The 72,089-nt window shown below is 39.1% G+C and overlaps 1 protein-coding gene across 1 annotated transcript; it reads left to right on the top strand.

Annotated features, from left to right (window-relative positions):
* Window positions 1-9,076: 9,076 nt before the first annotated feature.
* On the top strand, window positions 9,077-39,571 carry LOC145987112 (uncharacterized). Its single transcript, XM_083121587.1, has 9 exons — window positions 9,077-9,200; window positions 10,421-10,561; window positions 13,171-13,289; window positions 15,286-15,654; window positions 16,148-16,293; window positions 28,448-28,581; window positions 30,027-30,210; window positions 32,072-32,200; window positions 34,769-39,571. The coding sequence occupies exons 2-8, from the start codon at window positions 10,495-10,497 to the stop codon at window positions 32,079-32,081; spliced, it is 1,029 nt and encodes a 342-aa protein (XP_082977713.1). The 5' UTR covers window positions 9,077-9,200; window positions 10,421-10,494; the 3' UTR covers window positions 32,082-32,200; window positions 34,769-39,571.
* The last annotated feature ends 32,518 nt before the right edge of the window (window positions 39,572-72,089 follow it).

Here is a 72,089-nt window from a genome sequence, read left to right on the forward strand (position 1 = left end):
GGATTGGTCGCTTCCCCGCTCCCCACTTCCCTTGCCAGCTTGTAGGACACCAACCGTAATACAACGAGTGCAAGCACGTGTGGCGTCCTGAGGGATATGGGAAAACATAGGGAGGATGTCGAAGCGAGGATGAGATGCTTCAAGTACTGGATGAAGCTGGAACAAGGGGCCGGAGACTCACTGAAACAACAGTGTCTGCGAGCTCAGATTGAGGAAGGGTCAGCACGCCACTGGGCAAGTGGGATTAAGGACGACTTGTACAGAATGGGTCTGGGGGAACTGTGGGAAGAGGTGAGGGGCGGGAGGTGCGAAACTGGGATGTTGCAAATCATAAGGGAACGGTTGGTGGACGGTAGCAGGCAAGACATCATGGCAGAATGTAGGGAGAAGGTAACGCTCGTCGCCGCACAACCGCCAGGGGTGTGGGTGGAATGGGGGAGAAAACGATACATTGATACGTGTACGTACCAGCAAAGACGTGGATTCGCCTGGTTCCTGCTAGGGGGTGGAGGCAACACAAACTCAAGGGGCCGGACGGTCGTGCCATCTGCACGTTATGCGGCGAAGAGGAGACGAGGGCTCACATCCTACACGAGTGTGTTCGGTCGGCATCCCTCAGACAACGTAAATGGGGGGACAGTGCAAGGGACAGCATTGAGCAGACCATCCAGGCTATATGTAGCGAGGAGAGGAGTGGTATAACGAATGTAAATATCAAAGCCCTGGGCTCCTATTTGCATGCAGTTTGGAGGGAGCGCAGGAAACTGCTGCAAGGAGTCAGTGAAAGTGAAGGGTACGGAACAGCAGTGGCTCAGGCATAGGTGGAGCGTGTAGTGCAGTGTTGTGAAAATGAACAATCTCAAATGTAAGAAGAGGACTACATTGCTATTTATATATGTACATAGTATGTAATTATTTTCCAAATGTTTGTGTTTATAAATGTTTCTGAATGTATGATAAATGGGGTGCATGTTTAAGGTCGGGGTGTTTATGTAACAATATTGTAAGATACGCACAGCCGAAGGGCTCGTACCAATATCAATAAATATCAAATACAAGAGCTATAACATTAGCCCCGTCTAGCTCGCTTCACGTTTCGACTCACTCTGCCTAGTTGGTTACACGGTGCAACGCCGACTCGTCTACTTCGTTGATTTGGTGTCTGCACCGTTTGCACTACATTCTGGAGCGGTGTAATGTGTGGTTTAGGGTCACATGGTGCGTGCTAACTAATCAAATGAAAGTTTAAGGCAGAAGACAGACATTTGATGAATCTCAGAACTTCAACACCCCTATTTGTCTACTGGATAAACGTCATTTCCTTGCACCAGCCTGACACCGGGAAACACCTGCACAACACCGAGTGTCAAAAAGTACAGCGAACTAGACAGGGTTATTATTCATGCTTTTATTCATTAGGAAAGTTATCACTGGCAGTCTCCTTGGGAAATAGGTGACCCCTCCCCTAACCTATTCATCATATCCAAAAAATGGAATTGTGCTGATTTCGTTTTTCTTCCACTTTTGGCTAATCGCGACAATGAGAATGATTGATGATACGATTACATTGATGAAGGGGGAGGCAACGTAGCGATGTTCATTTTCGAGTGACACTTTTATGAAAGGAATGAATACACCGTTATAGATGGTAGCAAATGTATTAAAGAACTCATTCTTTAGAAAGAAGAGCCCGACCCTGTGGCCGAGTGGTTAGCACATCGCGCTGCGACGCCAAGGGTCCCGGGTTCGAATCCCGGTCGGGTATGGTTGTTTGTGAATGTCCATTTTCATCCATTTCATCATTTCATCACTCATCCCCATCTTCGCAAATTAGCCAAGAGGCACAAAACGCGAAGTAAAATAAACTAAATCAATCAAATCAATCAATTTAGAAAGAAGAGGTTGTGTTTGAATAAATTATAATATCAATTAATATTGATTATATGTATAGGCTATGTGTGTGTGTGTATTCCACAAGAAGCTTTAGAGCATTTCGTCATGGAGATGTTTTAAGCTTGTCTACGCAGAAGATGCTCTCACCTTTACGGTATTCCGCATGAAATATTCATTTGAGAGAAGGTTGAGCAGTAACGCGCCTATCCATTTCACACCCGTTAGTGAGACAGCAGGCCTTGAGTATTCCGACTGAGAAATCGAAGTTCCCTGCTAATTCATTTAACGTGCGCGGGGGGTTGAACAGAACCGTTTCGCGGGACAGGAAAGTTCCTTAATAATGAAACAGACACAAATGACTCTCTAATTGTGCGTATACTATATAGTAGTAGCAACACTCGGTTGCTCCTAGTGAGCTGAACTTCATAGACGTGGGTTCAGCGCCTCTGGCCACTCCTTAAATTTTGCCAAATAATATCCATCTGCAATAATATGTTTTCAGAAAATAAAGTAGCTATTTTTTTATACTTATTATTTGATTTCGAACATGGTATGGGCCTTGTTGATATGTGAGACTTTTCTACACCCTGTCCCAAGTATCTCTGGAGCAAGGCCACACAGAGCGGCAAAAAAGGGAGGGGGAATCGACTGGGCAGAGCGAAGCGGTAACTGCAGTCGCTTTCCCCCCTCCACGCAATCCCGTTAATCTCACGTGTTCATTGGTGGAATCGCCTTGCGTCACTACTTTGCGCAGAGACTTGTTTTCGTTCGCCTGCTCCAGAGATAGTTGGAACAGAGTGTAAGTACTTGCGAAGGAAAAAGCAGGCCCTGTTTGCCTACCTAAATGCTCGTCCTCACTATGCCGATCGGCACGACAGATCGGCGAAGACCAACAAATTGGTACATGCCATAGACCTGTGCCGACTGGCCGATCAGTATGCCGATTCCAAACCAACTAGTTGTGGTTTAATTAGAAGGAAATCGTGCCGGGAGGCGCCAAGCGTGTCTAGACAGGTTGGAAAGGATTGATCCTGTTTTAGACTTCAACTTTTGATCATAGAGTGGACGTACTATTAAAGTTATAGCATTAATAGAAATGTACCGTGACCATACTCTGCTACGAGACTGTGGATTACAGGACTAGTCAGTAGAGTTTACTAGTTGCAACTTGTCATAGAAAAAGTTTCTGAACTAAGCGTTACGTCTGTACTCGAGATTTAAACTGTCCACATCGTCTAATATCAAGTTCTTCGTGAAATCATTCCCTCTTTTCAGACTTGGACAAATACAAAATCTTCGTGAACGCTTAATAACACCAGAAAAATAAAAAAAATACAAATGCTGCTCCTAAAAGTTCATGCTTTTCGTATGGGCCTCCCAGATGGCGCAGTGGTAGCGTTGTCACCTTGTAATCAAGGGGTCCCGGGATCGATACCCGGTGGAGGCACATAGTGGTTCGGATCCCACTTTAAACTGTAGGTCCAGTCCCGATTAGCCTTACTGTGAACAAAGTGGACTTAAAATACCAAATCAATCAATCATCATATTCGTCATACGTTTTCACATGTGTGCTCTCAACTATGTGGATCGGGTTTGTTTTTGAACCCACTTTATGCACAGGAAGGTTAATCAAGACTGGATCTACAGTTTAAAGTTGTATCATAACCATTATGTACTCCACTGAGTATGGAACCCAGAACTGCTTGATTACAAACTTCACAGTACTTATTAAAATTTATCATAATAGCAAGAGTGGCTAAATTCCAAGTTCGAAATTAAAGGAAGAGACATATCTGCTCTGAACTGAGTTTAGAAGAGGACACAGAAGTATTTTATCACTTCAAGAATTTTGTCGGACTATGCCAAACCAGGTGTTGTGAGGATACTCTTAATTTAAAAGCCAAAGGTTGTAAAGGTTGATCTCCAAAAATGCATCAATACAACCTTCTTCCACGTAACACCTGACAATTACATTCTTGATTTATGGAGCTCCCTGTATATATAAACAGGTAATACAGAAGATTTCACAAAGGAAAATTATCAAGTGTTGTTCACGAAATCTGTAAGTGGATAGTTCTAAACTTAATTTGAAGTTCGCTTTTACACTTTATTTGCTTTTACTTCTTATTAATTTTATGGGAGAGTGAAATATACGATTAATTTAAAGCAAAATTGTAACATTTTAAATACTCGATATGATTGATTGAGTTTGTATCTTAAGTCCACTTTATGCACAGTAAGGCTAATCGGGACTGAACCTGCAGTTTAAAGTGGGATCCGAGCCGAACCACTATGTGCCTCCACCGGGAATCGAAACTGGGACCCCTTGATTAAAAGGCAACAATACTAGCACTGCGCCATCAGGGAGGCCCCTAATCACTCGATATGAAACACTATGTAATTATCATAAAGTTGCCTCAAAAGCCACTATATTTAGGTGTACAGTGTATCTCAAAAGTTTTAGGACAACGACATTTTAAACTAGGCAACCTAATTTAACAAGGCGTTGGTGGGTTGCGTGTAGAGTTAGGCTCAATTTCAGGATTGCCACATGCACAATATATATTTATGAAATACGCGAAAGAAATTAATCTAAGTATTATTGTATAAAAATAGAAAAAAATATCAGTATTACATTTGTTGCAAATGAGAAATACTTTCTGAAAGAAAGAAAATCGATTTTCTAGGACTTCATTGAAATGAGGAGAGAGGAAACGGAAATGGACAAAAGAGAGGAGAAGAGGAAAAGGGGGAAGAGGAAAAGTAAAGGAGGGAAGAAAATAGAGGACATAAGTGGAGAGGAGAAGTAATGAGGAGAAGAGAAAAAGATTCGAGGAGAGATGAGGAAAATGAAGCAAGAGGATATGCGAGGAGGAAAACTAGATCAGAGGAGAGGAGTTTGGGGAGGAGGAGACGAGAAGAGGGGAGTGGTGAGTAGAGTAAAGGAGAGAAAAATAGAAGAACGAAAATATTAGGAGAACAGTGCAGTTGAGTCGAAAATGGAAGACAGGAGAGGAGATAATAGGAGTGGAGAAGAGTGGGATAATGACAAGATGCGAGAATAGTAGGAAAGGCGAAATGAGAAAAAAGCAGAGGAGAAGCACAGGAGAGAAGGAGAAGAGAAGAACAGAAGAGACTTGAGACGAGAGGAGAGAAGATGTAGTTGCAGGAAATATCGTCTCGGCGTCAAGAATTGATGCATAGATCAAATTATCGACATGAAATATTCAATAACATTTTGAAATGTATTGGAGAATGTATTAGATCGGTGCGAAATGCATCTTGACTGAGTACGGAGCAAGATAAATTCGTCCACGTAAGATATTTGATATTATATGCGATTATATCACTAAAAACATGAATGTAATTTTAATATTTATAAGAATTATCCAAATTTTCTCCACTTCTCGCTTCGTTGAAATGGATATTTTGTAATTTATTATTTCCCCTCCCCCCATCGTTAATTACAAACTGAATCATTCAGCTTCACACGGCGTGGACAATGAACACAATGGGATATGTCTAAAACTTACGAAAACTTTCTGCCACCAGAGGGGTTTGAACCTAAAACCATCAGGTTGACAATCCTTAACGGTAAACACTACCCTACAAGCTCTCGCTCCTGAAAGCAGGAAGAAGGAGCTGACCAATGTGAAATGTAGATGCAACTCTCCTTCCACATGTAATGCGCAAAGAATACTTGTGTGTAACAAATAAAACGAAGTTACGCGTAGTACGAATCGGCGAAAACATTTAATGGAGAATTGCACATGATGAAAACTTTTCAGTCGATATTTGCGGAGGTATCCATGCATTGAACTCGAGTGAGAAAATGGGTATAATTAGTATGTCCTGAATTGCCACAAGCACAAATATAAATAGTGTAGTGCCGCCCTAATTTTTTTTATTATTATTATTATTATTTGGCTATTCGTTTTATTTTATAAGTTAGAATTTTGTAGGATTTCCTTTTTATCTTCAAAGTCGCACCCAGTCCCTTGCTTGACATGGCGAGAGGGAGAACCGCGCCCCTCAGGCAAGTCACACTGGCTAGGGTGTTTTTTTGTTGTTTTATCTTCTTTTTTGTGTATTAGTGAGTGTGTGTGTGTGTGTTAGAGCCACTGGACAAGGCTACAAAAAACCGGCAATATTGCAAGGACACGGGGGAAGTTTTGGCGTTTTTGGGGAAGGACAGGACACACACAAGGAGATAGAGGTGACAGCAGTGAGGGTGTACGTGAGAAGGTCTGGAAAGACTTTGTGTGTGTGCGTACAGGGATGCAGTGCGGTTCTTTGGGAGGAGGCAAGTAGGTGATGTGCGATTGGTGAACAGATGACAGCACCGTGCAGAGAGAGGAACTGTGTTTTGATATTGTGCCAATTGAACTACTTCCGTGTGTTTACTGAACAATACTTAAAACAAATCACACCATGAAACCGGAACATCAGCCACCAAAGTACGTAGATGAAGTGCGATTGGTGAACAGATGACAGGACCGTGCAGCGAGAGGAACTGTGTTTTGATCTTGTGTCTATTGAACTACTTCCGTGTGTTTCACACCACGTCGCCGGAACTTCAGCCAGCCTAGGGGAAGTTAAAGGAATCCGGAACCTGAAGCCGTGAACAGTCCCCCTTTATCCCCTCCAACAACGGACCACTACCCCCCCTCAATCTAAAGTAGGAGCAGTGTGTGTGAGGAAGTGCACCTCATACGTGACGACAAAAGGTAAGGGATCCCGACAAGCATTTACTTATGGCCATAAGTTACATAAGGTTTACTTATTACTTATGTTTGTATTGTATGAGCTATGCCGGATTATTATATATATATTTTCTTAAAATCAATAATAAGCTTTACATGTTTAGAGTTAAATTCATGTTCTTCACATATTGCCCCCCCACAATAGTTATTTCATTAATATTTGTCAATATCTTTGAAGCAGTACACAGTTATCGTTAGAGTATCAGTAAGATCACTTCTAACGAGTCGATTTTTAAATTGTAGAATAGCTTACAATTGATATGTTATTCATTATAATTTGGTCTGTATGAAATAATTTAGGTCAATTATTCATAAACACATCTCTAACACCTTCGTAACAGTTTCTCATTCTTTTCCCAAGCAACCCTAACTTTTTCATAAAGGCACAATTTATTGTCGTTTCTGCGCTTAATTTATTCGTATATCCTTACTACGTAGTATAAAACGTCATACTCCCACATAAGAACATTCTGGACAAGCATCCTGCTTGCTTGGCGGAGAAACTTTAATTTGCAGAAACTGAATATGTTTCATACAGTGGCTTGCCCAAGGAGAAATAGTGAGGGTCATAACCCCCCCCCCCTTTGGCCTAGCATTTCTAAAAAAAGAACGTCAGAGACAGGAAAATATGTCAAAATGATGGCTGGCTATAGTAAAAAATGTGTATATGTTGTACCCCCCTTTTCGAGGATAGTGGGCACGCCACTGTTTTCATATTACATCGGTGAACCCCCAGGAAAACAAATCACGAGCCGCGCCTGAGTATGAGTGATGATATGATGAAAGTGATGAAGGGACACTCGCACGCCCATGTCAGGATTCGAACCAGGGAACGTCTGGCGTCCAAGCGCGCTGTGGTAACCACTCCACCACGAAGGTCAGCATAAAGCTTCATGAAACAGTTCCAGAAAGGTAGTTTGCTAATTGTCCGTCCCTAGTGAAGGCGTTCGTGAATCCATACTCTCGCCACCAACCCTCCTCAACGAAAAAAACAACGACGACTCGTATCAGCTATTTCAGGCTGTGTGCCCACAGAAGGGGAAGCAAAGGCGTGGGTGAGGTTGCACTGGAGAACAGGGTTGTTGAAAGTCCGGGAACCCATAAATTCGAATTTGTTCCATTGGGTCCCGCAGCAGGACCGGAACCTTCTGTCTCGCACAATTTAAATTCGGCAAGTTGGGTATTGTTTCATTGAAAAAAGGACCGTATTTAAATTGATCTGGAAAAAACGTTCCTGGACCGAATTCAAATACTTTACAGTTAAAAGGGTTATTTACGGTCCAGAACCCATGTACGCTCGCTAATTTTCTTTCCTGGGCCGGAATTGAATTTATTTAAAATTCCTATCTTTAACCACCCTGCCGGAGAACAGGTTGATGGACGCCTACTGGAGCTGGAGTTGGAAGGGAAGCGTAGCGGAAGAAATGTATATGTAACAATGTGTCAAGCTCGCTCACTGCTTGCGAAATTCTTCTGGGCCTTCTGGAGGCAACAAGTTATCTTCGCAGTCGCGTGTCGCTTCGGTGTGAAATCCGCCCTAGTCACTTACATACGATGCTTCTCTAGGCCGGTTGAGGCGTCATGTTCACCGTTCTTTGGTATCGTCATATAGCATATTTTTTGACGTCATGTTCCATGTTGTCAAATAAAGTAGTTTAATTTCGATCCGTTACTACAAAACAACACTTGCAGAGTTAATGTTAGGTTTACAGACACTTCACGGACACGTTGTACATCAAATAAAAATTAGTAAAAAAAAATAAAGTTTTTAACTCATTATCTTAAAACTGTTTTTACATACCCAGTTTCTTATTTAGAAAATATACAATAATATTTTGAATATTAGTACCATATTAGAGCCCGTACACACATAACGTTACGTTCAAAACTTTCCAAATAAGTGAACCACGTCGGCGAGTGCACGAAACGAGGGAAAATAATTATTTTTAAATTACGTTTAAAAATGTAAAAATGACAAAAGTCGTAAGTACTGCTTTTCCAATATAGTGTAGCTATTCAATTCGTTTCTATGAAATATCTAACTATTTTGAAACGGACGATATTTACCCAGTTTATTATAATGAAAAGAGACAAAAATATGTTGAATATTTGTACAATATTAGAGAACGTACACACATAAAGTTATTTTCTAAGCTTTTCAAATTGGCGAACTTATACACATGTCCCCCTTCATCCAATGCAACATGGAGACATTTTCAAATTCATTAAGATCATTGAGGAACCCCATCTATATGATTACTCACACAACATGGCCGAAGGTCACGCATGCGAGCGTACAAGACGCGAGTCAGTAATCTGAAGTGTGCTGCAAGAATGCTATTGTAAGGATTAACAAACAATGACAAAGTGTTTCCCTGGAAAATCAGACCCTTGGTCTTTAAACTAAAGTAAGGTTCGTTTTTTATTCAAAACGATATTTTTCCAAAACAAAAAAGGAGAAAATAAATAAGTCAACTAAAATTCTAATCCAGAAAGAATCGAGACTCCACGGGAGGTTGTTTAAGCACAAAATAATCGCCAAAGGTATGTACAGTAGATGCATTGGGCACGAAAATCGACTCTCATCATTAGACGTAGGATTTTAGGATTTTAACGTGTTTTCTCCTTTGCAGGTAAATAAGATATAACAAGTGACGTCAGTGTTTCAGGAAATCAAGAACGGATGGAGTTTTATAGTGTCTAAACCTATTTCGCTTGTTATATAACCTATTGTCGGTTTATGGGCCAAAATCAAACTTATGTTAGGTCTTGAAATATTTTTTAAGCTTTTACAGGATTTTTATATCGTACGGAGGTATTTGATCTGTCTTTGTTCAATGACTAAAGTGTTTGAAACCTACTCTCTGTCGATTACCCTCCGCCAAGGTCTATAATTTTCTTTGAAGTTCTAAACAAAGCAAAATGCCTGACGGCAATGTTATCCGCACAGTCCGAAGTACAAACTTCTGATCCGTGCGGTCTTCTTCAATTACTCGTCAGTTCGGTGCATCGTGGCATTCACTCCTTGCGAAATAACGTTCCTGCATTCAAATTTGGACCACCGACTGTTTCTGTTGAAATATCATATCAATAAGTAACTTTCGCTCACAACACAAGTATAGTGTTACAATAATTTGGGCATAATTTTGAAAATGTTGTTTTCCAGTGAAAATTTGGTTAGCAAATTAATATTTGGATGTTATTAAAATTTCTAATGGTTGTTTTGAAACTTTGTTCTTTAACGATTGTGCCTAATCAGTATTTTTTCGGAATTTTGAATCATTTTAAGCATTTTGGGACCTAAACTTTAAGATTTTCGAGCCTAATTTTAAGATTTTTTGAACCTATTTTAGGATTTTCGAGCCTAATTTTAAGATTTTTTGAACCTATTTTAAGATTTATAGAGCCTATTTTAGGCTTTTTGGAGCCTATTTTAGGAGCCTAAAAACACACTTTTTAGAAACTTATAATGTAATCAAAGAAATTGACGTCAGGTCTGTTGTGTGGCTGTAGGTGACAAAGATATCCGAGTATACAATGTCCCGGGAATCTCTGGAGCGAGCGAACCAAAACAAGTCTCTGAGCAAAGGGTGACTCCGCCAATGAACACGTGCGAGGGAACGGGATTGCGTGGAGGGGGAAAACCTACCGTTGTTGTTCATTTGTTTGAAATTATGCAAATTAGAATTCGGACTATCGTTGTAAACGTAACCATTGTATGTTTCCTTCTTATTTCTTGATTGGCATTCTCTTCTGTTTCGCAGAATCGCAACGTCACGCAACGTGAGAGCCCTGAGACTTCTCGTGGAAAGTAGAAACCTTGAAGCTGCAGAGAAAAATGGAGAGTGATGCCTCGTCGCGCTTTTATGTTCGTAACCCATCCCTGTCCAGAAGGGGCCTGCCGTGTAAGTTAACTATTCTCCATGTAAAGTAAGCCTGGGTGCGAAATCATTGAACACTCTTGGGGGAGAAAGATCTTAATTCTCTCTCTCTCTCTCTCTCTCTCTCTCTCTTCTCCCATGCATTATGACGTTATTAATTCTGAATATTTAAAAATATACAGGCTATTTTATAAATAAATCAAATAAATAAAGGAATTAATTTGTTGCTTTTGTATGTATCAGACACAGTGGCAAAAAATAGGGGAGAAAGGAGCAGTTGCCCCCACACAAGGCGTCTTAATGCTAAACCTTGTCTACTAAGAGTCACCTTCCCTTGCTCCTTAGTTTTGGTTCTCAATCGCCGCCACTGGTCAGACACTTCTAAACTACCAAACTAACTCCTTTAGCAATTGGTTCAAAATGTTAGTAAATTACAAGATACGTTGTAGTTGAGGTTACTTTACTATGTATAAAAATTCTGTTTACTTTTTATTCACATTCACATTTCATATATACATTAATTTTACTTTCATTCTGAATGTATTTTTCTTGGTGTAGATCTGTTAAGGATATCGTGAGTGACAGTGACACAAACAGAGAGAGAGAGAGAGAAAGAGAGAGAGAGAGAAAGAGAGAGAGAGAGAGAGAGAGAGAGAGAGGCATTCAGACAGACAGAGGCCGTGTCCGAAAGGTGCAAGACCGTACTTGAAGCGAGCATTCTCCGAGTATGGTCTTGGAGTGCAGTCTTCAAGTCGTGGACTGGAAGTGAAAGTCTTTCGAATTGCACTTCGACTGCAGCGCCAAATACGATCCAGTAGATAAAACTTAGTACTCCTTGTTTTCCCCACTGTTTAAACACTTGTTTTTCACCATAGAAATCACATAGCATTTTCAAATGTTCGTACACATACATTTCTACACATTATAAGAACTCTAACCAGCAACTTGCTTGCCCATAACGTATATTTAACCTGTGTTGCTGGCTTTCTACCTTCGTGATTTTAAACTAATGAACAACGAGTGTGGAAATCACGTGACCTAGTCAGCTCCCGTTTGTACTGCAAACTGTGCACTTGCGTACTTCTGATCTTGGCGCTTTCAAACTGTACTAGGTGACGTCACTTCCGCTAAGACCATACTTCAAGTCCGTACTTTGTACCTTTCGGACAGAGCCTGAGATAGATAGATAGTTAGATGGATAGATACTGCTTGCAACACTCAGAAACACACAGATACAGATATATACACCAAGAAAAGAAGGATAATATTAAAAATTATCCTTAGTAAAGTATATTTGAAGTAAAAACTAATTGCTTCTCTTTGTGGGGGAAAGGGATATTATAGGACAATTTATTTCTTGAAAGAAATATATCCCCACAGTCACCCCAAGATACTATAGCTATACTACGTCCAGAATGTAAGTGTTCGGTTGATGATAGCGTATGAATTGAACATGTCAATTTGCAATTCAAGTTCTGTAAGTGTCACCTTTCTAGAGACGATGTCTAAGTTAAGTGTGCCGGAAAGATTTCCGTCAGCAGCAGAAAGTAAAAACGTTATAGCTATCTTAAAATCTGATTTGATAACGCTATTGTATAAATAGGAACCTGTAGGTGAGTGGTTATTGGATTCACAATCTGAGCGAAGCGTCCTATTGTGAGAGGATAGCCCTGTGTAATGATTCGCATTGCTCGCAGAGTTCTGGGCGCCGAATGCACGTCCGCCCTAAATCTTTAATAATTACTTAGATATACTTAGCACTTATATTTTGAATTAAGACTTAGGCACATTGCTTAAATCACAACTAAGGCTAGGTTTTGGATGCATTTTCATCTGTGCTCTTCGTCGTCGCCTTGTAATGAAGGGGTCCCGGGTTCGATTCCCGGTGGAGGCACATAGTGGTTCGGATCCCACTTTAAACGTAGGAACAGTCCCGATTAGCCTTACTGTGCATAAAGTGGACTTAAAACACCAAATCAATCAATCAATCAATCAAAATCATCTGTGATCAATTAGATGTTCAAAAGAAGTCAAACAAAGAACCTTTGAAGGGCATTTGTGGTCGATTTTGCTGGTTATTGCATTTTTGGGAGGGTTTCATAGCATTTTAGTGCATTTCAAATATTTTTTAAGAACATTATTTTACTTTTTATGTTTTTACGGGATAATGGACATTTCTCAATGTTTTTCTTTGTTTTCTTTAAAAACAACTAATTTGTTTCTATCCGGTACGAAAGTTTCAGAATAACAGCTTTGATTCCAGGAAATCTGGTGAATTTTCATGCTTATCAAGATATTCTACGCTTGTTTCTAGCCTAATTTTTAATGATTCTATTATTTTTTGTATTAAATACGGGACCTAGTGAAAATAGTGACAAGTGACCCAATAAAAGTTCGTGAGAAAGTGGGAAAGTAAGTAGCCGAAGAAACCCATTCTGGTTTCGAACAAAATACGTAATTGTAGAAAATCTTTACGCTAGAGAACCATCAGGGAATTTGCAGGGTGGTGACGTAGTTTATTTGCAAATACGATCCTTATATTGTTCGCAATGTAGAACTAGCGAAATGAACATGTCGGTGTGTTATAAAAGAGCCTTTCGAAACATTTACGGAGCACTTTTTGTGATTTGCAGGGAAGATGGAATTTCCCAAGATCCCAGATCTTGTGGCAGCCTCATCACGTAGACCCGCATCACCACCTCAGCTACCAACAAGGAACCTGAGTCCACCAATCCTCAGGGGTTTCAGTCTGGTTAGTGCCTTCCCATATTTACTTCCCTTTCCATTTGGCATACCTCGACACTAATATTGTGAGGTGACTTTTTCCATTGCAATCAGGGCCTTTAATCAAAATTAACATACAACAATGTACCTTTAGAACGGAACAAACTTGTTCCATCTGTATATTATGCAGTTGTAACAGTTGGGCTGTAAAGTTCGTAGGCTAACATAGTAAAAAATATTTTTTTTGACAAAATTCGATTTTATTATTCAATATAGTTGCCTTTGAGGGCGATACAACGATTATAGCGGTCATACAATTTTTCGATGCCATTTTTATAGTACGATTTCTCTTTAGCCTCAAAATAGGCCTCAGTTTCGGCGATTACCTCTTCATCAGTGCTAAATTTCTTTCCAGCGAGCATTCTTTTAAGGTCTGCAAACAGGAAAAAGTCACTGGGGGCCAGATCTGGAGAATATGGTGGATGGGGAAGCAATTCGTAGTCTAATTCATATAATTTTGCCATCGTTTTCATTGATTTGTGACACGGTGCATTGTCTTGATGAAACAGCAGTTTCTTCTTCTTCAAATGGGGCCGTTTTTTCGTGATTTCATCCTTTAAACGCTCCAACAACGCTATGTAATAATCTCAGCTATCTCGATCAACTTCACTTTACGATCATTTAAAATTATTTTGTGGACTTTTTTGATGTTTTCGTCGGTAACAGCCTCTTTGGGGCGTCCACTGCGTACATCGTCTTCGATGCTCATTTCGCCTCGTTTAAATTTAGCAAACCACTTCTCAACGGTTGATTTTCCTGGTGCAGAGTCCGAATAATGTTTATCAAGCCAAGTCTTGGCTTCAACAGTATTTTTCTTCGCCAAAAAGCAATGCTTTATTAACACACGAAATTCTTTTTTATCCATTTTTTCACAATAACAAAAGCTGCTTCACTCACAATTCTATATCTCACGAACTAATTATCCGGCAGCTGTGAAATTTATACACGTATCTTTTGAAGGTTAGTACTAAGTAAAAATCACATGGATTTAATTCTAGTAACGCCATCTATGAGTCAGCCTACGAACTTTTCAGCCCAACTGTTAGAAGTGTTTTAAACACATGTAAGAAAAAGTGTGTTCTAAAAGTTTAAAATGTGATGTTTTAAATATGTAGATTCCGGCTGGGGGCTCCAACTTTGTGCGTGTGTGTGAGTTACAAAAATTAAAATGATTTGTAAGCTATATATACAGTTTCCAACTTATTAATAATATTCATTGTATAATAGCCTACATTAACCACACACACATGTGTGTTCAATTACTGTGTCATTAAATTTTCATGCCGGCCCCCGTGGCGGAGTGGTTAGCACATCGCGCTGCGACGCCAGGGGTCCCGGGTTCGAATCGTGGCTTGGACATGAACGTTTGTGATGTCATATCATCACTCATCCCCATCTTCGCAAATTAGCCAAAAGTGGCACAAAAAGCGAAGTAAAATAAATCAAATCAAAATTAAATTTTCATGAATATGTAGCAAGTCTGAGCCGATACCGATGTCGATGTATCGCTATCGAAAGTATCGATTGGAATTTATTTACCGATACCCGGCCGTTAGTTTCCCGGTATTTTGGTTTTTTACGTCGTGCACGAAAATGCCGCGCGACACCTGGACATATCCTGGAGATTATGCGAACTTCCAAGTGTCTTCATATTTTGCACCAGTTTTGTGGGAAAACAGTGAATTTTGCGATAACATGTAATTTAATATTCTGATATAATTCGTGAATATTTTCAAACAAAATGTTGCTAAATTGATGAATATAATTGGAGTGGGATTCTTACACACTAATATTAATCAGTATTTTGAACAAATTTTAATTGTTATCCTCCAAACGACAAGGGAGCAAGGGGGAGTTAGTTCCATGGGGCCAGTTCCTGTTAAACAACCTCCCTGGGTATAGCGATATTTTTTGGTATACAACATAGACCGGTATCTAAGAGTCGTCTTTTCCACCTTTCACAGGGCCATCTCTACAAGTATTCCGTAGCACTGCAAAAGTATCTGGCGGCGCTCCAAGGTGATATCCAGAGAATGTATATCAGCAAGTATCTGAGCCACATAACGCGTTATCAGATACTCCGCAGAATGAAAGCCATGTACAAAATCGTCCGCAAGACTTTCGCCACGGAGAGAAAGAGGGCAAGATACATGCTTGTACTTTACAAAGAAGACGAAATTACCCAAAGGACAAGGCAACTGCTCGACGAGAGCTTAGAGCAAGATAATCTCATTGTCCACTCTTTCCCACGCTCTCATTCCATTGTGCACGAAATGGCCATTGCAACGGCGGGTGCAATTGTTCGACCTCCTGAAGATACGCTGCGAACGAAGGTAAGGACGTGGTTTATCCTCCCCATTATCACCTTTTCCTCCAATCATTGTGCTGCATCATTATTGCATTCGCGGTTGCTAATCCCTGATACTACAACATTCATAACATAAACACTAACCCAAGTAATGATTACCACCTGGTGGACTGTAATGGAACTAAAATCAACAGAAGGTCTACACACGCACAAATGCAGCTTGAAATACTAAACGTGCAGTCCAGTTATCTTTAATAGTTTATCTGTTATTAACATTCACAGACAGTGGCGGCGATTAGGGGGTGGGGCGAGTGGGGGCAGTTGCCCCCCACTTTTCGCCACTTTTGCCCCGCACTATGCTAAATCTTATGTACAAAGGGAAATGTACTGTCTTTGCCCCCCAGTTTTGGAACCCAATCGCCACCACTGTTCACAGAGTGAAAACACACTATATTTGAATATTAATTTGCGTGTGTATATTGTTGAAGGTTAGCTTTAAAATTTATGCTTCCTTCCAGCTGGCCATGCTTGCAATGGAACAGGTCAACAACCGTAATAATACGGACAGATATCAGCGGCTCCCACGTATCCATCCCGAGATGCTGGGGATACCGAGATTACCAGTTCAGTATGAAACGCGGGAAGTCGATTTGCAGTCCATAAGGTAAGTCACAGTAAGTGCTGTAGCCTTAAAATCTTAGAGGTTCCCATTAAGAGTGGCCTGGAGGTTGGCATGAAAGTAGTTTCCTGGCCCGATGCGATACAGAGACACCTAGCGACATATCAGAGGACTAGGAAGAGAACCTTCCTCCCTTCACCACCCCCTCCCCTCCGCGTGACTCCCGCAGTGAGGTTTCCAGGAAAAGGACACCCACCTGTTTCTTTTCATTCTGGTTTCGGAGGCTAAAATTTCTCCACTGGCAAAGCAATTCGCATTTCACTGCTTACTGGCTGACTCTTGCATGGAGCGAGACGAGTGGCAGGCTCCAAAGACAGAACCTTCATCACTGAAGTTTTGATTGAATAAATTTGGTTAATAAAAAAAGGGAAAATAAACCGAAAAAAGGCACATTTGGAAGTTACTTACTTTTATCTATAATTTCTGGCAAAATGTTAAAATCTAAATTGGGAAGAGCATTTCAATTTTCTCCGTCTTGATTGCACATAAGTACAAGGTGCTTTTTAAGTTCTCAACATTCATTGATAGTCGTCTGTCAGAGAGAATGTTTTTCATAATAGAAAATGATCTTTCTACTTCGACAGACGTTATTGGAGCATACATAAAACAAGCTAATGTAGCTGGACTCATTTCGGTAACAGCATTTTCACCTTTTAGAATATCACAAATTGTTTTCAATTGTTTCAAGTCCTCATTTGCACTCGCTACCCGTTTGCACTTTTCCGCAACAGCTGACCCCTTTTCACCTGGCACTTCCATCATCTGCTGCATAGATTCCTTGAAGATTTTCATGGATGCTATAAGAGTCTCACCTCTTTTTTCTAGCTTTGTAATTGTCTCTGGCAATGCACCATGATGTGCAAAAATAAACGACAGTTCATTGTTCAGTTCTGAATAGCACAGGGGTTTTTTTCACTTCACGAAATGAAGCCGCTCCATTTTCTGGAAGAGCATCGATCAACTCACTGAGTTTTTCAGGTTGTTAGCATAATATATAGCTGCTGATATCCAGGTTCCCCATCTCGTCAAGACTGGTTGCGGAGGTAAACTAAGCTCAGGCGCAAGTTCCTGAAATTTTCGGGTTCGAGAGGGAATTTCAGAAATATCTTCTTTGTGTTCGAAATCTACCTGTCCACTTCTGGGTGCAACACACTAACTTCTTCGGCGATTCTGTGCATTGCGTGGGCTACACATGTGATATGAAGCATGTTCGGGAAGAGAATTTTCAATGCTATGGCAGCCTTCTTCATATAGGGAGCTGCATCACTGATAAAAAGTAACATGTCATCATGATGTATACACCATCTGGCCAGAGCAGAAGTAGGGAATTTGAGAATAACTGAGCTATTGACGAACCATTGGCTCTCTCTAGTTGTTCTGACGTGAGAAGAAATGCCGAGGATTCTCCGCATGTTGGTTCCATAGTTCCTATGATGACGTTGGCTATGTAGCGTCTCATAGCGTCAGTACTTTCATCTATTGAAATCCGGATCTTCTTTCCACCAACTTTTTTCTCACACTTTACTCCTTCAGCAATGTTGAAACATGCGTCAGTTCAATATTACTTAAATAAGGCGAAAATTATTCACATAATAAACGGAAGAAAAATAAATGCCAACAACGTTTATTGGGAGAAAAATAATTTATATACACATTTTTTTTTTAAAAAAAATTGTCAAATTTCATTGAAAAAGGCAAAAAAAGGCATTATAACTAAAAATAAGTGGTGGGGTCCCAAATAGGCAAAATAGGCAAAATGAAAAGGCTTCTAAAACATTCGAAACAACATAAAAACGTATATCCGGAAATTGTTCATCAATATATGCAGTACATAAAAAGAGGCATTTTGCCAAACTTCCGGGCTCTAGTAATAACATATGGGAAAACTGAAAAGGAGAAAGACGGACAAAACAATGTATCAAAATGTACAGTAGTAACAAAGATGTCAAGAAACAATAGTTTAATATTGAACTTACACTTTGATGAAGTAGTTTTCTTTGTTATGATTTGAATTAAGTCCCTTTGCACAGTTCTCATCGTTGGAGTTCACAGCAGCTTTAATCGGCCAAGATTGATTGATTTTGTTTATTTTACTTCGCCCTTCTGCCACTCTTGGCTAATGATGATATGATGTAATCGATGAAGAGACGCTCACGAAGGACACGTATGCCCAGACCGGATTCGAACCCGGGACCACTGGCGTCGTAGCGAAATGAGATAAATACTCCGCCACGGGGTCGGCTAATCGGCCAAGGGTGGGGACAAACTCTCAGTGGTGATGGGAATCATCTGTGGAAACATATTACCAGTTCCTGCATCACATTAGTTGCTCTCTCCTATTGTGATTTTTCCCAATGTTAATTGATTGCTTCCCAAGTGAAATTTCAGTCCAACTAATTATAGTATGATCTTCAAGATCAGAACTATACGTGTTACAAAGTACTCTTAAAAAAATCCCAGTGAATTGGTCAAAATAAAATGACAGAATTTCGAGGAGAGGCCGAGCCTCTGTGGACTCACACATGGCTACGCCAATATACGTAAGTAAACCCTTGGTGCTAGAATCCCTGAGGGCCAGAGCCCACCTACCGACTGCCGGCCTCACTTCCAGTCCAACCAGTTATGTGCGGTCAGCACGACGAACCCCTAATCTTTGTTGTAGGTTTCCGTGACTCATTCATAGCTTCCCAATCTCCTCACGATGGTGGGTGGCCACCGGTCTCATACACAAGCCAAAATCTCAGGAGAAAAGTTGATAAGTTTCCCCTAAGAGACTCGAACCTGCAGGCGTCCCGTAGACGGAGCTCCAAGCATGATGCATCGGACCATACATTCACGATGCAGAACAGCAGGCCCGTAGCCAGAATTTTATTTCGGGGGGGAAGGCTCATCCCTTATCAGCAGCTGCCATCTAAGGGCGAAAAAGTGGGGAATAGAACCCCTGAAGATGAATTTCTCAGTATATTACAAGTTATTGTACAAGATGTTTAATGTAAGTAAAATTAATCACCGCTATACCCTATTTTAATTACATATTTGTAGGATTTCGGAACTGTCTTCAGCCTCACCCCCCCCCCCCCCCGGTCACGTGCCTGCGGGAGAAAATATACATAAGTGCTGATCCCTTATTCTGATTGGCGTAGGAGGCACCGTTCACATTGAAGGGGAAGACGCCAGGAAATTCTCCCTCCACTTTCCTAACCTGTACATCTCTAATTTGATTCTCAGCGAAGGCAAGAATTTTATCCAATATTTTATATCACTTTTGTTATTGTTAATGAAGAATTCGAAGTAATAATTTGTCTTTAAATCTCAAGTTAGAAAGTCAGCAAAAATTATGTTTTTATACTAAATTTTACATTAATTGAAGATTTGCAAAGAAACAGTAGACCTTTTCATGATCCTTCCACTAAACTAACTAACTAACTAACTCTCTAGCCTTCTTAAACCCGAAGGTTCATGGCTGCAGCAACACAGGCCTTCCATCTGTTCCTATCTTGAGCAAGTTCTATATACTCTTTTCCATCCCTACCGATTTCCTTTAGGTCCATCTCAACGTTGTCCCTCCATCTTCGTCTTGGCCTTCCTACAGGTCTCTTACCATCTGGTTTCCCAACAAGAATCCTGTAAACTCCTCTTTCCTCTCCCATTCGTGCCACATGTCCTGCCCACTCCAAAAACAAATGTTTTGTAAGAGTCACATCAAATTTATGATTGGAAGTAGTGAAGTTCTAGGAACCACACACACACACACACATATGTAAGCAACAACAATAGTAGGCTATTGTAATTTGGAGAGGATGTGATTTGTGAGCGGAACAAGCATGGGAATTTAACGAAGTTCCTTTGCGAATCATCAATTATGTGTGTGTGTGTGTACACGTATTTCCTATCTGCACCATTGACTCACAAAGTACTACATGTGAGGTAAAACTATCGAAATGTAAAAAGAGGAAGCGCTACCACCCTCCCCGCCTTTTCTACATATTACTCAAATCGAACACGAGGCACGTATCTAGATATATATTTCGGAGGGGCGTCCTAACGTAATGTCTCAAAATAATAATATTAAATTAAAATAAGTATAATTATATTAAATTAAAGTAAAGTGTTCCCCTGTGCATAGCACCACGCCATGAAGGCGTATAGGGGGTGTGGGGGTAACGCCCCACACTTTCTTGATCCGGTCGTGAGTGGGGGTGATGTGATCAGCATCACGCCCCTGACCGCCTTTACCCCCCAGGGTTTCCCCCAGGTACCCATGTTATTCGACGCTGGGTAGGCGCCGGAGCCGCTTCCACCGTTAGAAAAGTTCCCGGATTTGAACCGGCCGGGGATCGAACCCGGGACCTTGAGCATGGTAGTCAGACGCGTTACCGACTTTTTTTTTTTTTTTGATTTACGAGACCAGTACTCTTACCACTTTTTTTTTTTTTTTTTTTTTTTAAGTTTTATTTCACTATTCTGTTTACATCTATGGATTTTTTGTATACATACAATTACATTACATCCAGATATTTACCAAAATATTGTGACAATCGGACATTTTGTTTATTCGATTGTTTCCATCTAGATCTTTTAAGATACATTGTATATAGGGTGATATTTGGTTCAAACTTTTTGCTATATATATAATATACTGTATGTGCTATTAGCCACACAATGGCATTTTGTTTCTTCACAGGGAAATATTTGAAGTCTGGTAATATACAAATTTTCGCTTGAAAGCATTGTGGCGATATACGACATATTTTGGCAAGGCACATAAGAAGAAAGGCCCAAATTTCTGAAATTCCTTTACATGTAGTGAGGCGATGTTCATTTGTATCCACCTCTCCACATTGTCTACACTCATTTGTTGGTAGTCTTTTTATTTCATTTAGTCGAACATTTGTTGGAACTAGATCATGCACCAGGGTATACCACAAACTTCGTATGTCCGTGTCAAGGAAAGGCTTGTGGAGATTTTGCCATACATTTGACCAAATAACATTAGGAAATTTTTTCTCTATTCGACTCTGCTGCAAAATAAGTTGTCGTTGAAAATGTTCATACAAATATTTTGACAGAGTATTCTTCTTCAAATCCATGGGAAACTCCACATAACTCCATTCTTGTATGAAGATTCTTACATACATAGGGTTCTTTGTTAGTCGAGACAAGTTGGGTGGATTTTGCGGTGGAAACGTATCGGTAAATATACGCAACCACATTGAAGTAATCGACCGTTCAATTAAGTACAATTTATAATTTCTAGCTAAAAATAGGGACTTACATTTATTTTCAATATTCCATAGTTCTAGACCACCTGTCATTTGTGTTTGGCACATGATCGGGAAAGGTACCCGAAAAAAATGTCCGTACCACATGAACCATCCCACAGCAGACTTTATTTGTCGGAGATATTGCTGTGTGATTGGCAACACTTGAGCGACATAATTTAATTTACTAAAAATAAAAGTGTGTAGGAACCAAACACGCTGAATTAAATTGAGTTGTCTTCCTCTCATTTGATAACACTGTAACCTGATTTCGCTTACAGTTTTCGTCCAGCTTAGATCCAGCATTCTGGATTCATTAGTATGAAAAGTAATGCCCAATATTTTGAGTTCGTTTACATATTTTATCCCTATGTCCGGATTGTCTTGCTTCCAGTTGCCAACAGGTAAAGCCTTTGATTTTGTCATGTTAACTTCCGCTCCACTGGCAGAACAATACAAACACATTGCATTCAGTATATTTTGGAGCTGGTTCGTTGTTGTTACACAAGCTGATAAATCGTCTGCGAATGTAAACACTTGCGTTTCAAGGAAAGCACTCGCTGCCGGCGGGGCTCGGCACTGAATATATCGAAGTAGCGGGTCCAAGGTCAAAGCGAAGAGAAGCATACTCAAGGGGCACCCCTGGCGAATGGATCTCGTCACGTGTATTGCAGGAGTCACGAATCCATTGATAAGAAGACGGGAGGTTGCCTTTCTATAGAAGCTTTGCAAAACAGATATAAAGGCTTCACTGAAGCGATAGGCTCGAAGTACTTCAAACAAATATTGGTGAATTACAAGATCAAAATCTTTTGTGAAATCAAATGATAGTATACAAGCTGCGGTTTGTTGCATTTCATAATAATACATTATATCACGTATACCCGCCACCGTAGAAAATATATTTTGAGTTTTACTGACACATGTTTGCCGTGAACTGAGTAAGGAAGATAATATAGGTTTCAGTCTATTAGCCAAAACTTTGGCCATAATCTTATAGTCACAGTTTAACAAAGTAATGGGCCTAAAGTCAGTCACTGCACTCGGACGCGTTTTTTTGGCAATCAGTACAATTATACCTTCATTTTGAAGCACGCATTCGTTTCGAAATGCATCTTGTATTATCTTGACCAATTCATGTTTCATAATATCAAAAAAACGTATATAAAATTGGTAGCCTATGCCATCGTTGCCAGGAGTGCGCTTAACGTTACAAGTACGCAGTGCTTCATACACCTCATCGACAGTGACGTCACTGTCTAACAAAGTTCTGTCTTCGTCCGTCAAAAAATTATTTACCGAGGTGAGCAATTGTTGTACAGCCAATTGATCTACTTCTTTACCAGTATACAAATTATTATAATACGTGTAAAACGCCTGTGATATACCTTGTTGATTGCTATGTGTATCTCCGCCGGGATCGACAATATTGTTTATCAATAGAGCTCGCCTTTGTTTTTGTGTGTGTACATAGTGAAATAAAGAGGTTCGTTCATCTTGCAAGGATGACGCATGAGTAGTTCTTATCTTTATACCCTCCAAGTGATGCCGTTGCAACGTAAGGATTTGTGCTTTGTATTTTTGTATCTGTGGATAATGTTCTGTGACATCAGGTCGCATACATAACTCATGTAAACATTTGTAATAGAAGTTCAACATTAAGTTCCGGTCACGTGCACTTTCTTTCCCTAGCCATTGAAAATAGGATTTAATTCGAGGTTTTACGTATTTTACCCACCACGTATTGTAATCAGTATAGTGTTTTTGTTGCCGGCACCAATACTTCCATTTTTCTTCAAACATATCATTAACATTAGGCTGTTGAAGTAGGGCAGAGTTCATTTTCCAATAGGACGGACCCCAAACTAATTTAGATTCTTGTAGATTAATACTCATTCTGATTGCTATATGATCTGAAAAGGGTACCGGCAAAGCATCTATTGTCGTCACATATTTTATAGTATGACCAAGTGTATAGAATCTGTCCAGTCTAGAACCTGCTTTGTTATTGAAATAGGTAAACACTATATCCTTTCGTTTTTCGGTCCAGATGTCCTTCAGCTGTAAATCGCTGATTAAGGTCGTTAATGCTAAACTATTTTGAAACTTTCCTATACAATCACATGATCGCAGCACTTGATTAAAATCACCACCTAGGATGATACACGAATCATTATTTGGAAGTAAATATACTATCTCAGACTGGTAAAATTGCTCTCTTTTCCATCTGTTTTGCTGTCCGGAGGGGGCGTAGGTATTAACAAAAGTATAGCGTTGACTTTGAAAACTAATTCCCCTCCCATCGACTAATTTCTTTACATTTTTTATTTCTATACCACTTTTGATTAAAATTGCCGTCCCTCTCCCGCTTGTCCCCAAGTTTACAATAGCCTCGTACCCATACAGGAAGTTAAAATCTACAATACAAACTTCCTGCAAGTATAAAATGTCAATCGAATGGATTCGGACAAAGTCCGCAAGCAATTTGCATTTCACTGGTGTCAAGATCCCATTGATATTAAGGGTACAAAGGCGAGTGCTGTAATTCATGCACAATAAGATATTATAAAAAACTGTATATAAGAATACCACGTAAATGTGCATTTTTGGTGCTCAATTACACTAAAGTAAGTATTAGTCCGAAGTGTTTTCAGAATGATGATATTCGTTCATGTGCATGACACAATTTACACTATTTTTTCTACCTGTTATTATATCGATATTCATCTTGTAACTCTCTAACATGTAATATATAACATTACACTGTAGACACTAAGAAAGTACACAAATTTATGTCGCGCACTACACCCATAAATCACTCTCATCTCAAAACATAAACAAACAAACATTTCTCCTTACACTACCACCTAATGGAGGGGGAGGGAAAGGCGATCTGAACCCACATCTAATTAACATTTCACTTTTGTTGGGTCTTCCTGCTGAGTATGACGGACTGCTGGCTGAGAGACATCCTTGTACATTTCTTTTTCTTACCTTCTGCTACCGCTTTCAGTCGTGAACTGGTGCGTTTTTTTCTATTTCGTTGACCTTTGTCCATAACTTGCTTATCATCTGTGGATTCCTCTTCGGTTTGGGAGTCATCTCCTGATACCATTTCTTGCGATTGTGACGAGGGAAGGGGGGGGGGAGCAATTTCAGGTTGGTCATGTTGTTCACTCACGTTTTCTTCTGCTAGTTTCAAGGTCGTTGTGGGCGAGGAAGCGCCTGGCAGGGAAAGCTCATCACCTGCTTGGCTCTTTTCACCTTCCGATACACAGCTGTTCGCGGGGAGGGGAGGGGCTATCTTATCACTAATCGAGGCTTCAGGCGTGACCTGGTGGTTACTCGAAAGTTCCTCGCGTTCAACTTCTGCAACCCATGACGAAGTGTGACCTTCTGTTGTTAACAAATGGGAAGTTTCCTTTGCTGCTCTCTCTGATGAAACTTTGTTCGTCGGAGGATCCAGTGGCGTCTGTGCGGCACCTTCCGGTTCTTTTACATCTGGGTTCTTTGGGGATTCTTTCATTTCTATGTCCAGGGTTGTCGTGGGTACTTGAAAACTTGTAGGCTGGTATGGCAGTGGTTGTTCTTCTGCATCAATATTGATTGGTGATCGGTGGATGGCTTCCGCATATGTTGAGGCTGTCCTTCTTCCTGGTTTTCTACGCTTATCGCAACAATTTGAGAGATGTTCTGTAGATTCACATATCCTGCACGTAATCTTTTGACCATAGTACGTTACCCAATATCGATCACCTTTGATATTGATGTACGATGGAATTGGTTTTTTAAGCGTCATGCGAATTCGCTTTGTACCGGTACGCGTAGGGTATATATGTTCATCTGTGTACTTTTCATCGTCAACATATTTCACGTCACCATATGTTGCCAGTGTCTGTTGTAGAACGTCCATTGGAAGTTCCATAGGAACTACGTGTACATTCACAATTACACTATTTTGATCCGCCCATTCCAGTTTTACCTCATGCTCCCCATTGTCATCAGTGTATACTAATGTGCCTCCCGATCGTAATATTATCTGCTCGCCTAACACTCGCGATATTAACTTTATAAATACACACTTACGATATTGATCGATTTCAATACTAAGCACTTGATCTTCTGTTAGTGACAAATTCTGCTGTATCCACCGATGCAGTTGTATCGATGTCGGTTTTTGTCGCACATTCGTGAAGACCAATTTCACAGTATTCACTCGCCGTACAGACATGGTTCAGAACACAGAAGGTAGACTTAACCGGAATTTCACTCGCTTGCACGTAAATGCTCGACACGGACCGCACGTAGAGACGATGCACCGCGTGCCAGTGCTGGCAGCGAACTGCCGACTGAGCCACCGCGGCCACTAAATTAATTAATATATTTTTATTACATGAATAGGTAAGAAGGCGGTATAACAACAGTGATACAGTATAACATCACGTATTCATTATCTAACTTACGTGTAGTTAAGGTCGGCAAAATTTTTAAAAAATAGAAACTGCCCTGGCAAGGAAATTAATGTCAAATAGATACAGAATATAGTATTTATTGAGTACGAAAAAAATTATGTTACATCCAGTTGACGAAAGTAAAATTCCTGGTAATATTTTGCATGTTATTATAAGTAGTAATAATTCTTGCATAAATCTTCTTTGGTACTGTCATTCAAAGTCGTATTGCTTTTTAATATTTTTGCGGAAATAAACAATTTGCGCTTAAACAACAACCTTATTTTCATTACTTAATTGAAGTTTTATGATCTCATTATTTTCATAATTTAATTTTTTTGTACTTGGTAAGTCTTTCGGGGGGAGGTTGGGACACCTGGACCCCCCTAAATACGTCCTTCGCGGTAGGGGTCGAGATACAGTTACTGTGTCACTGGTTTCAATTCACGGTAAATATGCTCTGCTTCTCTATACTCAAACATACACAAACTCATGGCCTTCCTGCTTTCTTGGTTTCTTGCCTGGGAAAGAGGCAATAAATCAAGCTGTGACAGCTACGGGACCTTCTGACGAGGGGACGGAACCCAGCTGTGCAGAGGATTTAAACACCCGCGCGAACTAGCTCTCACCGTCAGCCTGAGGGAATTTTCGAACGAGACATCTAGTGGCCAAGTGGCGAACTATGATGAATGAAATTCGGCTGAAGCGGCCGTTTCTTTCGCCGTCGATAATACATGACATTTTTAAACAATCATTTTGGGCTGTGCAAGTGACTTTTGAAAGAAAAGCCCTCCCTAGCTTAGTCGTAAAAGGATTGAGCATTACATTAGTATGCATCATAATGGCCATTTTCGTTGGTGCTACCCACAAATCCTATAACCATTCTGTGCTTATTTACGTATTTCCTTATGGGAAATTGAAAAAAGATAATGGAATTTGTGCACATTTATCGAACTGAAATTGCATAAATGTTTCATGTACTCAAAGTTTCATAAAGTAAGTTCACATCTACTGCGTGTTTTCCGGCAAATTTTTGTCCTAAAACGTTATATTCAACAAAATGCAAAAAAGCCCATGTTAAATTTAAGCACTTTCCACGGCGACCTTCGCCAAACTCCACCTCCCTCTTAAGAGGGTATATCATGCAAGGGCCTTTTGAGAATTCGCCTTCCTCCTGCCGGTAGGGAGCGCACAGCGTTTACAACACCACGCCCACTTTGCCGAGGCTCCTCAAGAACACGCCTCCTCCGGTACCGGGCAATTAATGATTGACAGGTCGTAAAATGGAAGCAAAGAGAATTATCTTTGAGTGGAAGGATCCTCACCGGTATTTCTTTCCTCAGACATTTCCTACACTTTGCTGTTCGGGACGATCGGCAATCTTCATTGCCAAAATCTGATCTTACCATTTCGTGTCAAAATCCCAGAAGATAATATAGAGTTCTACAACGACAATATGTGGTTTATAACATACATAATTGTGAAAGCTTTTCTTCAACGAATGAGGAGTCCCAGTGGTCTGTTTACCTCTGTGGCGGAGTAGTTATCACAGCGCGCTACGACAGCAGAAGTCCCGCGTTCGAATCCCGGGTAAGATGTGGATGTTTGAGTTCTGAATGTGAATGTGAAAAAATTTAAAACAGTAAAATCTGATACATGAGAAAAACAGAGGAAAAAACTATAGGCGGAAATTTCCGTTTACGGGCTTCCTTTAAAAATAAAAAAAAATAAGGGTTTGGCGTCGGACTGATGGAAGCGGCCCCGGCGCCCACCCAGCGTCGAATAACATGGGTACCTGGGGGGGAAACCCTGGGGGGGGGGTAAAGGCGGTCAGGGGCGTGATGCTGATCACATCACCCCCACTCACGACCGGATCAAGAAAGTGTGAGGCGTTACCCCCACACCACCTATACGCCTTTACGGCATGGTGCTATGCACAGGGGAACACTTTACCTTTACCTTTACGTTGGACTGACACGTAGTAAAACCAGATTTAATTCTCAGAGCGCATGATTTCAAGCGGACATTTTTCCAACATTATCCTTCCATAAAACCGGCTCTGGGGTTAATCGAACCTCTGTGAATGCATTTTATTTATTTTTACAAAACTTACACTGATATGCAATATATGCACTAATTTAATCAAAAAGTAAAACTTCCATATCTTAATTCTTATTAGGTCTAAAACAATACAGGGTTATTTAATACCAAGTTTCCGAAAAGACAATAATTGACAAAATTGTCAATTTCTTAAAATTTTATATATTTTTTTCTTGTAACCTCTATGCAAAGGTAGTATTTTTCTAAACTTGACTTCGTTTAAAAATGGCGGCCATATTGAAAAATGACGGACAAACTTAAGTTTTCACGAAATTGGTTTTTAAAAGCACAATGGAAGTGTAAGTTTTATTCTTATTTTATTTGCAGGGATGCGCTCGGAGTTCTTCCAAGGGAAACCGGTCTTTTGGCCAGAGTACGAAGGTTCTTCTCATGCTGCAGGCGACCAGAACTAACAATAGGACCAGCACCAGCACCAGCACCAGCACCAACACCAGAAATCGGTAAGTTTTACACACAAATGCACAGTGTTAGTTTTCGATGCTATCGTTAACTTCCAGAAGTGTTCATGGCTGTACAGCAGTGGCAAGCTTTCACGGAGTGCAAGCGGGATCTCAAAACAGCACATTTTCTCAATGTTTCGATGTCTGCAGTTAAATCGTCGACACTGCGGTCCTTGTTAAGTCGAGATTTTTTATCCTGTATATATATGCCACCATGCTTCACACATAAACGGTTACTAGCGACAGTAATATTTTCTGGAAAGGAACGATACAATGTGTTGTGATTGATTGATTGAATTGCTTTATTTTACTTCGCGTTTTGTGCCACTTTTGGCTAATTTGCGAAGATGGGGATGAGTGATGATATGATGAAATTGATGAATGGACACTCACAAATATCCATGCTCGCGCCAGGATCCTTACTTTTATCTCTCTCTCTCTCTCTCTCTCTCTCGTTCTGTCTTTTTAGAGGTTCTAAATTGATTCTATTTGCTGGCATCTCCTGCCTTTACCAAGAAGGGAAGATCCTTCTGCCTCTGTCGTCGATGTGTAATAAGCAGCTTACCTTGTGTCCTGCCCCTGCGTTGCCAGAACAACACGACGTCTTTGCCTTCATTTAGTTCCAAATATTTGTATCGTCACGAAGGGGAAAACCTTTGACAGCGAAAGTAGAGACGTGAGAAGCGAGGGAGAGGAATTATGCAGGAGACACTCGGAAACAAGCGAAGGGGAAGCCGGAGCTCTTCTCATCTTGGTTGAGCTGTGCACTCTATCTGCGTCACAAAGATAACAGTGGGAAAATTGTCCATCGGTATTTAAGGAAGGAGTGTTTCATCCGGAACTTGATATGGAAGTTTTCAGGAAAAGGAACGCTTTGCTTTCGTTGACACGGTGTTGTCTTTCTTGTCTCTTATATACAGAGACGAGATTAACGACTAGTGAAATCACGTGCTGTATTAAAACTAACAATAGTTAATATTGAAATATGTATTTATTCATCAACTAATGCAAAATACTTTGGACAGCAGGCTTCTGGAATTTTCCTTTTTTAAAAATTTAAGCAAATGTAAGCTCCGAAAAGGGTGGAGGGAGGAAATCCTGCAGATGGTTGCAGTCCAAGCGCTCCATACTTGTCTCCAACCACGCCTTCCTCTCTGCGAAACACTCTCGCGAGAACAACACGTTTCCATGTAGAATGCAATCTTATGTGAATGCTACAATATGTACTATAAAAGAGTATTAAGAACTTGGGTCACAGTGAAAAGGAAGGAAAGCGTAATAAAATATCATTTCTGACGAAATGGAAGGCAAGATACCAGATATTCACGAACCAGAACGCCATTCCGAGCACTGGGTTCATCTCAATAATAAAAAGTGGTTTAAACGATTGAAACATTGCTTTTAACATACCAACAGAGGTAATCATGTTCTCATTGTCATTTCAGCATCGACTTCGTCTGGTGTTGGTGAACTTCCAGGGATTCCGTGGACGATGTCCGACAGGACTACCAGTTTGTTCTCGTGCGGATTGTTGCGAGAGGGCTTCTCCGTGAGGCAACGACGGGCAAGGGCCGCAATCCTGAGGGCTGCGTTTGGCAGTACCCTGGATGTGCGGCCTTCACTTTCGGAGTGAGTACAAAGCCCTTAGGATTTTCATTTTATGCCCTCTATTTGGAATTACAGCCCTTTGCAGTTTTTCCCATAGCTTTTCACTGCATGCATAGCTTCATAGTTCTTTGTTTTGCCACGATTACACACCAGTGTTGCCACAAGCAGAGGGCACAAGTCCCCTTTGGAAGCGATAAAATTCCCTATTAAGATTAGTAGTAGTAGTAGTACAAATAATAATAATAATTGTTATTATTATTATTATTACGAGTCCGTCCACATAATATAATTTACACATTTCACCAATAAAAGTTACTATCATTTGCAGCCCATATGCTTCAACAGACAAAATTTGCTACATCCTTAAAGCGTCACACACGTAACACACATTTGTAAATGCTTTTGACGCATTCAATTCAGCTTATGCTCTCATACTCTAATTATTTTAATTTGCTAGCAGACAGCACTAAGAGTATTTCATAATCATATATATATATATATGTGTGTGTGTGCAGGGTGATTCAAAAGTCCCAGGACACCCTTTCTTCCCTGCACCGTAAGGTAAATTAACCCCTTGCAATTTGGAAGATTTGACCTCGATCGAATATGGCAGACTTCAAGATGGCGGCCAAGTCCCGGAAGCACCCTCATACATGGGCCCCTTGTCCCGATGTACCCAGGTGAAGTTGAATCTGCCATTACCGCTTCCGTTTCAGAAAAAAAAATGGTGCCATTGGACTTTTGAATCACCCTGTATAATGAAACGAATTCGCTATCAGTCATGCCATTGCCAGTACTCGAACGAGGAAACGTTCTTTAGACGTTGAACGTCCTCCTACTTATAAAAATTCATTTTTCACACCTGTAAGACCTATTTCTAAAAATAGTGATTCGATTTGTAGGGGCTAATAATTATATATAGGCTACATTTAGCTGTTCATTCTTCATTACCGTTTGTACCTCCAGCAACCAATGGACAATCTCACACGCACTGAATACATCCACTTTCCAGGCAGGCAGCAGAGTGTTATGTCAAGCAGCAAGTTTGGCTACTCATGCTTGGCCAATTACTTAATATAAAATGGTTACCGGTCGTTGTTGATCTAGTCAGATGTGCGGGTGTCCCTACCGTTACGATTTTAGAACACATCGTAACAAAGTAATCTTGCGATCTTACTAAAGTAATAAATGCACTTGGACATTGTAATGGACTTGCCCCAATGGAAGTTTTTTACTATAATGGAAAATATTAGAGTTTTCTTACTTTCGGTCGGCATGCATCTACCGTACTATAAAAATCTGGAGGCCTACAAGCGGGACTTAAGTCTATTTGGGGGGGGGGTATCATCTCCGCCTATCCCCCCGCCTGTAGCGCCGTCCCTGTCTATAGCCGCCGCTGGAGTTGTTAACACATCGCGCTACGACGCCAGGGATCCCGGGTTCGAATCCCGGGTCGGGCATGGATGTTTGTGAGTTTCCATTCTCCATCATATGAAACTTCATCCCCATCTTCGCAAATTAGCCAAAAGCGTCACAAAAGCGAACTAAAATAAAGCAAATCAATCAATCAACCATTTTTCTAAAGGCCGAAGGGTATTGAAAGAAAAAAACTGAAAATTTCGCGATCTCTTTGGGAAACGGAGAATTTATTCAGTTCCGAACGCGGGAATTATATAAAAAAATATCTTCCCAACATAGATCTGTTCCGCACACCCATTATTACAGTAATCTAAAACCTTCTCTCGTTATTTTGTTGGACATGACAGTTAATTTCTGTAACTTGCAGCCTGCACTACAGAAAAAAACAATATTCTTTGTAATACAATATTGCTACAATTTCTCCATTCGAATGACATGAAGTCTCTCTCTCTCTCTGTTGCAGAACCGAATAAAGCTGATCCTTCCTTCGAGGCGTCCAAGCAGCGTAACAGACACAGGAAACTCCAACTGGCTGCAGCCGCCACTCACGCGACCACCACTTCTTCATCAGACTCGTGCGCTGCTGAACAAGGTAAGCGATCTCCTTTACTAAATAACGGGAACATTGGAGTGGCGGCAAGTGGGGCGATGTTCCAATCCTCTTTGAAGTAAGGTTTTGCCCAGTATAAGCACATTCATTTTGAGGGAGGTGTAAATGTATTTGTACAGTGGGATCCATTAGTATTCCCATGCAAATTGTCCATCACCATGTTCGTGCACTTTATTTGACCCAATAGGAGCTTCAAGAATTTAAAGAAAACTAAAAATAAGCTGTTGACAACTTCTGCACCAGCATACATAAAAATCCATCGCTCAAAAGCACATAAGATGTACGAGAAAAATTAACGAAAATAGTCTTGGGCAATTTCCACGGTAATCTCGTTGTAGAGTTGGTCTTTGTAATCCATGTTATACAAACTTACAGTGTTTGCTCGATAGGTCAAGGATGACACAAAGATGCCCCGGAGAGAGGCCGGTCTGATACTGACGCAAGAACTAGGCAACGCAGCCCGATTGAATGCACACCAAATTCCGTCGTTAATTTATGTACCGTGGCAACATCTGCATGTGACTTAACTAGAATGCTGACGTCATCGGCGTAGGCTAAAGTTTAGAGATTTCGACAGAATAGTAATGCCTTGTAACCGAGCTTCCAGTAATGGAAGCGGGGGACTTAGCGAAATACAAAATGCTAACATTGATAAGGGATAGGACAGTCGTACTCCTGTAGTAATACGAAGCGATGTTGTCAGGAAGCCATTAATCTGTATTTCCGATTCGGCGTTGTTATAAAGCCCTTGTAGGGCTGAGAGAAATGTCCCCCGTATTCCTAATTTTTGGAATACGTGAAACATGTAGTTATGGTTCAGAGAGTCAAACGCACGTTCGAAATCCAGAGCTAGAATCGCTTGATCACGTGAACTTCTCTTATTTTTATTACTGGTAACCACCTCACGCAGCGTTTGCAGGACGGCATAGATGTTTTTTGTTTCCGCCATATACATATTGTGTATCACCCAGCAAGTTGACAGAGTGCGGCATTAGTCGTGCAAGCATACAGCGTGAGAAAATTTTATAGTCTGCGCACAGTAGTGTAGAGACTTCTTCTCGTTCGCCTGGTCTACAGTTAGCTGATACGGATAATAAATCGAAGGTACTTTGTGACGCAGTGACGGGGTAACATAGAACCGGTCCAGGCGGGAGGCACAATTATCTATGTTTATCTGTCCAAACGTCCACAAATTTAAAACCCGACACCAATTTTTGTAGGGAATTTGATGTGGAAAAACCAGGACGTTGAACTTGTGGGAGCAGTACGCAATTTAAGTCCCCGCCACATATGATCTTTCTTTGAACCTGCAATTCTGTCGCAAGAAAAAATATTTCTCTGTTGTCTCTGATGAGTACCGGATGAGGCATATATACTATATTGTAAATAAAAAAATGCCACTTTCGCACATATAATTCACCCGTTTGGATGACACGCAATGTTAGTGATCGGCACAATGTTTTTCGCGAGAAGAGCAGTCCCTGTTGCCTGAAAATGTGCATTGTTATACACTACTGTGGATGGGGGCAAGTCAAAGTTTGTCACTTGGACCTCCTGAAGGAAGGCTATATCGAGAGACGACTGGTTGAAAAAGTCACCCAGACCCTCTTCTTTATTCCGGTTTTGCAGTTTGTTAATGTTAATCGTGGCTATTCGGAGTGTTGTAAACATAGCTAATTGGGTATTCCTAAACCTTATCAGGGACGCTTTAGCCCCCTTACTGTCAAGCAGCTCGTTGTATAGGACGAATATATTGTGTTTCTTAGACTGTAAGTTGAGTAGGTGGTCGATGAACACGTTGATATACTGCCAAGTGAAAATAAAAAATAAATATTGAACAATTCAAAGAGCTTATGGGTCGAATATCTACAAAATTCCCTGTAAATTTGATATTTCTTTTTTCCTGTTCAATTTCAATTTATTCTCATGTGCCAAGGGAAGTTTTCCTTCATATGGCAACGCTATACGAAAGTGACCAACGAAGCTTCCTGCCTCTCACACCCCTTCTAATGTTATAGTAGAACCACTGGCCAAAGAGCCAGCGAAGACCCGCCACTCCTGTGCATCATACTCCCGCATGGAGGGGAGGGGTAGAGTAAAGCATGCTTCCTTATTGCTGATTGGTTGGTTGATTTGGTGTTTTAAGTCCACTTTTAGCACAGTAAGGCTAATCGGGACTGGACCTACCACTATGTGCCTCCACCGAGTATCGAAACCGGGACCCCTTGATTACAAGGCGACGATCGAGGAGGCCCACCATATTGCCTGAATTGAACTGATGGAGGGGAAGGCGTGCGGAGACTTTTGGCCGAAGGTTCTTTTTCCTTCTGGTCTGTATGCAATTCCGCTGCTCTTTCTGGAGTCCATTTATACACGCGACAGTGCTCTTTCGCAAATACGGAGAGTTGATCACATCTGATCTAATCATTCGATTTTGTGCAGTATCAAAGGCATATTACTATACTATATAAACAAATAATATTCGCAGTTTGCAGGTTTCAAAGGTAGGTTGATAATGCATTCCTTTATGTCACGCTTGTTTTCGAACAGATAAGATATGGACTCATCCCCAGTTCCCCCTAGATGGCAACAGTTCTGCCAGAAAGAAGAAAAGAGAAGAAAGAAGTCATGAACGCACGACTTTCCCAGACAGCCTTTACAGTACGCAGCTTGTATCATCGACTAAAAGAATAATGATTTTCACTTCTGACCCATGCTGTCCTGGAGTCTCTCATGCAAGAAACTCGAAACGCCAGCAGAGGTTGCTGACAACAGAAACGCCGCTAGGAATCCTTTCTGCTCAAGGGCAGACACGCCTGGCTGCTGGTGACGGAAGCAGCTCCGGATCCAGCAGCCCACTCTTCATCCCGAAGCGACCACAACGCAACATTACAGTTTATCCATTGAAGAATGGGGCTACGGATGATAACTCTTACGTATGGAGAGCAGAGTTACCAGGAGGAGAGCGAATATTCAAGCTCGCTCGAGTCCACTCCAAGAACCCACGAAGAAGGCGAGATCGCCATTATAAAATCTGAAGAGCAAGGAGCTCACCCACGTCATTCACGTGTAGCCACCTCTTTGCCTTCCATTAGCAGGCCGAAGCAATTGCCCGATAGCGATAGCGCCACTGGATCAAGGAGCCTGCTATTCATCCCAAAGCGACCACCAGGTTGTCTATTGACCAAAAAGATTTCTAATGAGTTGAAACACCACATGAACATACCATATAAAGAGCAAAGCTTCCAGGAGGAGAGTGAATATTCAAGTTCCCTCCTGTCATCCCCTCGGGTGTATGAAGAACTCGAGTATATAATTGCGAAGACTGAATAGTTAAAACCACACCCAGGTCTTATTACTTTGATTATCTCGAGTGGACATTGTTTTCAAAAAGGAAAACAGTCTTCAACAGTAGACGGTGTCCGAATCTCAGGTTTGAAAGGGACTTCGAGTGCACCTGAATTGGGGCTTCAACCGAAAAATTTCACGCGATCACAAAACTAGAGTCACAAAACTAGTCACAACGAGGAACCGATAAATGGGGCGAAAATATCAACCGACACTAAACTAGAATCAAAGATGTGTGCACTCGATGATGGAAAGAAATATCAGTCCATAATGCACACAGAGGAAAATTCCACTCCTCCTTCTAGCGATGATGATGCTGATGTTATTGTGAACAAATCCATTGGTAAGAAAGTAAACGTGACAAACCGAGAAATACGCAATTTCGCCTTAATACAAGACTCTTGAGGCATCCCAACCATGTACGTTACTTCACAACAAAAAATGTAAAAGTGCAGATGAAGGAAAGCCAAGAACTGGAGCAGCAGCGAAAGTGCAACGAATGAAATTTGGGCATGTTCATTCGTTGCAAAATTCAATGACAGCAGACGAAGTATTGGATGGCGATAGTTGTGAACAAAACTGAGGACTTATATACAGAGATGGTAAATACATATTTACCAGATTATGAAAACTTTCATCTAACAGCAGAAAATCTAAATAGTAAAGAGAAACTGACAACGTAGAATCGTTTCAAGTGATCGAAGTCACCAGCAGAAAAACATCAAATCGTTTAAGGCAGGACAGATTTAGAACTTGCAGCCTTTGAAACATCCGTGTGTTATGACCAGGATTCAAATGAAACTAGACTACGCGTAGAATCAAAAATGTCTACAGTCGGTTATTGTAAGAAATGTCATCGTAAGATGCGCTCTGAGAAAAATACGACTCATACCACCGATGACGTAGCGGATATGTAAAAACTCATTAATACAAGACTCTGAGGCTTCGCATCCATGTACGTTAATCCACAACAAAAAAATATCAAAGTTGTGATAAAGGCAAGAACTGAAGCTGAAACAAGAAGACAACGAATGAAATTGGGGGTTTTCATTCGTTTGAAACTTGATTGGCAGCAGACAAAGTATTGGATGGCGACAGTTCTGAACAAAATCAAGGACTTATATACAGAGATGGTAAATACATATTTACCGGATTATGAAAACTTTCATCTAACAGCAGAAAATCTAAATAGTAAAGAGAAACTGACAAGGTAGAATCGTTTCAAGTGATCGAAGTCACCAGCAGAAAAACATCAAATCGTTTAAGGCAGGACAGATTTAGAACTTGCAGCCTTTGAAACATCCGTGTGTTATGACCAGGATTCAACTGAAACTAGACTACACGTAGAATGAAAGATGTCTACAGTCGGTTATTGTAAGAAATGTCATCGTAAGATGCGCTCTGAGAAAAATACGACTCATACCACCGATGACGTAGCGGATGTGTAAAAACGCATTAATACAAGACTCTGAGGCTTCGCATCCATGTACGTTAATCCACAACAAAAAAATATCAAAGTTGTGATAAAGGCAAGAACTGAAGCTGAAACAAGAAGACAACGAATGAAATTGGGGGTTTTCATTCGTTTGAAACTTGATTGGCAGCAGACAAAGTATTGAATGGCGACAGTTCTGAACAAAATCAAGAACTTATATACAGAGATGGTAAATACATATTTACCGGATTATGAAAACTTTCATCTAACAGCAGAAAATCTAAATAGTAAAGAGAAACTGACAAGGTAGAATCGTTTCAAGTGATCGAAGTCACCAGCAGAAAAATATCAAATCGTTTAAGGCAGGACAGATTTAGAACTTGCAGCCTTTGAAACATCCGTGTGTTATGACCAGGATTCAACTGAAACTAGACTACACGTAGAATGAAAGATGTCTACAGTCGGTTATTGTAAGAAATGTCATCGTAAGATGCGCTCTGAGAAAAATACGACTCATACCACCGATGACGTAGCGGATATGTAAAAACTCATTAATACAAGACTCTGAGGCTTCGCATCCATGTACGTTAATCCACAACAAAAAAATATCAAAGTTGTGATAAAGGCAAGAACTGAAGCTGAAACAAGAAGACAACGAATGAAACTGGGGGTTTTCATTCGTTTGAAACTTGATTGGCAGCAGACAAAGTATTGGATGGCGACAGTTCTGAACAAAATCAAGGACTTATATACAGAGATGGTAAATACATATTTACCGGATTATGAAAACTTTCATCTAACAGCAGAAAATCTAAATAGTAAAGAGAAACTGACAAGGTAGAATCGTTTCAAGTGATCGAAGTCACCAGCAGAAAAACATCAAATCGTTTAAGGCAAGACAGATTTAGAACTTGCAGCCTTTGAAACATCCGTGTGTTATGACCAGGATTCAACTGAAACTAGACTACGCGTAGAATGAAAGATGTCTACAGTCGGTTATTGTAAGAAATGTCATCGTAAGATGCGCTCTGAGAAAAATACGACTCATACCACCGATGACGTAGCGGATGTGTAAAAACGCATTAATACAAGACTCTGAGGCTTCGCATCCATGTACGTTAATCCACAACAAAAAAATATCAAAGTTGTGATAAAGGCAAGAACTGAAGCTGAAACAAGAAGACAACGAATGAAATTGGGGGTTTTCATTCGTTTGAAACTTGATTGGCAGCAGACAAAGTATTGGATGGCGACAGTTCTGAACAAAATCAAGAACTTATATACAGAGATGGTAAATACATATTTACCGGATTATGAAAACTTTCATCTAACAGCAGAAAATCTAAATAGTAAAGAGAAACTGACAACGTAGAATCGTTTCAAGTGATCGAAGTCACCAGCAGAAAAACATCAAATCGTTTAAGGCAGGACAGATTTAGAACTTGCAGCCTTTGAAACATCCGTGTGTTATGACCAGGATTCAACTGAAACTAGACTACGCGTAGAATCAAAAATGTCTACAGTCGGTTATTGTAAGAAATGTCATCGTAAGATGCGCTCTGAGAAAAATACGACTCATACCACCGATGACGTAGCGGATGTGTAAAAAAGCTTTAATACAAGACTCTGAGGCTTTGGTCCTAAACTTTCTCCCATTACACCGAGAAAAGAGCCTGAACGTGGAGTCGGGAAGAGCCTTTCCCCGAAAGGCAATGTTTTGCGACATAGTTCGAACAGTAGTGAACTCTCTTCTATCGTGGCGAGGGAAAATGATGGCGACGAAGATCCCCCACAGCAACCTGAAAGAACAAGTCAGAGCTCTCACACAGAGTCAATTATAGAATCATTAACTGCATCAGAAGCAGAGGAGGAAATAATATTTGCTATCGTCCAACATAATAGAGATAAAGTTTTGTGAAAGTGTTGTTAGAATGCGAAGTGCGGAACAAAGAAGACGTTCAAATGAAACTATCGCTTAAGAATGTGACATTCCAGGGGTAGTACCTCTTGATAGGTGCACTGATAAGACACCGATGAAACCTAAGAGTTTTTCTTCAGTGAACCGTCATACGAGAAACGAATACGGTGAACTGTGTTCAGGAAGGATTTCCTTACACCCGCTGCAAGATGATAATGGCAACAAACAAGTTCTGCGCATAATGACTGATCCAGTGGTCAGGAAGGAGACCTTCAGAGTGAAGCAGTCTCTGCTAAGGGAGAAAAGCTCATGTGAAGGAAGTCGCGCTAGAGAGAACGACACCAAAGAAGTGAATACACCAGCACAATTAATGAGGGACAAATGCGTTGGGGACGAAGAAACAGCGTCGCAAGTTAAGAACAAACATGAAAGCCAGCAGAGGAGGTCGACGCTGAGAAGGCTCCTGTGTCCTTGCTGTAACGCTGCAACCAGCCCGGAATTGTCTCGAAGGAAATAATCAGCTTTTAATATGAAGATTCTGTATAAATTACGAAATTTTATTTGGCAGTGTTCCTTATTGCAAGGGAAATCTTTGCTGTTTTTAAACATGTGATGCTCGTTCCCACATGTATGTAGTTGATTCATTTATAATGTAGGTGCATATTACTAATAGACAGAAAATTGTATATATTTGTTGACAATAAAATATCAAAATAAAATGAAGATTTTGCTCTTACCATTCGTAACCTTAAACTGAAAGTATGTTGTATTTTATTCTAAAAATACTGATTGTATTCATATTGGAACGTGGTATTCGATTCTTTAATTGATGTTTTTCTGCGTATTACGTTAATGGTGACAGTGATGAGGATGACATGAGATGAAAGGACAAACGCCCATGTTCTGGCAACATATTGCAATATAGAACAAGAATGCCTATCAATTTGAAAATTAACTGGTTCGAATCCCATTTAAGTCCGAACGTATCATTGTATTTATCATATCATTCATTACATTTCACCCTTCATCTTCATCTTCGTGATCAATGTAAGTTGTAGAAAGTGAACGCAAAATAAGAAGATATTTTTAAATATAATTTTAAGAGTTTCTATCTGTATATACTGATGGTGCGAAACTCACTATCTACTCTTCACCTACATTTACTCCGCCCAAAATTACTCTGCTACAGTTATACATTCTACAAAGTAACTCAGTTATAGTTACAGTTACAGTTTACTACAGATAAAATATAACTCACTAATCATGTTCATAGTTGAATTGCTAGAAATATGTTAGATTTGTTTACGGACGACAACAAAAAAATGATCAATAATCTTCATGACTTGTTAATGATGATGTATTTTAAATATAAAAGTATACAGTTAATTCAATCCAAAACATATCTTAAAAGAAAGATTAAAATTTTGTATATCTTCATTCCATTTTGCAAAAACAGAAACAATACAAGCTTTGACATGTTCAGCTGGATTGTCTAGATTGTATACACACTAGGGTGGTCTATCATAACATGTGAAAAACCTTCCTTTAGACAATTCCAACGCATAGTTGCTAATTTTGTTCCATTAGATCTAGACATACTCTGTGCAAAATTTTGTGTCAATAGAAAAATATTTAGGGGTCGCTCAAGGTCCTCAAAAATGTTCTATACCAGCTATATGCTATGTCAAGTATCAAACAGTATTGTATATATTAATATCATGTTGGTATAAAACGTAAAACAAATAGATTATTTTACATTACTTTTTAACGTTCAAATAGGTATATTAACTTTACTAATAGAATGAAACAAGTGTACAAAGACAGACAACACTGGATAAAAGTCTTGCAACAGCGGAATTGCATCATTACCTCAGTTTGAGTCAAAGGTTCATGAGAGCAAACGTGGGGGACTGATCGTGAGGAAGAAGAAATTTAGAAAGTTCTTCAGAAGTACAGTAAATATTTTAATGAACTTCAACTACTAATCAATTCGTTGTTTCAAATTTGTGTGTTCATTTCTTGTACAAGTGAGGCGGGAAGGGGGGGGGGGTGGAAGTGTCCCTTTGCATTTCTTCCAATCTGAGATTCTGTCAACCTTTCGGACATAAAGTTCACGATGCTCACCGCAGCTACGGCCACAGCTAATGGCCAGAATCTTGACAGCTGAACACTATAAAATTCCACAGTGAAGATAAAGCGAGCTGCCCATCAATAAATCATTGACAAAACGTGTGCGTGAGGAAGTTTGTAACACCTAAAAGTTCCTTTAGTCTTACACTGGAATAGTACGTTGATGAAAGATAGAACAAATCAAACGAATCTCAAGGCAATTGTGGATAGACTTCCAGTACGTACCCATGGGTGTCCGGAAGGGGGAACAAGGGGGGCCGCGGCCCCACCTGGAAAATGAAAGTCAACCAAAAATTATATATTTCACACATATAATTTCATTTTAGCCACAATAATATGTGTTAATTATTGCATGAACATCATAAATTCAAATTTAAGCAATGTTTTTTTCGGGAACAACACTATTTTTGGAGAAAATATGCCTTGTTTGCCCCCTTCCTGAAAAAAATACCTTCGTTGCCCCTCCCTGGAAAAAATCCTGCGGACGTCCATCTACGTACCTGTTACAGGTTATGAAGTTGACAAAATACTAGGTACTGCAAAGGTACCATCTGGAACAGGAGAGGTACAAAGGAAAAACCATTCAGGAGCTAGCTGATCTTTTGGGAGGTGCTTCATGACATTGTGTGCATGAGTTTCGATATAACAGCTTGTAAGACACGAACGATGAGAGTTGTCTGCATTCTGTTGGAACAATGTATTTCAAAAAAGTACAGGCACCACATCCACAAACAGCAAGGAACAAATTGGAGGCCCATTTGCAGTATCTTGGAGCTGAGCTGGTTAAGAGAGAAGGTATCTTCCAAGGAAAAGCAAGAAATGATAACTTGTCTTAAGGCTTGTGATGAAAACTGGAGTTCAATATGCATGAAACTGACAGACTCCCAAAGCTTAGAAATGTAGGATCTGTTTGAATTGATTAAGCCAGTCTTAATCAATCAGCAGCTTATGTTTGCTTTCAGCTAATGTTTATTTCGGATTCCAGTATGAACCGAAGAGCTGAAGTGACTCGCATAAATTCTAAGAATTCAAAGCAATCGTTGTCACTGAAAGTTGTCAACGGTACTGTTGAACTTTTAATGGCTCTTGTATACAACTTTAATGTACGTGGAAAGTGGCAACACCCCACACACCAATGACCGTTGGACTGTAAAAATTGCAGGCTGTCACCGAGAGCCAGTGCGTGCAGTGCTGCCACGTTCCACGTACATCTTTACTCTGTTCAATAAAAGTCGGCATAAAATAGGTTTCGCAATTCGAATTGACAATAAGAATTAATTTTAAGAAACAGATGCAAAGAGCTTCAAAACAAGACCATGTACGACTAATCAATACTCTGAAAAAGGTGTTTCGTAAAATTGATAAGAACGATTTTTTTTGACAAATTTCGAAAGTCTGAAAATTAAGAATTGTGTTTTAATGTTAAACCCCCCCCCCAATGTTAACGATGTGGGGGCAGAGCCCCCAAATAATTGTGCTTAAGAGGATCTAATGTATTATTTTGCTTCTCTTGTAAAGTTTACTCTGAATTGTGCCACATGAACTTAACTTTAAATACACATTTGAAATGTTCTAGACCATCAACTTTGGGGGGGGGGGGCTGAGACCGCTAAACCACCAACTTTGGAGGGGCTATGACCAGAGACAGCAAAACACACAACTTATTACTATATACTAAGTAGGGTGAATGTTCCTAAAGTCAGCCTCCTCCAGTAGTCAGCCACATCACAAAAAATGTACATTTATAAGGGCGCCACTAAACCTTGTCTCTATACTTGGTAACAGACTTGGAAAACCATATTCCAGTAGGCAGCCAGCCTTTGTGTGAAAGGCGGTGGCATCTGGTGAAGAAGGAATGAACCATCCAGTGGAGTTATTTGTGTTACTGATGCAAACACGTGTCTTTTCCAACGAAAAAAGTAACAACAGCAACTGTGATAACAAATAGGTATCAAGGTTATTTAGTGAAGAATTACCAAATATTTTGTTTCTAGTTGTGTCAGAAGTAATAAGGATTTGTTTCAAAGAAGTTTTAAGCTGTATATTAATGTCTGTGTGTCGATAGTGGGGAGGCTGAGTACAGGGTTGTGAATTCTGGCTTCCTGTCAGTGATCAGCCTTGGGGGGCTGACTACTGGATTTAACCTTGGTTTGCTCGTTGGGATTATCTACCATGTTCTGGACATAGAACAGTAATCCCTGTAACATGGTTCTGTTTAAAATGCTATGAGACAAATCCTTCCAGTGGTCAGCCCCATATCACGAAAGTGGCTGACTACTGGTGCCAGCTTATTCTGAGTCAGCCCCCTCTGCTGAAGAAGGAAAATCACAGGCATTTAAAAATTCTAGCTATTATAAAGTGCCTCTTTCACCTGTCGCAATAATTGCATTGATAAGCAGGTTGTTTATTCGGTATGAGCACATATTAAAATAAGAAAATACATTGAAATTGTAAGCTGGAAGTTGTAGTCATATTATAATTAGCCTACAGGTAACTGAATGAGGGGGAGTAGGTCAACAATAATTTACTTTTCATGCTTTTCCATTGATTCACATGATGTAGGGAGTAGGGGAGTAGGGGAGTAGTGGAGTAGTGCATGCCTAACTGACTGAGCCACTAAGGCCGTAGACTACACAACAGTGTGCAGAATGCTTTGGAGCAGATGTCTTTGACCACAAACTTACAAGAAGGTAATACCAATATTCAAGTGAAACCAACAAGAGATGAATGTGATGTTGCAATTGTTGTAATTAAACACTTCCAAGCTAGACTTGAGAGAAGAGGCATTGATGTGGCAGCAGTTGTTGAAGAAATCAGCAGTGCAACAGTGACTTCAGGAGAAAATGAAACTAATTACATGCGTTTCAACAGACTCTTTTGCCTCTACCTGTGTGTTCAGTCAGAAATGCATGAGGTTCTCCCCGTTCCACCAGATGACGCAGACAGCCTTTCTGCTGATATTCAGATTGATTCTGACTTGGCAAATCTTGCGCCTGGAATGTATCAAGGAACTAACTACCAGTGGACTTCTAGAGCCTACTTTTGATCTGACACACAGTGAATCAGGAATAGTTACTCTTCCAACCAGTTTCCTTTCCCCAGTAGCTAATTCTTCAGGTGGAGCAGTACAGTACCTACCACCAACTGTTTCTTCCTCACCAGAAACGACAGGACATTCTCAAGCAACAGTTTCCCCACCAGAAACAAGACTTTCTCATCAGCAGCAACTACTGGGATGCATGAATCTCTCTCTCCACCTCCAACAACAGTGTGTCCATTAGACACAACTCCTCCATCACCAACAGTCCCTTCACCAGGAGGATTTGACAGCCATCTGTTTTGGCCTGGTCTTATAACAAGAAAGGAACCAAAGGACAGAAAAAGGAAAGAATTCCACACGCAATATTGTCAGAGGCATGGAGAAAACATGTGGCAGAAAAGTTAGAAATAAAGAAGAAAACTGAAGAAGAAAAGACCATACGGAACATCACAAGAGAAAAGAGAAAACTGGAAAGTTCAAAGACAAAATCTCAAAAGAGACACTGACCTGGCCCATCTAACAGTAGCACTGGAGAAAGGAAAGACAGTCATGAAAAATGTACAATGTGTGATGAAGATTTAATAAGTGATGTCGAAGATGATGATCTTGAAAACATTGGTTGTGATTACTGCATTCGCTGGTTCCACCTGTAATGTACAGAGCTGTGTAACTTGCCTTATAGAGATGTATCTCAGTGTGTGCTTAGTTGGGCCAAACAATGAATGGTTCTCACAAAAGTATTTTTTTCTTTCATAAAACCTATACTAGGGCCTATCCTTAATGTTAAAAAAAACAACAGTCTGTGTGAAGTCAGGTGCTCTTAATGTCACCCATAAGTATACCTATTTAATGTTACTAGGCAGACATAATATTACTTACATGATAAGTTAACCTTCATTTTTTAAATATATACTCTCTTAAAATGTTTTATGCATAAAAAACAGCTCTGTGAAACAATATCTGACCTGGGGCAACCTATATTATCTTTGTGCAGTTGCAGGCTGACTACTAGTGTTGACCATGGCTGACTTCTGAATTTCAGTGGCTGAGTACTGGGATTTTTGCTCTCTTTACAATGTAAGCTCAATTGCTATATTTTGTGGTTTATTTGTGCTATAATAAATACTGCAGACATAAAACTGCAAATCTCCATTTTATTTACATCCTGATCACTAGAAAATGTACTGGGATTTTTATTTACGCGAAATCACTGAAATAAAAAAATTCTCTTAAAAGGCTGACTACTGGCAAAATCACCGTATATAATTATGAGTATTGTTAACAATTTTACTAAAAAGAGTTTCAAAAGACGATATGCATGATCTAGGGGAGTGGATGGGACGTTCAGGCTACAAATGGCTCTCACGTGATATTCAGAACGAGATCGTTGATATATTAGGGATATCTGTCTTGCGCTCCGTGGTAGCAGATATTAAAAGTCGGGAATATTTTGCTATTATGGTTGACGAAACTTGTGGCATATCCATCCGTGAACAATTTACATTCTGCATTCGAACTGTGAATGAAAATTTTGATATTTTTGAGGAATTCATGGGCTTTACGAGATTCCGAACTCTGAAGCCAAAACTTAAAAAAGGGTGGGCGTGAGTCATTCATTAATTTATTTCAGTGATCAGAGCCCCCAATAATTTTGACAAGTCGGCGCCACTGATCCGACCTTATGAATGGCCAGCTGTAGCCTGTAGAAGCAGGGCCGCAGAATGATTTCACTGGTTACTCAGCACATTCCCAAAAGTTATTCGGTGGAATGCTTCAATTACAGCCATCATATCATCATTGATGTAAAAATTAAATTAGATGTATAAGTTACTTATAAGACTGAATAACAAAGGAGGGAAAATAAAATGATGTAGAAAATACATAAAATAAAGTGGATATAACTAGGAAATACAGAAGAGAAAGAATGGTGTAAAAGAGGAAAGGAAGTGATGTAGGATGGTAGAAGTTGGTTTCTAAGTGCACTTTATGTACAGATAGGCTGATTGGGACTGGACCTACAAGTTTAAAGTGGAATCCGCACTACTATACCCCGTCCCAGATAACTTTAGAGCAGGGCCGCGCATATCGGTAGAGGAGGAGGAGGAAAATCGAGTGGTGAAAGCGCAGCGTTGCCAACCGTACTGTCCTTACCGTACATGTATGGAAATTTCATAGCATGTACGAATGTACGGTCAAGACCTTAGTCCGTACGCTAAATGCACGGCTTGTCGAAATTTGCTCTTGCAGTTTTATTCCTAATATTTTCCTAAGAAATTCTTAAACCAATAGTATGGACCTGGAGATAAAAATACGGGCCGTTGTCATGTGCGTTCGATATTATCCTTTTCAAAAGTTTGAAACGCTTACAGAGAGAACGGGTAACTCCCGTCGCCATTACACAATCCCGTTTCTCTCACTGTTCATTGGTGGAGCCATCTCGCCTCAGAGACTTGTTCTCGTTCGCTTTTTCTACAGTTAGCTGGTACGGAGTTGACATGCCTTCACTGGGTATCGAATCCGGGACCTCGTAATTACAAAGTGACAATGTTACCACTGAGCCTTCGTGCATGCCCTTAATGTATCATGGGTAGAAGAGAGTAGAAAATAATGTTGGAACCAATGCGTGTTTGTAACACACAGGAAACGATGGATCAAGTAACAGGAGAGGAAATAAAAATATAACAAGTATTTGAAAGAAGACTTAAATTAATTCAGCAAGACTGCAGACAAGAAAATTATGAGGTACGTATTAAAAAGAGGAAAGCAAACACAAGGTATAATAAATATATGACATCGCAGAAAGGATTAACATGTATTTACGAGTAACGAAATGAAAGTACGTAAATCCCGGGTGATCAAAGAAACACCTTGAAATTATATTTTTGTCTTTTCCGTCGAAATGCAGGAAAGGTCACAGGAACACTTGAACCAATCTGTTTGGTCCAGTTGCCATGGTGAGGTGAAATTATGCTGCCTAACTTATGCCTGACAGGTGGGAAAGGTAAATACAAAAATACCAAGGGGCGGCTAAGCCTAACGGTCTTCGCAGGCTAGGAAATGAATGAGTCTCTAATTCTCTTTCTCTACCTGAACTGTTTTCACAGCAGAAGGTGTTATTTACAACTTAGCAAAAATAAGGCGTGTGGCAACACTGCTTTTTGCACTTCGAAACTCACACATCTGGAGAAAAAAAGTCTGGTATTGTTCTTTGATCGTGTGGGCTTTAGTTGGGATATAAAAGAGAAAAGTAATGTTACGTGTCCAATATTGAAATATTGTATACAAAAGTAGAAAAAATAATTCAGAGTCTTAAAGGTGAAGAACATTGTAAGAAATTTAGAGAACAATATAAAATGGTGATGTGGTAGGTCTACAGGAAATTTTCAACATGACTTGTATTGTGCAACAACGAAGTTTTGGACAGTAAGAACAAAAATAACTGGAACCAAATTGTGATTAACTTTTACATTTCAATATCAACTTCGGTCTTTATAATCAAATTTAAATATTCGTTTTCGGTGTTAGTGAATACATTTTCTTACTTCTTTTTTTACCGTTATTGCAGAATAACTGAAATTCTGACATTACCATATAAAATATAAGCAACAGAAATAAATTCCTTAGAAAAATATTTGGATCTGAAAGAGTTGAGGAGACAGGTGAGTGGAGAAGGTTACGTAGTTTAGAACTTCATAATTTGTATTTCTGTCTAGATATTATTAGAATAATTAAATCAAGAAGCCTTAGGTGGGCAGGCTATTTGGCATGAATGGGAAAGGAAAGAAGAGTTTACAGGATTGTTGTGGGAAAACCAGATGGTAAGAGACCTGTAGGAAGGCCAAGACTAACATGGAGGGATAACGTTGAGATGGTCCTAAAGGAAATCGGTAAGGATGAAACAGATTTGATTGATCTTGTCCAGGGTAGGGACAGATGGAAGGCTTGTGTTGATCCAGTCATAAACCTTCGGATTTAAGAAGGCTAGAGAGTTAGTTAGTTAGTTAGCAAAGTAGCATAAATAAGCACAGATCTGAAACTGACAACTCCTGCATGTTGCTTTTGTTCATTACGTCGACAACGAAGTGGAAGCGATTTAGGAATTAAAGTGAGACGCGAATATTGAGTCCCCCCGCCACACACACACACACATTCAAAGCCTTAAGCATAAGCGAAATGTGACAATAGCTGGAATATTCAAAGCAAGGATGGCCGAAATAATCGAAGGTAGCGAGAAAGTACTGATGCAACTGCACGTCAAGACTGGAGCTCCTTACACGAACTGTTCTGACTCTTGTCCAAGTGTTCTAGAAGTCCCGCGAGAGACATCTAACTTACTCTAACTCGTGCGAGTACGTCAGAAGTTGTCAGCGCCAACTGAATTAGAGACTGAACCGGTCCGAAGCCTGATCTTGGAGCTCCCGTATCTGAAAAGCTCATCCGATGACAATGACTCATCAAACGAGCAGCTCCTGGCGGCATGCTTCGATTGCCTCAAAGACGTAGATGCAGAGCCCTTATTCTCAGAAGATAAAGATTCCCGAAATGATGCAGATGGTCAACCCCAAGTTCCTGCACAGTAAGAATCCGCCCAAGAAGCAAAGAGACAGCAAGATCTTAAACCGCCTCTGGAACCAACGACAGAAGGAGACAGACAACCTCCCCAAGCTGCACCAGCGCAAGGAGCAGAAGGTTCCTGCTTTGAAGAACGCTACCGAGGACGCGGACTCCACCACCTCATCCAGCGTGATTGTTGTCACCGACAACATCCTACGCACATCCCAGAAGTTCCAATGGACCCGGTGCTCGACATGGTACATTGTATATTCAATATCTGCGCGCAGTTACCACCAATCCCTAAAGATGTAGTTATCATCAACAGAGAACCGGCTCGCTCAGATCAGAGCTCTTCAATGTGTATTCCTTGGATCTCGAACAACCTGCAATCCATTCAACCACTTGATTTCTCCCTCCCTGCAGGAGACATTTCCTTGCCGATTCTTGTACGTATGTGCTTCCTGCGATCCCAGAGGCTGGAGACCCAAAAGGAAAAGGACGTTTTTTCCAGGTTACGGAGCTTTTGCTGCTGCTTGCGGGACGCAAGCAGCAATTAGTACGCGTACAGAATCGTCGCAACGGAACATTCGTTTCCACTAAAAAATCTCTGTTATTTCTTAGTACTCGACCAAATTGCAGATTTATGTTAATTCATTTTCTTAACATTGCCACGGATAAATCCAACGCCAAGATGAAGTGAAATATACACCCCAGTTGCAAAAAAAAAAAAAAAAAAAAAACCTCTGGTGCAAAACGAACGTACGAGAATGGAAGCCGATTGGTAACGCTCAAGCAACGCTCAGGTCACTGCCCCCTCACGCTCCGCTCACGGTCAAAGGGTATCCACACTAGCGGTCAAGCTTCGCTGCGGTCAAGGTACGATCAACGTGAGTCTGGTCTGTATAAAAAACCTGCCGATTGTGCTAACTACATTGTTTACAGAGATTTTCAACGACGATTTTTTCTGTAACAGCACTGGCATTAATTCGAAGAAAATAAAGAAGGAATAAAAATGCGAAAATGGGAATTGATTGATTTGGTTGATTTACTTCGCTTTTCTGTCAGTTTTGACTAATTGCGAGGTTGAGGATGCGTTGAGATATGACGAAATGGATGAAGGGATATCACAGAGATCATCCATGCCCAGGCCGGGATTCGAATTCGGAGCACCTAGCGTCGTAGCGCGTTGATTTAGTTTATTTTACTATCTTTTTGTTCCACTTTTGGCTAATTTGCGAAGATGGGGATGAGTGATGATATCATGAAATTGATGAATGGATACTCACAAACACTCAGGCCCAATCCGGGATTCGAACCCGGGACCACTCAGCCACGGAGGTCGGCTATTAAAATATAATACTGTTTATTGATATACTCTCGGTTTGAAATCGGCAAACGTTTATTTGCAGCTACAATGTACAAAACTGTAAATGTCAACAGTAGTAAACACTACTTTGTCGGTCTAGCTTTGACATGAACATTTTCGGCCTCATTGTTTCATATCGACATTGTTGACCATTTATTTTATCAGAAAATTTCCGATACAACATGTGACAGATAAACATCAGGTTCTAAGCCTAGTTTCAAGGACCCGATTGTTACGCACATATTTTGACCGATGTTTTACGAACAGAATTGAGAGGAAAATATTTTGGGATTTTTTTTTCGTCAATCAATTGTATCTATACTCGCCTTTCTCTGTGTTTCAATAGGTCTTTGACTTCAGCCCGATCATCTTCTATGCACAAAACTGGGTTACGTATCCTCTGCAACGGCTTCAAGACTGCTACTTAACGATGGATTGAGCGTTACACACGTTCACATGAACGATGAAGCTTCGGAAAGTCAAGCTGCGCCCCTTCGCGCTCCAGTCAAATATTCTTTCCACCTGATCGTGACCGAAGTGCGAGCTGAGCGTGATCGAAGCGAATCTTGACCGGACTGTCAGATGTGAATGCTTCTATTTAAAAATCATTCAACAATATTTGACCGCACCGTGAGGGGAGGGTGATCTGAGCGTTACTTGAGCGTAGATGTGAATCAAGCTTCAGATGCACGGTGTATATTCGAGTGCTCAATTTGTGTAGTGACTTCTTTTGCATGCATTTTGGAACTTACTGTAGTGTTGCAGGTTCAGCAGAAGCGTAGTGATACATTAGTAGAAGAAAGACGTGCTCCAGGTGAAACAAGGAAGGAAAAGCTGTCACGTTTGTAGTATGCTAGAATCGTTGCTTTAAAGCATGGTTTGAGAAGAGGATACTGTTCTGTTATATCTTAAATGACGCCAATAAAAAGTTCCTTATTAGAGTTTTGACACATGGAATCTGTGTTAATTTCATTTCTTTTATCACTCGTGTATTTTGTAAGGTTCTTAGTGCTATGCTGACTTGCAGAAAGACAATACAGGCTCCGATGGACTTTTGTACACTTCTCCACATATTACCTGACCGCCCTGATATGATTCTCTAAGTCCATAAATCGTTAATGTGATAGCATTGCTCTTGAGCACAAGCAGAGAGTAGGCTACTTACTGACTTGAGTGGAACATTCGTACTTTAAATCGGTCAGTCATAGTAGCCTGTGAAATAAATATCATATTTTAATCGCATACCTTGAAACGCCAGCGTGAGAAAAAAAATCGAACAGCTGAGCAGATAAGAACATTAATCGAACTTCACATTTAATTTATTTTACAATGATTTTGAAACAAAATTATTTCATTTAATTACTACAGTTCATGTTACTAATATAATTGCCACATTAAAAAGAAACTGTAGGGAGTTGGATTCGAACCCGCGACGTCCTATTCTTTAGGGGTAAAAAAGAAGTTAATCCATGAGCATTTTAGCTACCAACTGCTCTACAACGTCGCTGGAAGCAAATCTCTTGAATCATGTAGGTAGATGATTGTGCAAGCTTCCCCCTTTCTTGCGTTACGATCAGATTTTCGCTGCAGAATCTGCGAAATATTAATTTTTGCCCATTGCACAGTTCATTACAATGTTTTATTAAATATATTTAGCCTAAACTAATCGTAATATTGACTCTCCGAGTTCGGGCTTAGCAGAGATTGCCACTACCGAGTACAGTGTTTCCAACCTCACAAACGTTTCTCTATTATTCAATTCAACATGAAGAAGTGCAAATATTCTCTATACCATTATTCCACATTCTTGAGTTTTCAGTTTTGTCCTCCAATAAAATGTTCGTGACTTCATGTTATACGCATGAAGGTAAATCATTAGCCTCTTTGTTTCTCGACTAGTAAAGCGACCGTGTGTAAAGTTGGCTACTCTCTGCTGGTGCTCATGAAGAATGGGGTCCGGTATCCCATTCTACTTCCGCGCTATTTGCAAACACTGTTTGTTGTGAGGAACTAAATATTTTCACGAATTTTTTGAAATGTGCCTGAAATCGAGGGTGGAGAAAGGGATACCGGAGCCGAACAATGTTACCACATTAACGATTTCTGAACTTAGAAACATTTCAGGCAACATTTGGAGAAGTGTACTGAGACGGACTAGCTTACTGAAGAGAACTACTTTCAAAATAGAGAAAATTGACACGCACCTTTAGACTTGAGTGTAAATGTCCTAAGTTAGCTAATTTCCCACCATCGGACTTCTCATGCTTTGGTTAACACGGCAAGGAGGAACCACAACTGCTTAGATTACACTAACCTGTACGCATGCAGAGAGATATATATGTGTTTCACTTTCACAAATAACAAAACCCAGATATGTTTCAATTCTTATCTTCCTCGATCTTAAGAAACCTACACATTTCCTCAAATATTAAGATTTATCAACGTTAATCGCGTAAAAGCACTGAAAAATACTTAGTATGTAACTTATAAATTGTTACATTCAATATTACTATTTTTTTCAATAAACCAATATCTTCATTATCACACTATTTCTTAGAGGTTAACATAAAGGTTGGTCGTCAACCACAAATGTTCAGAAATGCGTCATACTGTCAGGATTATTGACAAGGCCGTTACAAAATGTAACTTTACCCGCAAAACAATCTCGCCCACTATGCGAGTTCAATCTGCTTGTCCAGGCAATTGGTAGCACACGACGTAGTGATTTTGTGGTGAGAATTCAGTACACTCTCATTCTAAACAAAAATTTATAATCTTGACCATTACCACTTCGTCTTAAACCAAATGCTATAATTGTAGTGTAACACTATAGGCCTGTTGTTCTCAGATGCATCTGCCAGTAATATTATACTTAGACCATTTGCAATTCGTGTATACAAATATTACATAGTAAATTCATGTTTTCTTCTCACGTTAAAAAAAAATATCGATGCTCGTTAAGTTTTCGTCTTTCACTAAGTCCAAATGCTCCCAGTTGACCGTATTGTGAATGATGCCGAGGATCGGTACTGCGAGCCTCGGCTTTCTCTTCCAAGCAATTCCGCACCAGCGGCTGCAAGACTATGCAGCCGTAAACTTCGTACACCGTTGTTAGAGTTCAATTCGACAGAAAGTAAAACGAGAGCGAGCCCTTGGCCGAGCTAGCTTTTATAATCTTTAGCCTCGAAAGGTTATTACACCTTTCGAACACGCTGGATCATGTTAGATCCACGTATTTACCTCTCAGTCAAAGCTCTGAGAAAATAATTATGCATGCACATTCTTGAGATTGCTCGGCGGTCGGACAATTCCAGTTAATGAACAAGCATAAATAATCTCATGACGAGGTTTTCTCGTACTTTTAATCACCATATCTCTACAATATAGGTGTATTCTCCGAAATCTCATCTTTACATTGATGTACGATGCACATCATAATTTTGTTTCGTAACTGCTGTCACAATATTTAAACCTACCCCTTCCGAAGGAAAATAGCATTGAATTGGATAGGAAGAAAAGCATGTGTTTATTTGTTTAGACTCAGTCCCAGCGCGTTGTCTGCTGTAACGTCTATTGGACTCCATTTAACTTTCACCCTTAATCCCGCTTTGAGAGATTGCACACTTATTACTGCCGAAATCAAAATAAAGTTCGAATGAAAATTGCTCGCGAGTTAAAAGTTTCCAACAAACTATTAAAAATACGAATTTTGGTGATATTCCATGAACGATATGGATTAAACATGTAATTACCATTATGCTTGGATATTTTGTACAGTCTCTACCAAAGTTTAAGATCACCTTGTCATGTGTTTTTCAGACAAACAGAAAAAGTACATATGCGAGTGCTTTTCGTGATATAAACACTTTAATACAAAATTGGAATTATTATGTAATGTTATTGAAAGGTACATCAAGATCAAGCAAGTGTAAGGGCATATTAATGCACTTATAACTAATAGATGCAACTAAAGGTAAAATTTGTAAAATCATTAAATCTGAACTTTGAAAATATACTTGGAAACAAACATTTCTCCTGACATTAGATGAATGAAGTGTGAAATGTTAATAGTCAATAGGTCCACCTTTAAGTTTCAAGCACATTTGCACACGTTTTCTCATGCTGCGGACAAATTCCTGGTATTCTTGGGGCGTATTCTGATTCCATGCTTCGGAGATCTGTTCACGAAGTTCCTGGACATTCCTTGGCTGGAGTCTGGCTACACGAAGACGAATGGTATTCCATAGGTTTTCTATATGATTCAGGTCCGGACTTCGTGCTGGCCAAGGCAACAATGGGCTTTCCCTCGCTTGAATCCAAGCCATTGTTGCTGCTGACGCGTGGAAAGTCGCGTTGTCCTGCTGGAAGACGAAGTACCCGTTGTGAAGCTTCTGCGCGGAAGGGAGCATGTTATCTTCTTTCATTGTTTCGATGTATTCTCATGAATCCATGGAGCCAGGAATGAATCTCAAATCCCGGTCTCTGCAGTAGACATGCATCCCCAGGTCATGACTGATTGACCCCCACCCTGAACAGCTTGCACGAGACATTCGGAGAGAAGTTTCTCGGTTGCTGTGCTCCGAACTCTCACTTTACTGTACAGCACGAATCTCGATTCATCACTGAAACGGACCTTACCCTAATGCTCCATGGACCAGTTTCTTTTATTTTTGCACCACTTCACACGATTTCTTTTATGTACTTATGTACATTGTTGAGCAATGGCTTTTTGAGAGGAACGTAAGACGCAAGTCCACATTCCCCCAGACGACGCGAAATTGTCATCTTTGAGACCCTTTTATTAGTGGAATCTTCAAATTCCCTCATTATCGCTGGAAGAGGGGCTTTACGGTTATGTTATTCTTTGCCACTCTCGCGACAATCCGGTCCTCGCGTACAGACGTTACCCTGGGGAAGCCTCAGCATGGTTTATCAACCACTGTATCTTGCTGCTTGAATTTGTTTATTGTGTTCGCCACGCAGGTTTTACTCACATTCAATGCGGCTGCAATTTCTCTATGAGACCTATTGCATCTGTACATACCAATTGCTTGCCATTTCACGGGCAGAGATTTTTTCCTTCAGTCACTTTCTATCAAATCGGCCCTTACTTTTGAAATGCGCCTCGTATAAACACAAGAAACACTGATCATTTACATGAATAGCCAATGTGAATTAGCGATAGTGAGCTTATTGCATAGTGAGCAACAATTAGAAATGCCAACTTGGAAGTTTTGACGATGCCATTTACACGCAGTGTAATTCCCCACTCATAATATAAACAGCCAATAGTATGCCCCTGTATTACTGAAAGCGACGTAGAATTACTGTGATTTAATGTCATAGACACAATTTAAAACTAAGTAAAACAACAAAATTAAAATTATGAAATTGAAATTTGCCCTTGTGCACAAAATGATATTATTACACTATTGTCCACTGTTGACAATTTCTGATTTTAGAACTAAATTAATGTATTTTAAACGTTAAACAACAACTTTTGAGAAAAAATTAGAAATAATCGTAGACATCTTGCATTTCATAAATATGCTAAATATTTCATACATTATATAGGCAGAACTTTCAATGCGTAGGCACTGAAATAGATATTACAAAACTCCACAAATAATTTTATAACATAGGATAAAACATAAAATACATTCAGAAATTATGTAAATGGCACACGTTGGAGAATCATTCCAGAAACAAGACTTCAATATATATATATATATATATATATTGTAAAAGAATACTCCACTTTTATAAAAATCCTAAATTCAGTGAACTTATTGACTTACAAATACGTGTGTGTGTGTGTGCATACATGTATGTATATTCACATGTATGTGTATGTATGTATGTATGTGGGTATGTACAGGGTGTCGCAAAACAACTTCAACAACGCTTGGGTGCTGGTAGATATCATAAAAATAAGTAACTTCTTTTGGCGGAGCACAGTCACACAATCGTTCGATTATTTTTCTCGATTATTTTTTGCCTGATTCTTTTCTTCTTCGATTATATTTTCAATTATGAACAGACATTAAACTGAACTTGTTTTTATTGTTTTCTTGGTAGTAGTGTGTGTGAATATTAGTACAAACATGGGACTTTGTGAGAAGATTAAAATTTAAAAGTGAAGTGTGGATCTTGTGCTGGTGTTTTCCATGGAGCATGCGCTGACTTTACTGAAAAGGATATCGAATTCTTACATGATTCGAACCAAATATGGCGCTGCAAACGGTGTTATAAAGCTCGACGATCAAGTTTAACAACTGAAACTCCGGTTTCGTTGTCTAATGATTGTCCAACTATACAGGAAGTGTATCATTTATTGTTAGCAATTCAGAAAGAAATAGAAACATTAAAGCTATCTCAAAAAACTATCGAAGAAGATCTTGGAAAATCGTTGAATCTTGCTCATGAGAAACTAGATGAGAGTACTAAGCTTTTGAAGAGTCATGGAAAATCTTTTCAAAAGTGTTATGATACAATTGACAATATAAAGTCTGAGAAGTTAAGATTGCGAAAGCAAGTACAATCTTTGGAATTGCAGATTGATGAATTAGATAAGTATGAAAGAAGGGACACATTGGAACTTCATGGTATTCCTTGTCAGGCTAATGTGAATACATGGATTATAAAATAGACACGAACATGATCAGCTGCTGTCACAGACTGAAGTCTCTCTCATCTCAACAACCACCAGGAATCATCGTGAAATTTGTTAAACGCGTAGATAGGGATAATTTGTTGCGAAAAAAGAAAACTAGAAAGACATTACGGAATTGTGTTTGGGTTATAGTACTGGTAGTTTGATTTATATTAACCAAAATTTAACAAAACGTCGTAAACAAATATTTAATGAAGCCAGGAAAGTAAAGAGAGATAAGAACTTTGCTTATGTTTGGATTGACATGACGGGGACTATTAAGCTTAGAAAGACCCCTAATGACCCCCAGGTGTACATTTTAAATAGTGTGGATGATGTGCATGCCCTAATTAGCAATGCCGCCAATGGAGAACAATAACTTATTATGCTATTATCAAAATGTAAGGGGCATGAATACCAAATTAACTGAGTTGCACTTGGGTGTCTTAGCAAATGATTATGATATCATTGTTATTACGGAATCTTGGCTGACAAGTGATGTTCAAAATTCAGAACTATTAGACAATAGGTATCAGATATTTAGACAAGATCGAACAAAAAGTAGAGGGGGAGGTGTGTTGGTCGCCGTCAGGGAAACTATTTGTGTAAAATGTATTGAGATGTCAGTTGATTGCATAGAAATTGTATTTTTGCGTATAAGTGGTGACGTCAAAAGTTATTTATTTATATCATTGTATATTCCTCCTGATACTAAATTGGATAAATATTTAAATCTATATTCTTTGTTAGAAGAGGTGTATATCTCTTATAATGGTAATATATTTATTATTGGAGACTTTAATATCCCAACAATATTGGATTCACATACTGATCTTACGCAGTGTGGAAATATCGCAAATGCACTTAAAGATTTTATGAATTTATTGGATTTAAGTAGTATCAATGACATAAAAAATAATAACAATAAAACTTTGGATCTAGTGTTAACCAATGTTAAAGACCGTATTAATGTTTTAAAAAGTACGTTTCCGCTCCTACCAGTTGACGGACACCACCCTCCTCTTATATTTAATTTACCTTTTAATTTTAAGTGCTCTCGAAATAAATTGTATTCAGCAATTGGTTTTAACTTTAAGCAAGCTAATTTTTTGAAGTTGTATCAGGATCTTGCTGGTGGTAGTTGGGAAGAAGTGCTTCAATGTAAACATCCAAATAATGCTGTTGATAAGTTTTATCAGACCTTTTACGATATACTTAATAAACATGTTCCAAAGAAAAGAATTCATAAAGCAAACTCGTATCCTTGTTGGTTTAATGGTGAAATAATAAGAATATTGAAACGCAAGGAATTACATAGGCGTAAGAGACATATTTCTAATTATCATAATGAATGGTTTATTCAGTTACGAAGAGAATCTAAGAAGTTAATAAACTTAGCCTACAAAAACTATGTAAACAGTGTGCAAAATGAAATTCGATATGAGTTAAAACAATTTTGGCAATATATCAAAAATAAGAAGCAACCTCAATTAAAACCGTCTACTATGACATATCAACAGGCTACACTAACGTCTAATCAGGATATTGCAGATGGATTTGCAAAGTTCTTTAGCAGTGTTTATGCTAAGGTAACTCCAACATATGATATTCCTAGAGGCGAAACTTTGGGTGTTTCTCACTGTTTGAATGTAAATACCATAACTTCAATGGATTATATGAAAGCATTGAAAAAACTGAAATCTAAGAAATCAAGTGGTCCAGATGAAATACCCTCATATATTTATAAAGGTTGTGCCGACCCTCTTCGACTTCCACTATGTTTTATCTATAATCTAATTTTATCGACACAAACCATTCCTGATCAATGGAAAATTAGTAAAATTACGCCTATTTTTAAGAAAGGAAATATTAATAACATTGAAAATTATAGACCTATTGCGCTAATCTCAACCCCAGCGAAGATATTTGAACAGATCCTGTATAGTAAAATTTTATTTCATGTTCAGCCTTATATTTCTGATGTTCAACATGGATTTTATCCAAAAAGATCCACTTTCACTAATTTAATGTATTTTACTCAATATATTTCGGATTCTTTTAATGAAAACATTCAGGTAGACGTTATATACACTGATTTTATTAAGGCTTTTGATAAGATTGATCATACGTTATTATTAAATAAACTTTCTTCATTTGGTTTATCTGATGTTTTATTAAAAATAATTATCTCTTATTTGAAAAACAGAAAATACAAAGTGGTTTATAACTATGCTACATCGACAGTATATACAGCATATTCATGTGTCCCTCAGGGATCAAATCTTGGTCCCCTTCTTTTTGCGTTATATATAAAATGATCTTCCATCTGTTATAAAGTTTTCACGCTGCTTATTGTACGCAGATGGTTTAAAGATTTTTAAAGGCATTATACTTCCAGAAGATGCTATCTTATTACAAAAAGATATAGATGCTTGTTATCAATGGAGCGTTCAGAATAAATTATATTTTAATATTAGTAAATGCTCAACAATAACGTTTACAAATAAAACAAAAGTCGTACTTCCTAATTATATTCTTAATGGAAGTGTACTTACACGCTTAGATGTAATCAATGATTTAGGATTAATATTGGATAAGAATTTAAACTATAAACATCATTATTCTTACATCTGCTCGGATTCATATAAACATCTTGGATTTATAATTAGGTCAACTAAAGATTTTAAGAATACCCAAGTTTTAATGAACCTATATAATGCAATCGTTCGTTCAAGACTTGAATACTTAAGTGAAATTTGGGATCCATTTTATCAAGTACATTCAGATAATATTGAACGAATTCAGTTTAAATTTTTACGATATTTGTATTTTAAAAAGTATAATCGTTCAGCAGTATTAAATAGAATTTCTTATAATTTTTTACTTGTAGATTTTCAGGTGCCACCTTTGAAATCTAGAAGATTAATAGCTCAATATTTTATACTTTATAAGATTATGAATTACTTAATAGATTCGCCTGAAGTGTTGCAATATTTTAAACTTAATGTTAAGCCAATAAATTTTAGGTGTTTGCTTCCTTTTTTTATTGATAAATCGAGAAACAATATACATAAATCTTCAGTTGTTATCAGACTATGCACAAATTATGACAACCTTGTTCAAAAGGGAATTAAAATTGACTTCGCGCTTCCTTTTATAAAATACAGCTCAATAATAAAAAGACAGATATTATCATTGCCTAATCATTTAAATTCACAGTAAATTTGATTGAAGCTGTGTTTGTATTATATTACTTTTATCGATACTATGTATTTAAAGTCATACCTTATTTACTCTTATATGGATTTGATATTTGTACAAATTGTGTAATTAATCTTAGTGTTCATCGTCTATTGTGCGATGTATAATATGTTTGTATCTGAAAGTATTTAGCAGTACTCTGTTGTGATTGTACTATATTGTGTGTGTATTTTGTTCTGTTACTTTGTGTAACATACCTACTGCCATTTTTATCTTTTTTTATCTTTTGCTTTGTATTTCGTAATACTGTAATTCTGTTGTTTTGTAGTTTTGTATTTTTGCAGATTTTAAAATGTACATTTAGTCTATATTATAAATATTTTTAATATGATCCTTTGTAATTGGAACTATTGGTTCTCTTAAGGATCTTACGCTAAATAAATAAATAAAACTTTTCCTAATAAACTTTACCTCGAAAGCGCTTAGTTTCTGCGCTATCAGCGCTTAAAATATATTCTGTATGTATGCATCCCAACACAGCACACTTCCAGGACTGCCCGGCAGGGTTGCCACTAGCGTCACTTGGAAGTCTTCCCTGAGGTAAATACAAAATAATAATGATACTTGCGATGTTGTAAGAAGTATTTACAGTACTTACAAACTTAACAAGGCAAAGGATTTCAAATAAATGAGGACTGAAATTCAAGAGTGTTCATTGTAAAAAGTCTCGAAGAGCGAAGCAAACGACCGACTTCGCGGCCGAACGAGGACGTCATAACTGGAATAACCAGTCAGAGGTCGTTTCGATTTTCGTGACGTATAGCATCAATTTGGCACAACTTCTAATATCATTTTTTTGCAAACTATGTTGAATTAACACAAACTGTTTTGCACAACGTTAATATAAAATAAATGGTGTGCAATGATACAGTTAAAATCATATTTTAGGTTAGAATGGATATGTCCATTGTGTCCGTTGTCTACGCCGTGTGAAATGGAATGATTCTGTTTGCCAATAACGATTAAATATTTCACAGAACTGAGAAGTGGAGAAAAATAGGATAATTCTTATAAATATGAAAATTAAATTCATATTTTTAGTAGTGTAATCGCAGGTAAAATCGAAAATCTCACACCGAAGATTTTATCTTCCTCTGAACCCATCCAAAACGCATTTCGCCTCCAGAATGTGTTATGTTTCATGTTGATATTTGGATTAATGCACCAATTCTTTACATACGATATTTTCTGCAACTACCCCTTCTCTCCTCTCATCTCCACTCTCTTTTCTTATTCTCCTCCCCTTCTTCTCTGCTTCTCATATCGGCTTCTGTTCTCGTCTCTTGTCTTGTCTCCATCCTACTCTTCTCCACTCCTCTTCTGTCTTCGATTTTCGATTCCATTGCACGTTCTTGTCTTTTCTCTCGTTTGATCTAGACTCCACTCACCTCTTCTCATTTCCTCCTCTCCTCTCCCCTCCAATCTCCTCTTCTCTCATCTAGTTATTCTCCTCTCTCCTCCTCTTTGCTCCATTTTCCTCGTCTCTCTTCGCATTCATTCCTTTCATCTCACTACTCCTTCTTTCCTCTTCTATCCTCTATTTTCTTCCCTCCTCTTCTTTTCTTCTTATTTCCTTCTGTGTAGACTCATCAACGATGAGAAACTAGAAAATCAATCTGCTTTATTTCAGGAAGAATTGTGACATTTGCGATATAATGCTGATATTTTTAATATTATTATTGGCTTTATTTCTTTCGCGTATTTCATACATATCTTCTGTGCATGTGGCTACCCGGAAATTGAACCTAACTCTATAGGCAACCTACCAACGCGTTATGTAAGTTGGGTTGCCTATTATAAAATGTCGTTGTCCTAAGACTTTTGAGAAACCGCTGTACATGCGAAATGTTAGACCATTCATGCTAATCCAAATACCCAATCATCACCTAAAAATTTAAAAATATCCAAATTATTTCATTTAAAATGGGGAAGAGATTCAACAATTATATGTGCAAGAAGTTTTTCCACCCAGCTTCCAGAGATAATCTTAAACGGGTTAGTTCGAAATGTCTAATTTTGACAACATTTTATGGTTGTCATATTTTAATGCAGTTACATTATCCTCAACATATGCTGATTTGTGATTTAACGGCTCTCTTTAAAAAATACACTTTCATTTTTATGGACACTGTTAGTGAATATATAAAAGAGTAACAAAAGTAACACAGTTCTCGGACAAATTTACAGAACGCTATGTAAAGTTGTGCAATGATAAAGTTCGCCATTCGCTTTCTTTTACATAAGAAGGTTCCAGACTTGAAACAAATATGCCAGCATATCGGAGGACGATCTCATTAATGTCATCAGTTGTTGTCCTAAGAAAGCTTCAAATTTAACTTTAAAATACCTATATTATTTACTATGTGCTTCTTACTAAAATGCGCCAAATTTACGTAAATGCATAATTTTGCACCAAAACAACAAGCAATAATAAATATATTTGATAATAGTTTTTTATTAAACAATGCTGTGTTATTAACAATTAAGTCCCTGCTGATATATATATTTTTGGCATGGATTAATTCTTCGAGGAAATTTTAATGAATTAATCATGTCGTAGAATTCTGTATTTAAAAACACATACAAAACACATGGAAGAGAAATAGAAAATATGGTATATACAAAAACAAAGTTTAGCATTGTGAACAAGATTTATTTTGATGCTCATCGTAGATTTTGCTCTGATATACTCAGTGTTTGAATTGAAGGGAGAAGCCAGGGAATTTCCCCCTTGTACTTTTTTCATCACGGGCTCTACATTTATATTACACTGGTAAACACACATTTTATTGCCAACGAAATTATAGTCATTTTAGGGTATCTTTGCCATTGTGATTTCGAATATGATATGAGTTTTTCTACATTGGATCTAGTGTTTGAGAAATGGCTGTCCTTTAAAAACATTGAATCTCATTGTTATTCACTCTTAATGATGAGAAAAACATAGTTTCTGATATTTTCTTGTGTGTAGGGTGTTGGAACAATCACGTTGAAGAACCCAGCAATAATGTGCCACACTAGCGACAATTGGGTACCAAAACGAGGAGTTGGAGGGGGCAGGTGCAAGGACAGTGTAGTCTCCCTTAGTAAACATGACTTATCATTAAGAGACCATAGTGGGGACGCAAAAAGTGGGTGGGAAATGTCCTCCTAATCGCCACCATTTATCTGCTATCTCGTATCTGTTCCATCTGCTTTGAAATATTTCCTCCATCATCTCCTTTATAGCTTGGTGGGACCTTTTCCCTTGTTTTCCATTAAAATCACCAAGGTTATCTGGATAACTGTGTGGTTTATCTTTATGCTCATATTAATTACAAAATATTTTAAGCTTGTAAGCACGTTTTGCACCAGTTCTTCATATTTTTCGTGTTTGTGATGGCCGAAGAAGTTCTTGACAACTCAGATTAACTGAATCATGTAGAAGCTTCAATATCATTCTTAAAATTTGAGAGATTTGGATCCTTAATGAGTTCGTGTTTGAGGCCCATCAAAGATCCTCGGTTTTAGTTTCTCAATACTCAGCCCATGAAAGGATCTATGGATGTAATGAAACACTCACCACCTTTATCCAAGACTTAACAAACTACTTCAATATGCAATATATGCTTCTATTGTAAAGTCAGTGATGTTTTTCTTTGTTTCTGCACAGAATATTCACCACAAAACTAGCACAATCTATCAGAATCATTTACGTGGCCTGCTCGTCAATCAAAATACCAAAAATTCGTTCAAAATGCTTTGGCAACTAAAAGATTATTTTTTTTTGTAGACCGGTGTTATCATTCCTAACCAGGGAAAGAAAATTTCTCCCTCTGTTTGGAGCGAATTTACAATACCGGAAGTATCTCCAATTGATCTCAAATTCCGCATACTAACTAATTTTGGTCTCTTAATCACGAATCTGCAGTTATAATATTCATGAAATAACTATTTATATTTCTGGTAATTTAGGACATACTAATTAACCCTTTCCCCACTCCAGTTTAATGCAAGTACCTCCACAAATATCGAATGAAAAGTTTTCATCATGTGCACTTCTCCATTAAATGTTTGCGCCGATTCGTACTACTTTCGTTTTTTTTGTTACAAACAAGTATTCTCTGCACACTACATGTAAGAGGAGAGTTGCATCTACATTTCACACTGGTCAGCTTATCCTAGCTCTTGTAAACAACGAAATTTTGTAGAGTAGTGGTTACCGTTGTAGATTGTCAACCTGATGGTCATAGGTTCAAACCCTTCCGGTGGCAGAAAATTTTCGTAAGTTTTAGACGTATCCCATTGTGTTCATTGTCACGCAGTGTGAAACGGAATGATTCTATTTGTAATTAACGATGGGGGGGGGGAGAAATATTAAATAACAAAACCTCCATTTCAACGAACTGAGAAGTTGAGAAAGATTGGATAATTCTTATAAATATGAAAATTACATTCATGTTTTTAGTGGTATAATCGCAGGTAGAATCAAAGATCTTACGTGTCAGATTTTATCTCGCTCTGAATTCAGCCAAAAGGCATTTCGCACCGATCTAATATATTCCTCAATTAATTTTAAAATATTATTGAATATTTCTGATCGATATGTTGATCAATGCATCAATTCTTGACGCTCAGACGATATTTTCTACAAATACCTCATCTGTCCTCTCGTATCCTTTCTCTTCTCTCCTTCTCCTCTCCTTCTCTCCCCTTCTTCTGCTCTGCTTATATGTCATATCGCCTTCCCTCCTGTTCTCGCCTCTTGTCTCCATCCCATTCTTCTCCACTCCTCTTATCTCCTCTCCTGTCTTACATTTCCGACCCCACTGCACTCTTCTCCTCTTCTTTTCGTTATCTCATGTTCTCTCTTTTACTCTACTCTCATCTCCCCTCTTCTCGTACCTTCCTCTCCTCCTCTCCTATCTTCTCCTCTTTGCTCCATTTTCCTCATCTCTCCTCGCATCTTTTCCCTTTCTCCTCATTACTTCTCCTATCCACATCTGTCCTATCTTTTCTTCCGTCCTTTACTTTTCCTCTTCCCCTTTCGCTCTCTCTTTTCTCCTCTCATTTTTGTCCCTTTTCGTTTCCTCTCTCCTCTTTATCTTTGTGTAGACTCATCAGCGATGAAATACTAGAAAATCGATTTTCTTTCTTTCAGAAAGTATTTCTTATTTGCGATAAATGTAATACTGATATTTTACTTGATTGTATTCCTTTCGCGTATTTCATAAATATATATTGTGCATATGGCAACCCTGAAATTGAGCCTAACTCTACACGCAACCAACCAGCACCTTACGTAATTTGGGTTGCCTAGTTTAAAATGCTTTTGTCCTAAAAATTTTGAGAGACACTGTACAAGTCTCCACAGCGTGGACGATTGGCTTTGCCGACTGGCATAGGTGGGGTGCGCCTTAGGAGCCTTTCTACACTGTACGATGTTGCCTGCCAAGTTTTGGTCAAGACTGCAACCGGAAGTGTAGTTGGAATTAACTGGCCTCTACACGGATCTCCGGTTCCGGGTCAGATTTCAACCGGGGAAGTCGACTGAGGTACGAACTACACGGAGGGGGATGGAAGGTAAGCGGACATGAGCTCATTCTTTACTACCAGTATTTATTAAAATATCTTATAACAACAAGAGTAGCTTGATTTCATGTTCGAAATCAAAGGAAGACACGCACGTGCTCCGAACTGAGTAGAGAAGAGGCCACAGAAGGATTTTATTGCTTCAAGATTTTTGTTGAACTCGGCCAAACCAGGTGTTGTGAGTATACTCTTAGTTTACAAGGTAAAGATCACATCCATCATTGACTTCTAAAAACGGATTAATCAACCTCCACGTTACACCTGACAATTATATTCTTCATTAATGGAGCCCCTGTATATGTAAAAAAGGTTATACAGAAGATTTCAACAAGATAAATTATCAACTGTTCGTCACAAAATCTATAAGTTGATAGTTCTACACTTAATTTGTGTTTCACTTTTACACTTTATTAGATTTCGCTACTTATTAGTTTTATGGGAGACTGAAATATACGATTTATTTCAAGTAAAATTGTCACATTTTATAGACTCCATATGAAACACTATGTGATTATCGTAAGTAGGGCTTTGAAGTTGAAGACCTATAAATTGTAAAAAAAAAGACCTATAAAAAGACCTAAAAATATCCAAAAATGACATAAAAACGGAAAAAAAGACGTATAAATGTGATCCAAATTACTTAATAACTTCTGTTTTAACCTCCCACCCCCTCCCTCTGCGCGACACCTTCAGATCTTTGCCGGCGTGTGCTGTCTGGCCGTATACACTGTGCTGAAAGCTTCAAAACAAGAGAAAGTTGCCACTTACAGCGCGACCTTCCACACAAGTTACGGTTAGAGGATCTTGTACCGTACCTGCTTCAGTCGTCCAAAAATGTTTTTCTCTCGTTTCAGGGATCGGTTCAAATATACTTATTTATCTCCTTTTTTATTTATTTCTTTACTACAGAAAGATTCGAATTGAGAATGGGCAGTAAAAACGTAGTCGAAAGAAGGTGAAGTTGCAAAAAAAAAGCTGTTGAGACCTAAAAAAAGGCTAAAAAAGGACCAATAAGCCAAAAAACGCCGAAAAAGGCAAAAAAGGACAAATAAAACCCACCTTTTTCTGGCCTACAATTACCCAAAATTAGCATATATTATGTTGGGCCTCGTCTTCGGACACTAGGGAAAAAAAGGGCGTTTCCTCAACTTTCGAGCCCTAACCATAAGGTTGTCTCACAAGCCACTACATTTACGTGTATATCTGTGACATCAGATTTTTTTTTTATTTTACAAAAAGATAAAGATACGTATATCTTCAATGCAAATTTGTGTGTGTGCAAAACATTAATTGGTTTGTGTCGAATTTTCTGTAATTGTGAAATTTTACATTTCAGATCCATCAGTTACGATGAACGAGGAAGAATTTAATGAACAAAATTGTGTTCAGTGATGAAGACACTTTCCACACCTCGAGAAATTCATTGACATATTTGTTGAATTTGGACGGACGAGAAACCAACACACCGAAAGTGATTGATTTGTTGTTTTAAGTCTATTTTATGCACAGAAATGCTAATCGGGACTGGGCCTTCAGTTTAAAGTGGGATTACACTACGACGACGTTACCACCACGCCATCCCACACAGAAAGTGATTCTTAGTTTTTTATCTCTTTGACCTCTGTAGACACACTGATGGTCGCCACGTGGAGCAGCAATTCTTAGCGGCAAATACTTTTAAAGAAATACATTTTTTTCCTGTCTTACACTTGTCTTTCGTAATTTCAATAATTTTGAAAATAAATAATGACTTTGAGACACACGTATATTAATGATGATGATGTACAGTGGGATCCATGAGTATTATCGTGCAAATTGTCCATCACCATGTTCGTTCACTTTATTTGACCTGATAAGAGCTTCAAGAATTAAAAGAAAACTCAAAACAAGCTGTTGACAACTTCTGCACCAGCATACATAAAAATCCATCGCTTAAAAACACATAGGATGTAAGAAAAAAGTTAATGAAAATAGTCATGGACAATTTGAACGGTAATACTCATGGATCCCACTGTACAGTGTTGGGTTCAATTTGTGATGGTTGCAGAGCAAATCAGCTTTGGGAATGGTGTATGTGACATCAACATTAAGCAGTCATTCATTAATTAGTCATAGTCATTCGGTGGATACCTATTATGATCGCGTATGATCGCGTTGGGAAAACATATTTGCGTAACAGTTCCAGGAATAATAATATTTTGCCTACGTCCGTGGTGGAGTGGTTAGTACAGTTGGCTGCGACGCCAGAGGTTCCATGTTTGAATCTCGGGCCGGCTTCCGTGTTGAAGTAGTTAGGACAGCACACCACGACGCCAGGGGTCCCGGGTTCAAATACCGACCTGGACATGTGTGTTTTTGTGAATGTCCCTTCATCAAATTTCATCATCACTCATCCTCATAGTCGCGATTAGCCAAAACAAAGCAATAAACATCAAATCAAATCGAATCCCCACCTGAGCTTGGGTGTTATTTGTGATTATCCCTTCATCAAATTTCATCATATCATCACTCATCCTCATCTTCGCGATTCACGAAAAGTGGCAGAAAAGCGAAGTAAAATAAACCAAGTCAACCAATCGATAACATTTTTTTGCGAAGGAGGCAGGGAAATTTACACTACAACTTATTTTCAGCTGGTATCGCTGACGTAACAAGAGAGGGAAGGTATTTCCAACGCCCCCTGCTGGGTTGCGCACATCGTCATAGTTTTTGAACCATTGTGCGCACATGGTGCTTGCCCCGCCCTGCTCCGGTCCCGTATCGAATTTTGGCGAAGGAAACGGAAACCATAAACTGGTACAGATGAGGCGAAAGTTTTCTTTCCAAATTGAATCTTGCCGACTGGAGCCGCTCGCGCCGGCAATTCGGAACTTCCATCAAAGAGTACTGCCGCTTTAATGTCGTCACAGACCCTTTCCCCCGCCTGTCTACGTTTGGGAATCGGAGGAAACTTTATGGGATGAAGCATCGGGTCACGTAGTATTGTTGCTGGATGCTGTAAGGCATGTATTTCCTAGATGTATGTTATGTAACAAAACTGAAAATTTAGCTCACCCTGCAGCCAACTTATACCCGGGCCACGCTAAGAACCGGGCAGGATTCACGACGCAGGACGGATATTTTGACAAACTCTTGTTTCCCTGCTGTCTGCTTGGATGTAATAAGTCTCGTTTTGACCGGAACATTCCCGTTCCAGTTTCAGAGGCTTGTTCCGGCTGTTCCGGCTGTCCCATCCATATTATTAAAAAACACTATTTGTCCCCTTTTATAAATGTCTAATAGTTAGCTTTAAAAAAAACAAATCTAAATGTGAGAGATATTTAATGCTAAAAAAAATGTTGGAATTTTTAAACTAGCGTCGTGGCAACGCCGTGGCAAAACAACTCTTCTGCGTTATATAATATTATTATAATAGTTAAGACCTTTTGACAACGGGAGATCATATTTCACTTATTGCTTATGATGTATCATTGATGTGACCCATACTTTAATGAATAATAATAATAATAAAATACTTGAATAATAACAATAATGCTATAATTAGGTAAAAGTAAACTGACCTATTTGGATGTCAGGTTTTTGGGACAAAATATTATGGTCACCCTTTGGGAAGAAAGGATTTTAGGGTTGCCGCTTCGTGTCCAAACAGGGAGCAACGGTAGGCCTAATTGGCTGTGTGACCGCAAATTTCTTCATGGTTAAACGCAGCACTGCCATAAAGGAGTTCCCCGCGACGGCTGTTATCGTGGCCTCACTCTAAGTAACTTACATTAGATTTTTTAAAGTACAATAAGCGTTTTAATATAATAATTAATAGATTTCTTGCTTTTCCTCTCTCTATCTCTCTTTCTTTCTCTCTCACTTTCACACACACACACACACAAACACAGAAACAGATAAAATAAAATGATGAAATAAAGGACCGAAAAGAGAGAGGAAGGAAGAACAACAAAAGAACGAGAAAAAGTAACAGAATGAGAAAGATTGATTGATTTCATTTTACTTCTTCTTCCTGACATTTTCGGCTAATGGCGAAGATGAGAATGGGTGATTTGATTTGTTTTTGATTTGTAGTTCTAAGTTCACTTTATGTACAGACAGGCTAATTAGAACAAGACCTACAGTTTAAAGTGGGATCCGAACCACTATGTGCCTCCACCAGGTATCGGACTCGGGACCTCTTGATTAAAAGGCGACGACGCCCTTGGGAAGGGCCAGAATGAGCGATGATATGATGAAATTGACGAAAGAGCACCCACAGAGTAAACCCATATCCAGACAGGGATTCGCATTCGGGCCCCTAACGTTATAGCGCGCTGTGCAAACTACCCCGCCACGGAGATCAGCTGGGAGAGACAGAAAGGAAGAAAAGGAAAACACACACAATGGGAAACAGATAAAATATAATAAGAGAGAAAGATGAATCAGAAAAAGAAAGATTGGTAGAAAGGGAAATAAATTACAAAAGAAAGAAGGTGAAGGTAAATAAAGAAGGGATAAGAAAGAATAAGAAGAAGAGGAAAGAATAGGAATGGATTGAAAGACACTGAAAGAGAAAGAAGTAAAATGTCCCCCTCCCCTTCAACCTCCTGTTTCTTCCTTTTTGAAATCTTATCTCCCAGTGGGGACCAGTAATAAACATCTTTTCTGGACAGTTAAAAATTGCTGAAAGACTGAAAGGAAGAAAAAAAATTAAAAGAAAGAAGAATCCAGGCACAGGAATCAAAAATGTTTATCTGATGATATCTAATCTTTGTTGTGTATGTGGATTAAATGCTTTGGCAACATTGCAAATATGTGAAAATTAATGTTTATGTAGAACTTCATTGTTTATTAACCCAGTACCTACTTGTATATAAATGCTCTTATTTGATGGAGCATGTTACCTGATCAATTGATCAACTCTCATATTCCTTTTAATGCAAAAACCAAAAGGTTGACAATTCTATTATAATTCTAGTATCAGTACTACATCTTCATAAAACTATAAATTATAGGAATGTATTGTCTGCGATGAATTGGTCACGAGTGGGTTCGACCGTTCAACTCTCTTCCTGTTGGAATTTTACCCAGATTTTGACTGCTATGGAAAGCTATTATTTTGTAAACTTGCTTATTGTAGTTGAAATTAGATTTTCATGGAGGGAGAGACGGACATAAGGACAGACAAAGTAATTGAAAGAGATACAGAAAGATAGAGACAGAAAGATTGAATTGAATTATCGTTTTAAGTCCACTTATGCACACAAAGGCTAAATAAGGAAAAAAAGATACAAGGAATGACGGAGAGATAGAGGGAGAGAAACAGAGAGATAAGGAAATAAATAGAATGAGAAAGAAACAACTAAAAAATAAGAGGAAAACGAAGAGGAAATAGAGGAGCAAGAAAATAGAGGAATGACAGAGGAAAAGCAAGAAAGGTGGGGAAGAAGATAAAGAGACTCTTACTAGCCATGATCACGGCCTGAAAATTCTGTATTCCACACCCTTAAGCACACTCTGGCGACAATAAGAAATATGTGTGCGTTAAATTAATACATTTACCTTAAGGGCACGAGGTAGGGTTTCCGCAAGGCTCTACCTTCTGCGGCGGCTGTGAGCACTATTGCCAACTTAGCTCTTTTGGAGCCAGGTCTGGCTCTTTCGTGCACTTGTCTGGCTGTGAACTGGGGCGCCTGCCCCACTATGGTACCATCACTGGCTCTTGTCCACATAGGCCGACTCTTGCCATGAATATACATTTTGCACGTGATATCGTTATGTTGGCTGTGTTGCCCCACCCCCTTCTTACCTCCCCAGCTACTTTTTATAGCGCCGTGGCTGACGTGAAGATGACATAATATTGTTATCCGGGAATACGTGATTTTCGATATCATACGACCATCGGTGGGTTATTGAGATGCGTGGTGCAGCCAGATATAGACGGTGAAAACTAAGAATAAATTGTCATCACTTAAAAGTTAACGGCAATAGCAGCGCCACCCGCTCCCTTTGACATCTAACATTACCCTAGGAGGTACTTTATCCAGCCTCCAAAAATTCTCCATAAGGCAGGGTTCCAAACTCTTTTGTTTCACGGCGCCCTTAGTGTTTCAAGATTTTTCCGCGGCGCCCCAGTCGTAATGTAGGCCTATCTAACACTTGCAACGCTCAGTTAGTGTGGTTAGGTTGCTTGCCTTAAGTTAGAAAATGAAGAAATATTTCAAATTTAGAAACAGTGTATATGCAAACAGTACTAAATGAGCACATATTTGGAATAAGTGTCATTTCAGTGAAAATGGGCGCCGCAACGCACACTTTAAGAATCACTGCCATAAGGCTTCTGAAAATTCTTATAAATAATATTTTTCAGATGTAGTGTCTAGCTTCGTTTTTTAACTTTTAGTAACCGTTGTTATGCTTTACTTGCTTCTGGAAAGAGTAAGCTGCTTTGGATCGGCCTGTTACTTGTTTTCGTTAACCCAGCCATTCCGTTTACAAATATATAACAAGACTATTTATTTCGTTAATTAAATATATACAAATAATTACATAAGAAATAACCCCTGCATAAGGAAGACATGATCCTCTTTAATTAAAATACTGAAAATTCTCAT

Source organism: Lepisma saccharinum, chromosome 4 (assembly GCF_977018435.1).
Source record: "Lepisma saccharinum chromosome 4, izLepSacc3.1, whole genome shotgun sequence".
Classification (NCBI taxonomy): Eukaryota; Metazoa; Arthropoda; class Insecta; order Zygentoma; family Lepismatidae; genus Lepisma; species Lepisma saccharinum.

Excerpts from the sequence above, each read along its gene's own strand:
- LOC145987112 (XM_083121587.1), top strand. The coding sequence starts at position 10,495 with ATGGAGAGTGATGCCTCGTCGCGCTTTTATGTTCGTAACCCATCCCTG. Across the intron at positions 13,290-15,285 it reads TCCTCAGGGGTTTCAGTCTG|GGCCATCTCTACAAGTATTC; the intron begins GTTAGTGCCTTC and ends CACCTTTCACAG. Across the intron at positions 15,655-16,147 it reads AAGATACGCTGCGAACGAAG|CTGGCCATGCTTGCAATGGA; the intron begins GTAAGGACGTGG and ends GCTTCCTTCCAG.